The sequence below is a fragment of the Gymnoscopelus braueri genome (assembly GCF_963280865.1).
Source record: "Gymnoscopelus braueri genome assembly, chromosome: 8".
NCBI classification, from domain to species: domain Eukaryota; kingdom Metazoa; phylum Chordata; class Actinopteri; order Myctophiformes; family Myctophidae; genus Gymnoscopelus; species Gymnoscopelus braueri.
In genome coordinates, this window is record NC_137609.1 from 6,720,768 (window position 1) to 6,781,715 (window position 60,948).

Below are 60,948 nucleotides of genomic sequence, written 5' to 3' on the forward strand. Positions count from 1 at the left end.
ATAACTTTTGACTGTAGCCTACTGCGTACTGTTAACCAAGTTGCTATAATGCATATGTTTGTGCCCAGCAGCAACGACGACGCAACACACATAACGCTCACTTCTGGTCAGACGAAGGAGGAGCCAGGCCCGGAGGCAACCCACAGTGCCCAGAGCCTCCTAGTGTCGCCAACACCCGCTGCAACATCTCACCAACCACCCTAAGCCCCCGAGAGACATGGGGGCAGTAGCATGCCACTTGGACACATGCCGGGACACATGCCTTTTTAGATCTTTTTGATACCTAAAAATAATTACCATTACAGCATCAAGAAGAGTAATCAACAAACTATACTATAAAAACTGGTCAAACATTGACCAAATTGTCAAATAATATACGAGGCAAAACATTTGAAAATAGACGATCTACAAGCTCACACCGCCTCGCAACATGAGGTGTTGTGAGCTTTTGGGCGTCTGTTGAAAGACCCGAAACACCCAGTGACTCCAGGAAACAACACTGATGATGTGTCCAAGTTTGTGCATCAGTTGATGTTTTTTTATATTCATTCAATCAATCAGCCAATCAATCAATCAATCAATCAATCAATCAATCAATCAATCAATCAATCAATCAATCAATCAATCAATCAATCAATCAATCAAAACTCCTTTCCTAGTCCCAGTATGTTGCTACCTGATGACCCTTTTTTGTATCGTTTGCATCTTTAACATTACTATCAGTATCTTGTTTACGCCTCGAGCTGTATCTCATTTTTTCTTATATCTGCCCTGTGTTTCTAACTGCTCTGCCACTGGCCATTGAAGTCCCCCCCATGGGATCAATAAAGGTATATCTATCCATTGTCACGACTTGGCTCAAAGGCGGAAAAAAGTGGAGACCACACACGACTCACTAAATAAGAGGTACATTTATTTAGAATAAGAAAAGTAGGTAAAGTAATTCACATGAACTTAATAAAGTATGTAATCAGTAAATCAGTGATGTATGCAACAGAAATTATGTATGTATTCAAACAATACGGTATACCGGATGGCAACCGTGAGGTTCCCAGTTCGATCCCGGAGTTAGTGTCTAAGTGTCCTTGAGCAAGACACTGAAATCCTAATTGCTCCCGATGAGCAGGTTGGTGCCTTGCATGGTTTCCTCTGCCATCGGTGTATGAATGTGTGTGTGAATGGGTGAATGTATTGCACAATAAAGTGCTATATAAATGCACCATTTACCATTTAACAAGGTGCAGAAAGACAGAGCGAAGGCTCAGACCCCATTACTGTATATAGGGTGAGCAATCACCCCACCCAGGTGTCTAGGATTCCCCAATAATTAGCCTCTCCAGAGCTCAAGGCAACCCTTGGGACACAGGCCATTGGTCTGAAGGACCATCTATCTACTTTGTCATAATGATGGCGTCACATGCTGAAAATAGCAGATCTACAAGTAATCCTGGTCTCTATACTGCCTCCCCCTGGTCAGCCGGGGCGCCTGATGGAGGGGAAAGGAACTGGTTGGAATAACGTGTTCCTTCCACGTGCTACCTCCTACCGGGGAAATAAAAAAAAAATGTTGAAGAAAAAAATGATTAAAGGGACTACACCATGAATTTTAACTTTTTCTTCTTTTTTGTGTGTTTTTGGTCTCCCCTACCTCTCTTCTATCCCCAAAAATACCCCAGTTTGAACACTCAGGCTTTCACAGGGAATCTGGGGTTTTCTGTAAATTTGTCTCAAAGCAGGCCAAACTGATTTGCACCCTGACGTGACGTCACGTCAGGGTGCAATCCCTCCCGTTTTTCAGTTCCAACCAAAAAAAAAGAGAAAAAAAAGTTTTTTCAGAACCAGGAGATAACATGCATACAAACTGGCTCAATAGCGCCCCGTGCCAAACAGGACAATGTGGTATTGCAGGTGAAAGTGCTTTATAAGCCAGAGAGAAGTTAGTTGGAATGAGTATATCTGAGGCTTGATTTAGGCTCAAACCTTTTGAAAAACGTTTGAGGGACACAAACAATATGATATTAAATATATATATATATTTTTTAATTCATGGTGTAGATCCTTTAAAATACTCCACATCGTGACATGTTGTGAGTTCAGGAAGGACTTTCTCCTTGCTTATTTAAATGCTGTCCCCATGGCTATTATATTTGCAACAGCTACTACCTCCCTGCCTGCTCTTGGGCATTCGCTACTCAATGGGCCGAACAAGGAAAATTTCAATTACGTCCCAAACACGCACAATCCCACTTTAGTACAAGTTTAGTAATTGCTGTGGCGAGCGACCAGAGTATACTTTCTTAATGGAACACGTAGGGCCCACAACTCCCTCCCCAGTCTTACAGCAATCATCTGCTACCTCATCTTAATCCCATAAATTTGTTTTGTAGTTCACGGGAGGAGGTGAGAAGCGATTAAGCAAAGCCATTAATGCATTGCAACTGCTCTCTCTCTCTCTCTCTCTCTCTCTCTCTCTCTCTCTCTCTCTCTCTCTCTCTCTCTCTCTCTCTCTCTCTCTCTCTCTCTCTCTCTCTCTCTCTCTCTCTCTCTCTCTCTCTCTCTCTCTGTCGTTTGGTAGTTGGCTCACATAGCTCATCTTCCAGGGTAGTCAAAGGAGACGTGGTGGGACTCCCCCGAGACCAACAGCTCTGCTGATGGTGTCTGGGTCTGGGCCGCATTACTCTGCTGCTCACGTCAGGCAGGCGTCAAGTGGGCCCGCCCGGGGCCCGGCTCATTGAAAAGGTAGTGTGTGTGTGTGTGTGTGTGTGTGTGTGTGTGTGTGTGTGTGTGTGTGTGTGTGTGTGTGTGCGTGTCCGTGTGCGTGTGTGTGTGTGTGTGTTTGGGTGTGTGTGGGGAGGGGGGACGGCGGCCGGGTGGGCTGGTACATGATGGGGGCCTTCTGGTGAGTATTCACCATCCAGTTCAGCAGATTACTGTGTACTAGGCAGGTAACGATTCACTCAACTCATGATACGATTCGATTCATGATACTAGTTCACAATACAATTTTTCACGTTTTTTAAACACAAAAATATTTTCCAGACAAATGACCGTTTCTTTTTTTTTGTTTCTTACACTAATCTAGTATTTTTTTTTTTTACAATACTGTGTTTTCTCTTATCCTCTTTTCAATGCAGTAGCAAATGACTGAAAACTTTTTGGGCGGTGAAACCGCCCCTATAAGTGAGGTTTGGATATTTGTACAACAAATCCTGCGCTGTGATTGGCCAAAAATGTACCCCGCCTAACCCTGCACCGTGATTGGCCAATCACAGTCTATTCAGGACTGTGATTGGCCAGTGTCACATGACACATGTGCATAGTCCTATATAAGAAACCATAACTTAAAAAAAAACATACATTTGTTTTTTTTAAGTTATGGTTTCTTCCATCATAAAGAGTGTTTCAATAAATGTATTTATTTTTTGTACATGATTGGTTGACTCCATTCAGTATTGTGATTAGCTAGCAAGACACCGCCCACTTCACACAGGGTGTGATTTTTTTTTTATCAATTCGAAATAGTATTTTCTTCATTTTTTTTTATCGATTTACAATAAATCGTTACATGCCTACTGTGTATATATTGTTGCTGTCGGGCACAAACCTCTTATCTCCATATTTTAACTTTTTGTGTTTTTTTCTCCGTAAATTAACGTCCTACTTGATCATACTACAGTGTCACACAAAAGTATCAAAAGTAGCAGATCTACAAGCTAGAAACGTGTTTTGAGCTTGTAGATCTGCTACTTTTGACACTTTTGAATTTGAATCCTGAAAATATGTTTTGGACATATGAGGTTTCCACCCGACAGAGACGATATGCACTTACAGTATGTAGCCTACTGGTTATTATGAGGCGCTTCTGCAGGGCAAATATCACGGTGAATCACAGCAAATATCACGTGATGACGGTGGTGATGCATGCAGAGATATCTCCTTGTTCTGCTTTTCACACAGTGTAAAAAATGGGTGATTGTAATTCAAAGCCCCTCGAGAAGGTCATCTGCACCGTTATTTATAGGGTTCTATGTACCAAACCTTTCTTCTCTCGCTTTCCCAGATGATCTGAGAGATCTCCTCCTCCTCCTACTGATAACGTCTGACACAACTTGAGTAGCAGGTTGAGTAGTATTTGAGTAGTATTGAGTAGTATTTGACCAGGAGTATATCTATATCCTTTGACCCAAGTACTGGGGATGTCCATCAGTGAGTGACACCCACACAGCCACAACACCAGAGCAGTGGTTCTCAACCTGTGGGTCCCCACATGATTTTTTGGGGGGTCCCCAGATGACAGTGAAGTGACCATTTAAGGATTTTTTTAGACCTTTATAATACCTCAAACAAAAAGAAAGAAAGAAAAGAAAAAAGACCATTATTGCATCAAAAGTATTCAACAAACGATACAAACTGGTCAAACATTGGCCAAATAGTCAAATAATATAATATTGTGAAAATAGCAGATCTACAAGCTCTGTGGAACCGAGTCAAACTAAATAATGCCTCAACTCCTACATTCCAAGTGCTTGTCAGGGTGGGGTGTCCCCAGTTCTAATATGATTATTTTGGGGGGGGGGGGGGGTCACTGCATTAAAGGATACCGGTATGTAACACTGGTTTCTTTCAAAATTGTCAAAAAAAAATAGGATACCACAAGGGGAGGTCAATGTAAATTCCCATCAAAAGGTGGTGTCATTCACTGCCACCGTTTTTCCTTTTTTCTCCTTTGTACATATAGTGTTTTAGTATTTGTTGATGACATGTATTTTTGTGTTCATTTGTGTATGCTATGTTGATGAATTAAACACATAGGACCACAATGGAAAGGACTTGTTTGTGTTATCCTTTTAGCCTGAATGTCTTACCATACCACGTGCTGTTATCATTTCTGACTAATAGAGTATTCAATAAAAGATAAATCACTGGTTAACATGGTTCATCATGGCAGTGAGCAATCTGTTGGCATTCTGTGTGTGCTGCACTGTATGTTATCTGTATGTACCGTTCTTCACAGCAGGGACAATACATTCTTATCTTATCTTAATCTAATTCCCTTCACGTACAACATAGTACGTGTCCGTGAAAGGGCATCCCTTATAGCACAGCAGGCTATACATCTGCTGCTGTGCTCACGCACCTTTATATCTTATCTCAGGTCCCATGTGTAAATATGTAGATAATTAGTTTTAGTTTTTTTGTTCTCTTGTTTGATCTCCTCCCCCCCTTTCTTCTTCCCTTTCTTTTTTTCTATGGAAATAACGATACAACTTTTTTACTTCTGTAAACCTGTGACAATAAAGCTATAAATTCTGATTCTGATCCTCAGCATCACCAAAGGCACCTGAACAAGCCGTGCACTTGCAGCATATGATGCCTGCCCAGGGTTCATATAGACGAATCCACAGACGCGCTGCCTGTAGGCAGCCATAGCTGCGGTGTCAACGCTCCGCACTGCGACACCGTAGCAATGGCCGCCTACAGGCAGCTACAGGCAGCTACAGGCAGCTACAGGCAGCGCGTCTGTGGATTCGTCTACGAATCCACAGACGCGCTGCCTGTAGCTGCCTGTAGGCGGCCATTGCTGCGGTGTCGCGGTGCGGTCTGTGGATTCGTCTATAGGCTATTCACTAGAGACCACACCTCTACTTAAGTTTAACGATTTATTGAAACGAAATGAGATGAACGTGGAACGGGATGAGGAACCCAAGGTGGGGCGAGACTGAGCATTTTGAGTAGTCTCGGGAGCTGACGGCCATCGTTGCTCGGCTCGGGGAGCGTTCGGTCGTCTATGCTCAGTCACTGTCCCCCCTGGATTCCTAGAGAAGTAGAAGGAAGAAGAGCGAGAATCGAGGGGGAAGGAGGAGGACAAACTTGGAAGCAATGAATGACAGAAAGAGACGATTTACAAGCGCAGTACTCATGTCAATGACCCATGTTTGGTCTGTTGTGGAGCAGAAACAAACAAGCCAGTTGAGAGATCGCAGGTGTATTTACACTGTGGTGATTGCAACATGGATTGGCTGAGGTGAGCGGAGGCAGGTGTAGTGGATAGGTGATTATGAATGGGGAGTGGCTAATGAGTGAAGGTAGGTGTGGTAGATGGGGGAGCGATTGAGGACGGGGAATGGCTGTGATAAGCAGAGGGTGGTCTCCACTCCTGAACCTATGATACAACTACATTATATAGCGTTTAGTCAGGAAACCTGGGGCTCTATGGCCTACTTGGTCCGCTCCATTTTTCCCCTCTAAATTTCTTTGCCGAAAATAGACGATCTACAAGCTAGCTTGTAGATACAAGCTAGCTTGTAGATCTGCTATTTTCGCATGATGTCTGCCTTTTATCACGTGCCCAGAATAGATATAGGAGTGCTTAAAACACATACATAGCAGTAAGAGCAAGCCAATGATATCGTTGCTGTCGGGCAGAAACCTCTTATCTCCATATTTTAACTTTGTGTGTTTTTTCCGTAAATGAACGCCCTACTTGATCATAATACAGCTAGCGTCACACAAAAGCATCAAAAGTAGCAGATACACAAGCTCAAAACGCGGCGCGAAGCTTGTGGATCTGCTACTTTTGATGCTTTTGAAATTGAATCCTGAAAAGTAACAGTTTTGGACATATGAGGTTTCCACCCGACAGAGTCGAAACAGAGCCAAGTCCAACACCATTACTCGCTTTATACTGTACAAAGATCTGGCAACACTCAATGCCATCCACATTGAGGGTTGCCAGAACTGCCCCTTTTATAAATGGACTTAGATATGAGGTTAATGTGGTTCAAGTGCTTGTTTTTCTCCTCTCTCTCAGTACCTGCTAAACAAGGCTTGACACTGACCTGGCCCGCTCACTTAAATGCTATAAACAAACAGAAATTGTCCTGAAAAAACATCTATCAGGAGGACTCAGCAAGGAGACAACAAGGGGAGGTAAATGTATATTTGTATTATCTGTATAGCACATTTAAACAACAAGGAAATTCAATGTTCTTATTGGTGAAAATTGCCAGAAATTGTCAACAATTGTCCAAAATAGCCGATCTACAAGCTCACGTCTTGAGCTTGTATATTGAGCTTGCCGTACACCAACGTACGACAAAGTAAAAAATTGGGCCCAAGTGGTTAATTTATGTATTACTTTATTTGCATAATTAGCATTTTAATGATGCTGGCAGTCACCTTTTTAATTTGGCTAACCAAAGTTAGATGACAGTTCTACTTTTATGATATGCAGCTTCCAATAATAACCCTTACCAACTGTTTCAATTTACTCATTGACAAAATGTGTTACATTTTTTTCAATTGTTTGGGTTTATTTAAAATGTGGTTTTCATGAATACATTAGTGGAAAACAACAGGTTGTGTCGTCAGGAGTATTCTCATGTACAGAGACTGTCCATCCTCATTTTCAATGATTAGTCTGATACTCTGGGGATCCCCCCCCCCCCCCAACCTGAAAGCAAACAACCCTAATTACATGTCAATCAAACTATAGGGGAGACATTAAAATGTTCACCAAACCATGGAAATGAAAGAGAAAGTGCCGTTTCGCACTGGAAACAATGCAACACCAAAAGACAGTCGCAAATATGGAACGTGAAGGTTTTTATGAGGCTGGACAGTTTGTTTGGTCAGCTCATAGATAAGGTGACAACAACAATATAAAACACTGTGTCTGAGTGGAAATGAGAATGTCAACAAATCAAGAAATCCTATTATCAGTGTTGGGCAGTAACGAGTTACTTTTAATATGTTACTGTAATATTATTATTTTACCCAGTAACGGGTAGTGTAAGGTATTACTCTGCCAAAACAGTAATTATTATACCATATTACTCTGTAAAAACAATTACATATTACATAATACTCAGCAGGGACGCAGGAGGGGGTGGGGGGGGGTTGAACATATTCAAGTTATCAGGGACTCAGGGATAAAGAAAAAGAAAAAAACCCCGATATCTACACTTCATGGAGTACATTTTTTGTACAAAATTAACCGAATTAACCAAAATAAAGTAACAAAAACCCCCAAAAAAGTACACACACGGAACTTCGGTTCTAAAATGCCCTCTGCGTCCCTGATACTCAGGTTTTGTTGGCTGCCTCTTGAGAACATTCGTTTCGTTTAAAAGGTCAAGAGAGAATGCTGCTTTATTTTATAGCCTTTTTTTTCAGTTCTCAAAGGAGCTGGCTGAACAGATTGTGTTGTTGTACATCTCTTTTTTTTAAAGGTTTGGTGTAGACTAGAGGGAAAAAAAGAGCAGACCAAGTACAGAGCCAAAGGTCACGTTTACTAGTATTGAGGGTTTAAAAGGTTCAAAATGGCTGAAAATACACTGGTGACAGTGCTGTCAAACAAGTCTGAAGCTATCGATGAAATCTATGAAAAAGTTGAATCTGTAGTAGTGGGGGGTCACAGCTTCATCTCTCTCTCGGCTAAGGGGTCCTTGGCCTGAAAAACGTTGAAGACCCCTGATTTACACCAAATCTCTTTGGTGTAGACCACAGAATGTTCATCTCCAAATGGGGGACACTAGGGTCCACGTGTTTTAAAGTTTAAACCACCTGCATGCCGTATGATAATAACACTCTCAATGACAACATTCTAAGCATTCTGTTGTTCTTATAGTCACAGGAAAGCTGTAAAATAGGCTATAGGCTGCTAAATTAAAATTGAAGCCTATAGTTGAAGAGAAAGTTGATTTCAGTGATTCTAACTTCACAATTCGCAAGTTCTAGTTGAACATCATGCTGGCGACTGTTTGTGTCTGGAACGTGAGGCTGGAATGCTTTTGTCACAGACAGACATACAGTGGGCTTAATTTGACAGTCTGCCAGATACCTTTATGTTTCAACTGCTTCCATTTTTTTTTTTTACTGTGATAAGGTCTGACAGACAGATCCCCTGCTTTATGGCACATACAGTCATTAAACTGTATTCAGATATCTGTAAATTGTATCAAAATTAATTAGGCTTCACATACCCAGTCGGGGAGAACAGTTATTTATGCATTCCATGATTTTTTTATCATTTCTCATTATTGTATGACAGCGTGGGCTCAAAAATAATGGCCAAAAAGCCTGTCCGCTGGCATCACTGTCACGTACGTATAAGAGATACAATCTATAGCTTTGAGAGCTTTACTTGTTTTATGTTTCTCAAATGAGTTTCAGCCCAGAGTCTCTTTCTAGATGTATGGAAAGACAAGACAGTAACACAGTGTAACGTGGAGCGTGGTGAATGGAAACAGTAAATGACTGTAAAATACCACATCACCACTTCATCTCTGTCAGATCATCATCTGACAGAGCCCCTCAAAATCTGTTTGACCACATTAACCCTACAGTATATGCATTGGCTCTTTGATGTATGCCGTATAATTCACTAGCATTTGAATGTCACTGATATGGTTGGTTTTTATTGTTTTCTAAATGGTTTATTTGTGTTTTATTGCTGATTGTTTTATTCGTGCTTCTGAATTATGTGTCCCGTTGTTTATGTCAATGGTTATAATCAGTGGTGTAAAAGTAACTAAGTATGTTTACTCAAGTATTGTACTTAAATACAATTTTGAGGTACTTTTACATAACTGGAGTATTTCCAATTGCCTATACTTTTACTTATACTCCACTACATCTCAGAGGCAAATATTATACTTTTACCCCACTACAATTATTTGAAAACTTTAGTTACTTGTTACTTTGCATATATACATTATTACATTATAAATCATACATTAACCACTTAAGCCCTTTTTTATACCTAGGCTATTTTAAAATCTACAAGCTCACAACGCGTCGCATCGCGATCTGATGATCTGTGATCTGCTATTTTCAAACATTTTAGTACTTTTACTTTTGGTACTTTAAGTACATTTTTATACCAATACCTTTGTACTTTTACTCAAGTACATTTTTAATTCCGGACTTTTACTTGTAACAGAGTACTTCTACATTGCGGTATTGATACTTAAATAAAACATTTGAATACCTTTTCCACCACTGGTTATAATCAGTACAGACAGCACTTTGGTCAGTGACAGTTGATTTTTAAATAAGCTTTTGCTGTAAATTGTTGTTGAATTGAACACGCTTGGAATCACCTTGACTCAACTCAAAACATGGGTGATTTTATTCCAGTATTTACAATGGCACACAGTGTTGGAAAGTAACTAAAGTAATATGTAACTTAAAGTAATATTATTACTTTTTCCCAGTAACTAGTAACGTAACTAATTACTTTCATGTTTTGAGTAATATTATTACCTTTACTTTTTTTCAAAAAGTAACTTATTACTTTTTTTCACGAGCCTTGGTGGTACTCTGGGTTTGAGTGTGTTTATTTGATCCTGTGTTGTTTTCATGTAGTGGGTCTCATGTATTTTTTTAGGCAAAAAATACATGAAATACATTTAAAATACTTCCAAAAAAGTCCTTGCGGTCTTGTTTCCATTGAGGTCCTTAGTATTCAATTCATAGTCAAATGGTTTTCATTTAGTCTGTAAGTTATGAATTCATACTCAGTAAAAGTCTTAGTGTTAATATAATTGAAATGAGTGTACAAATAGAACCAAATGGATCCGTCATGTGTACAGAACACTTTTCAGAGTTAAAGGGATATTTCACTTTCAAAAAAACGTTTGGTCATTTTATCGTCTACTCAGGCCTTTGTGAATCCCCCATACAGTTTTTAAGTTGCTCGATTCAGTATTTAGATATTTGATATTCATTTTATCAGACACGCCCCCTTCCTATACAAACCCATTGTAACTTCAAACTCCATTTTTACCATGTTAAATTAATCGAAAACACCCGTCCTTGGTTCTGGTGACTCACCCTGCCCTCCTAATGCGTGAGGGGGCCGTGTTTTTCCGATAATTTTTTTAATTTATTTTATTTTATTTTTTTCATTTTCCAAAAGAAATATTAAAAATAAATGAAAAAAGTAATTGAAAAAACACGGCCCCCTCACGTATTAGGGGGGCGGTATGAGTCACCAGAACCAAGGATGGTGTTTCTGATGAATCTAACATGGTTAAAATGGAGTTTGAAGTTACAATGGGTTTGTATAGGAAGGGGGCGTGTGTGATAAAATGAATATCAAATATCTAAATACTGAATCGAGCAACTTAAAAACTGTCTGGGGGGTTCACAAAAGCCTGAGTAGACGTTAAAATTATCAAAAGTTTTTTTTTAAAGTGAAATATCCCTTTAAATCAACAATGAGGATTTTACAATGTAGGCTGCAGAAAAGAAAAAAAAAACTACTGCTAATGTTGAAAATGCAAAGTCAGACTTTTGGGGAGAAAGGATGCAATTACTGGGGGCGAGGAAAAAAAAGTAACTAAGTAATAAGTAACTAGTTACTTTTGGCAGGGAGTAATAAGTAAAGTAACTACATTACTTTTTAAACAAGTAATATGTAATAAGTAACATATTACTATGTTGTAGTAACTATTCCAACACTGATGGCACATAACAAACGTTTTGCAGCCCCATGTATGAACACTCGTAAAACTCACGTTTTCATCTTTAATACTGTATATGTCATGATGTATAAAAAAGCTCAGACAATAGAAGAATGAAAATAATGTCTTCAATAATTCACTATGTACACAAAAGCCAGCAGCAGCGGCAGCGAGATTGTTTCAAACTGGGTGGTGATATACAGTACATTATACATCCATGGGATTCTTCCAGTGACATCGTCAATCCCAGTACAATTCTTTTAATAACTCTAAATAAAAAAATACAAATAAAATTCAGATGTCTGATCATCTGCACTTGCAAACACACACCTGTGACCTCTTTACTCGGTGGAGGAACCAGTCACTACTCTTGTTTTTATAAACCAGTGGGATCCAGGGGACCACCAGTTGTCCTTGAGGGGGTTCCAGGGGGTCCCCCAGCAAAATGAGGAACAGTTTAAAAAACACTTAATCTATTTTATTTTTATGCTATTTCTTTGAGTAAAATGTTGACAACATTTTGACATGTGCTGACAAATCTTCTCTTATGGGGGTCCCTGACACAACATTTTTTTCAAATGGGGGTCCGCGCGGTCAAATATACAGTACGTTCATCAATCAATTTGGGTGTCCTTGACATGAAAATTTGAGAACCACGTGCTACTGTTAACGAATGATTTAATAACAAGGCTTGTTTGTATAATAATTCCCTAAATGTCTGTGAGATCACATGACGAAACATTTGCCAGTGGGTGTTTGAATCCCAATCACCTTTAAAGACACATTCAGTCATCGTCACTGTCCATACTGGACCCTGCATTAGTTGGCGCTGATGCCACCTTGCCCGACTAAGGGGCCGTTCACACCAAAGCACCATAACTATAAAGATATAGATTGAAAAATCATTCTAACTCATTCTAACTGAAGTGGATGGGAGAGTCCACAACCATAACAAATAGAATGGCGAATGATATAGTTATAGTGCTTGCTGCGAACTGCCCTTAAAGTAAGTCTGTCATGGTGAGTGGTGACAGGGGACGTGTGACCATCTTGGTGGAGTGATGAGAAGGATAAAGTATATTTGGGTCATTATAAGCATAGAGCTATTTGAGTTGACTACATCATTACAACAGCTCATTTTCTTGTCAACATCGAGATTGGAACTCAGGCATGGGAAACCAAGACAAGTGCTTTCTGACCACGGAAGATATCTCTGCTGTCGGGCAGAAACCTTGTATCTCCATATCTTAACCCCTCCCCCCCCCCCCCGTAAATGAATGCCCTACTTTGGCTTACAACAGTTTCACACAAAGGTAACGGAAACAGACGATCTACAAGTTCATGTGTTATATGACTACCTTGAGAGTTTGTAGATCTGATATTTTTGCTTCTTTAAAAAAAAAGAAGAAGTAAAGTAGGTAAGTCTGTGTGTTTTTTTATAATAAATATTTAACCATTGAACAGTTAACAATAGCTTGTGATAACTACATTGGATCTACAGTACATTGGATCAATTGGAGGACAGGTTCTTTTTTGAATTTCCTGAAAAGTAACTGTTTTGGACATACAAGGTTTCCACCCGACAGCAACAATATCAAACTTTCAGGCAGGGCTCTGTTACATCCAAACCCCCCGCCTTCACCCCCCCCCCATCGGGAACCTTGTCATTCAGTTCACAGAATCAAATGTCTCACCCGCCATGGGAAATCAAACATCTGAGGTGAATCCCCCCCCACACACACACACACACACCTGGCCAAGAGAGAAATGAGTCTTCAGGCAGGTCTATACCGAGCTACTAGTACAGTGGTAGAAGATCCCTGAACCGTGATAATAACCTGGCACCAGGATCTATCCAAATACAAACAACATCAGGCCCTGATTCAACAGTGGAGCCGGCTCTTTCATTTGAAACCAGTATGATACGATTATTCCCAGTGGCGGACAGTAATAAAATACATTTACTTGAGTACTGTACTTAACACATTCACTGCCAGGGGCTTTCTAATGCTGGCAGGTAGCTTCTGCCAGCATTTTTAGCATTCTGACAAATTTTTCAAGAACCACAGAACATTTGTCTCCAGTATGATCGATTCCCTGATGATTGCTAATCACTGAGGGTTGCACTGTGCTTCTGTGAAAAAGAAAAATGTCATTGTGACCTCCCATTCTCTTGTTATACCCAGTTGAAAATAGCATGTTTCGCCCAAAATACATAGTAAAACACAGGAGCCGAGATACAGGATTTTTAAGTAATAAGTTAACCAGGAAGTGAATGGAGCAGTAAATCTTCGGACTATGTTATCTTGGGTTCTGGAAGTTTTTCCTTAAAAAAAAAAGTTTTTGAAATGACTGAGATCTCCGTCAATGGCAGGGAAGTAAGACAATTTGAGTATCTGTACTTTACTTGAGTACTTGTTGTTCTTTTTTCCCTTTTGACCTTCACTCTACTACACTGGAGGCAAATATTGTACTTTTGACTTACATTTCTAGGAAGGGACCAAACTTATACAAATTATAGTATTTTTTTAAAACAAGTACTCCAGTAATTTAAGACACAAATTTGACTAAGCAACTTGTAGTTGAGTAATATTTGACCAGGAGTATCTATACTCTGACTCAAGTACTGGAGTACTTTGTCCCACCACTGCACATCCCTGATAATAACATAATCCATCCAAACACAAAGAGCATCATCTCTGAAACAACAGTGTCGTCTGGTCTTTTTCATTTTAAACCGGTATGATAAGATTATCACACACACACAACGCTCAAAGTAGACAAGGTCGTTCCCCTCGCCGACTTCAGATTGCACCTTTCTGTAGACCCCCCCACCCCCCCCGCCCCAAGCAATTTCACCAGAAAATGAGCCATAAAAGGCAAAAAAAATATTAACCCATTAAGACCGGGAACGTAAAAATTGCAGATATACAAGCTCATAGTGCGGCACCGGGTGCCGCCCTATGAGCTTGTATATCTGCTATTTTTAAAAAATCGTGAAAATGTGTGCAAATCTTTGAATATATATATTATTTTAAAGCGAACATTTTTAACTCAAATCTTTGCTTCTGGGGGGGGGGGGGGGTCCCTGGAACAAAATATCTTGAGATGGGGGTCGGCGGCCAAATACATATCATTTTGGGGGGTCCTTGACATGAAAAGGTTTGAGAACCACTGATAAAAGTACGTTTTTTCAAAAAATCTTTAGGATTTAGAAGACATTTGTAGATTCCCCAGAAGCAAAGATTTGAGTTACAAATGTTCACTTTAAAGATTTTCAAAAATGTGCGCGTTTTTTCTAACATAGCAGATCTACAAGCTCGTGAGCTTGTAGATCTGCTATTTTTGAATATCCAAAGAAATCTTACAATATGACACAGACGCGTTCCCGGTCTAAAGGGGTTAACATCAGCAAAAGATACATCAGACAGGGAGAGAGAGAAAGGCTCGATATGCTGCTCAATGATCAGAATAGCCAGCAGGCTCTCTCGTCGGTGTGTGTCTCAGATTTCCACGTATCCCTCCTTATCTCCGAGGCTTCTCTTCCATTACATATACATGAAAGGGGAGGGTAGCTCAAAGGATAGAAAGTAAGAAGGCAGACAGCAGTAAATTGGCTATTCTCTCCCCTGTGCAAACTTACCAAACTCCCCCTGCCTGCCTGCCTGCCTGCCGAAGCCATTTTTTTTTTCTTCCTACCCCTTTGCTTTTATTGCTTATGTAGCTTTTCCTTTCACTTGTCATTGCTTCAGTGGAAATTGATCTAATTACTTTCGCACCGTGGCTGAATTCTCAGCCACTCCCAAGGGTGGGAAGAGAACCGAAACCCATCTTACTTCCAGTGGTGGAAACATTACTCAAATACTTTACTTGAGTAAAAGTATCAATACTGAAATGTAGAAGTACTCTGTTACAAGTAAAAGTCTGGTGTTCAAAATTCACTTGAGTAAAAGTACAAAGGTATTGGTATCAAAATGCACTTGAGTACCAAAAGTAAAAGTACTGAAATGTTTGAAAATGGCAGATCTACAAGCTCACAACGCGTCGCGATGCGACGCGTTGTGAGCATGTAGATCGGCTATTTTCAAATAGCCTATGTATAAAATAGGGCTAAAGTGGTTAATGTGCGTTTTATAATATGATAATTTACATCTGCAAAGTAACTAGTAACTAAAGTTTTCAAATAAATGTAGTCGAGTAAAAGTACAATATTTGCCTCTGAGATGTAGTGGAGTAGAAGTAAAAGTATTGAATATTGGAAATACTCAAGTAAAGTACAAATACCTCAAAATAGTACTCAAGTACTACTTAAGTAAATGTACTTAGTTACTTTCCACCACTGAACGTGAGTTACAAAACAGGGGAAGGAAACGAAGGGAAAAAAAGCTCACATGTCAGGCATGGGCGCATGCAGCAGCAGTAGCGGTAGCGGTGGTAGCAGAGCTAGCTGCTTGAGTGTTGATTTCCAGGAGGAGTGTTCTGTTGGGTGTGTAGAGAGAGAGAGAACGTGTGGCCTCGGGGGCTTGAGTGAGCAATCCTGTCAAAAACAACACATTAAAGTTGAAGGAGAGGCAGTTCCCTAGATAGACTATTCACCAATTCAAGCGATTATCAATTCATCCGCACAGCCATGTATCATCGGGCCGTATCTGCCTCGAGGCGCCCGCGTCCTCGACGAGGATATTACGACGGGCCAGATGGGACCGCCGCCCACGTGCTACGCATATCGACGAGGCCGGAGGGATAGCGGTGTGCGAGTGACAGACGAGATTACTACGACGAGACTAAAGAAAGAAAGCAAAAGGGTTTACAAAGCCAGCGGGTGTAATTTCCGTTTCTTCCTTTGTTTTTGCGATTGTCCTCCGACTGTCCCAGTGCTGTAGTGAAGGTGGTGGTGGTGACGGAGGTGGTAGCTGAGTGTATGGGGGGGGTGGAGGTGGGTGGTTGTGGTGGTCTGGAAGGTGGTACTGAAGGTGTGAAGGTGTCAGTAGCCCCAACACTCCAAGCCTGGGCTAACCAGAGGTAATAGCATTAGCGGTAGCATGGGCAGCGCGCCGCGGTTGGCCGTTCCCCGATGGCTGCCTTTGGCCACCGGTTCCACGCTGTTGTCCTTTTCGGAATACGGCGGAATAACGTTGAATTCCTGGCTGTCCTCTGCCATTTCGTCCTCATCGTTGTCTTCCTCGCTTTCCTCCATCTGGAAAAGAGAGGGGGACATAGGGGAATAATAATTCAGGTTTTTGTCCTCGAAATGTTCCTAAGTGATCTTGGAGAGAACATCCCATGTAAAAGTGGAGGTCCAGAGACCTTTAGGGTTCCTTAAGGAGGTTCCAAATTGAGCCTTACAGGTCTGTAACTCTGAGAGATGTACACATTTGTACACTTTTGAACTCAATTAAAAAGACTGAGAACCACTGCAATACGTGGTGGCTGGTGAGGACTTGGCATGTGACTGCCATAGGGGTTAAGTGCCTCGCTCAGGGACATGTTGACACGTATAGACTGGGAGAGTGGAGGGTTGAACCCGGCAACCTTTAATTCCCAGACGGCCTCTCTACTCTACTCTACCCACTCAGCTACAGCTGCCTCTCATATGAGATGATGGCCTCAGTAGCTGAGTGGGTAGAGTAGAGTGGGGCCGCCTGGGAAACAGAAGGTCCCCGGGTCACAAACATTCAGAGACCAGGCAGGGGCGGGCAGTGACACTCATGTATCTGAATAAAGCAACCTATTTTCGGCATATGGCCCTTTCAAATGTCCCCTTGCGTCACGTTGCTCTGTGGTGGTGGTGGAACGAACTGCTGATTGGCTGAAGGGGTTGTCAGTCAACGGTATTACTCCCGCCCAGCTCCCGCCCACAGCCAAATAGCCAAATAGGAGTTCATGCCAGACCAACTCCTGAAATCAAATGGAAATTAGATTTCCGGAGGGGGGGGGGTTTACCAGGCTAGGAGTGACTAATCGATAGATTTTTTTTTAGTTTTTGGGTGAACTATCCCTTTAATAGCCAACACCCCCCAAGGACCCCTGGGGGTCCTCCGGACCCCACTTTGAGAACCAATGCAGTGTAAAGAATGCCTTTTGGGACTTTTCTTTTTGTCAGAATCAGCCACTTTCACTTTTCCCTCTGTTTGCTGCTGACATTAGAATGTGTAATCACAGCTAATTTCACAGTCATGTATTTTAATGAGAGGATTCTACATGTAGCATTTTAACCCATTAAGACCGGGAACGCTGATGGAGGGGAAAGGAACTGGTTGGAATAACGTGTTCCTTCCACGCGCTACGTCTAACCAGGGAACCTCCCCCTGTCAGGTGATGAGAAGCGGCTTGCTAGCTCTCATGCATTGAAGGAGGCATGAGCTCGGCTCTCCCTTGGCTGGCAGAGGGAGTGTAGCACCCAGGATTACTGGGTGGAAAAATGGGTTACAAAATCGTGGGATAAAAAAAAAGAAGAAAAGAAAAGACCGGGAACACGTGTGTCATTTTAGATTTCTTTGGCTATTCAAAAATATCAGATATGCAAGCTGAGTGCCGCGCTATGAGCTTGTAGATCTGCTATTTTTTGAAAATCATAAAAATGTGTGTAAATCTTTGAATATATATTTTTTTAAGCGAACATTTGTAACTCAAATCTTTGCTTTTGGGGGGTCCCTGGAACAACATATTTTACAAATGTTCGCTTTGCACAAATGTTCAAGATTTTTCAAAACAAAACAGATCTACAAGCTCATAGAGTGCCGCACTATGAGCTTGTAGATCTGCTATTTTTTTAATATAGCCAAAATAAATCTGAAGTGACACAGATGCGTTTCCGGGCTTAATGGGTTAAAAGGGAAGGTGGACAAAAAAAGAAAACGATTAAAGTGATATCTCTGAATTAAAATACAGGATGCACCACGCAGCTTACCAGTGTGAGGAGGTGATGTGGGTAAACTGTGCAGGATTGTGGGATTGGATAGGAGGAGAGGAGAGATAGGAGGAATGAGGGGGGGATTAGGAGGACAGCGAGGAAAAACGAAGGGGGGATAGGGAGCCAGTATGAGTGTGAATAAATGAATATTAACCCGGAACGGCTGATTCTAATTCTGGACGATACCTATGGTTATAATCCTGAACCCATATTGAGAGATATGGGTGAGTGAGAGAGAGAGAGAGAGAGAGAGAGAGAGAGAGAGAGAGAGAGAGAGAGAGAGAGAGAGAGAGAGAGGGAGAGGGAGAGGGAGAGAGAGAGAGAGAGTGTAATGATGTTGGCCGCGTGTTGACTCAGATCTCATCTTTACTCAGGAAAGACGCTACTTGGGTTTATTTATTTAATGAGATTTGCAAACCAGCCGAAAATAGCAGATCTACGAGCTCTCTGGTACTGCAGATCGGCTATTTTCGTGCGAAGCAAACCGAGGGAAAATATAGGGCTGAGGGAACATATAGGCATGAACCCATGTCCTCTATATCGTTGGTTCTCAAAGTGGGGTCCGGGGACCCCCAGGGGTGGGGGGGTCCACGGCCAAATACACATCCTTTTGGGGGTCCTTGACATGAAAAAGTTTGAGAACCACTGCTCTATATTGTACATAGTTGCAAATTGTTTTGCTCAATTTTGAATCTCTTCTTTTTGACAACTTGCTGTGTAAATATGTTCTTTCTTTCATGTTCACACATTCCTCATAACTGCAAACATAGCCGGAAAAAAAAGGAGGAATTCATTAGCGACAACACAACTGACAAATCACAGCCAGCTCTCCTTTCAAGAGAGAGAACAGAGAGAGAGAGAGAGAGAGAGAGAGAGAGAGAGAGAGAGAGAGAGAGAGAGAGAGAGAGAGAGAGCATACACCAGTGCTTCTCAAAGTGGAGTCCGGGGACCCCCGGCGGTCCTTGGGGGGATTCCAGGGGGTCCCCAGTAAAATGTATTAATACAGCATCACATTTTAACCACTTTATCCATCTATAAGATGGCTATTAAAAAATAGCAGCTCCACAAGCTCACAGCGTGTCGCTTCCATGCCGCGCTACAAGCTTCATGTACATCTAGTGTGAGATCCCCTGAACTTACACTGTTCAGATGTGTCAGGGTGTTGTCTCTGCCGGGGTTGTCTCTCTCCTGGTACACCTGGGGCGAGGGCCGCGAGGCCGCCGGCGGCACGGGCGTGCTGCTTCCCGCGGGGTGCGGCGGCGACGCCGACGCGCTGCCCATGGAGCTGATGGCGTTGCCTAGAAAGAAAGAAAAAGAAAAAGCAACAGACGCCCCCCATCGTCATCCACCAGTATAAATTGATATCATCATTCATCCTTGAGGCGGCCACATCAAACATCATCAATCACGTATATGGCCATAATTAGAGTCGCCAGCACAGTAAAGCTGCTGCCAATTAGGTTCATAAATTGCCTGACTGACAGGGGGGGGGGCCTTGCCAAGGAAAATGCCACTTTAACTGGAGACCGCCTGAGGTTTGACAGCTACCTGGTGACATGCTGAATAGCTGCTGGTTGCCAGGCCTGATTGACTCCGTGATTACAAGTTCAGTGACTGGGGAAAAGTTTTTGGCGTGAAATTACCCAAGGCGAGTCAATTTTTATTTAACCCATTTAGACCGGGAACGCAACAGTTATACAAAATATATATATTTTGTTGCTATAATATCATTCTATATCGTTCTCAAACTTTTTTCATGTCAAGGACCACCCAAAATGTTGTTCCAGGGACCCCCCAGAAGAAAAGATTCGAGCTAAAAATGTTTGCTTAAAAATACATATATACATTCAAAGATTTGCAAAAATGTTCATGATTTTTCAAAAAAAATGTAGATCTACAAGCTCATAGCACTATGAGCTTGTATATCTGGTATTTTTGAATAGCCAAAGTAATGGTTAAAGTGGTTACACAGATGCGTTCCCGGTTTGAATGGGTTAATAAGCACTTTGAGAATGATCTTTATCGCAAGGTGTTGCACAGCAACAGCATTTCTTTTAGGTATTTGACTGACATGGTTATCTTAGACGTACAACAAGTACACAGTCTAGAGAATAAGCTTCAATTTATAAATCACAAGAATCCAGTGATAAGGAGTTCAAGGCTTATAGAGCCCGACTTATACTGGATTTCTGGGGCCGAGTGTTTCTCTCTTTCAATATTTGTATAGTTTTTTGACAATGAAGTGTTCAATACAGGACACATAAGACAACATTATACACAAAAAATAAAATAGACAGAATCAACAACAAGCCAGCAACTAACAATTACAAAAATATATATAATAATACTAATAAAAATAGTAGTAGTCATGTACACTCCCCAAATGCAGTTAGACTGTACGCTTTCTCGTATATTGGTCACTCCCATACAAATGACTCTTTTCCATTCTTCTTTTAAAAACCTTGCAATTGGTGACCAGTCTCTAACAAAATCAGCACGAGTGCCTCTTAATAGAGCACCGAAGTCTGACGTCACTGCAGCTAGAGGGCGCTGTTCCACTGGTTCGTGGCTTTATGTTTTGTGTTGATATCCCCATTGGAGAATCTTAGATCGCCTCATAGAAGAACTGTGTTCCAAACATGAACACACCACCCTGGCGATTCTGTCAAGGGGGGTGGCTCTGCATCGTTTATGATATTCATTCATATTTGATACAGCCTGTTTCTGGTGAAAACGGAATGAATTCTCCCTTAAAAGTCTTCAGAACTACACTTCCGGGTCTGAAATCACCGTCCCCTACAGCAGCCGCGTTCATGGGAAATGTAGTCTTTGGGGTCGTTTGACTCGTTTCTAGCGTTTATTGTGTTACTCTTTGGGTACATTTCCACCTTCAGTCAATATCCATATGAGTAAAATCGCCGGGGTGGTGTGCTTATGTTTGGAACACAGTTCTTATACAGTATGAGGCGATCTAAGATTCCCCAATGGGGATTTCAACACAAAAAATAAAGCCACGAACCAGCGGAACAGCGCCCTCTATCGGTAGTGACGTCAGGACTTCAGTGCTCTATTGCGATTAGACGATTATGTAATAATTGTGACAGGCCTAAACATCTGGAGGATGTGTGTGCTGTACTCACGCAGACAGACGTTGTTGGTGAACATCTGGAGGATGCGCTGACAGCCCTGCCACTCGTTGCCGCTGCCCTCACAGCTGCACCACTGAGACACGTCCATGCTGCTGTTACTGACGTAGTTGGGAGTCATGATGGTGCCTGCAGGGTTCAGGAAGAGACAGACAGACGCACTGAGACCTTGGTTTCGACGCAACGGGACACACACAGCACAGCTGGACTGCACTGGTAAAACTTCTACCGGCTGAATACTGTTAATGGTAATATTTCACTTTGTGGTGGCGTTCTTCAAATCAACTTTAACCCTAGCACCCCTATTCTGGGGTCTAACTTTAACCCTGGCACCCCTATTCTGGGGTCTAACTTTAACCCTATAGCACCCCTATTCTGGGGCCAAGAGATTTGGTGTGGAGAGAAATACTAGCGGGCCTAGTATAGAGCCCTGGGGGACACTATTTATAGTGTTTTTAAAAGTTGTTAACTTTCCAGCACAATCAGTTCTTTAAAAGTGTATGTGCGCTGCGAGTCCAACATGTCTGTAGCCGTGGGGGTTCTGCTGTCTCCCCCCCAAAGGGGTAAGTGTTGATCAAAATAACAGGCCAAAACTTTCTGTTTACAAAAAGTAGCATCTAGAGGAAAATCACATAAATAACAACTGCACATTTTTGGAAATCCTAGGCTTTGGGCTGTCTAGATGCCCCAGAGCGGTAAATGTTTGGGGTTTGACGTTTTGATAACCTCCTGCAGAGAGCTATGTGCGCTAGAAACGGGAAGATTTCCTAACTGAAAAACCAAAATGTTCCTGCAAGTCCTTGCTGATATATCTACTCTCAAACTGAGTTGTTAACAGATAATAGAAATGAGTTTTTTATTTATGCTTTCTTCTCTTTATCTCCTTTGTTTGTCTTTTCTTCTCCTCTCGTCTCTGCGTGTGAGTAATGCGCCGAGTCACACTAAACCAATAAACAGCTTCTGATGCAGAGGTGAATAACGTTTCCATAGCAACCGCCGCCAACCGTCAATCAATCTCTCTCTTTCTCAGTGTTTCTTTTGATTGCGATTCCCTTTTCACTCCACCTGTCATTCTCTCTCTCTCTTCTCTCCATCTCTCTCTCTCTCTTTCTTCCCGTCTCTCTCTCCCTCTCTCCCTCTTTCTCATTATCTTACTCTGTCTCTCCCTCCCTTTCCCTTCTTTCCTCTCTCTCTATACCTTCTCTCTCTCTCACCACTCTCAACCTTTCTCTCAACCCCCTTACTCTTTCCCTTTATCTCTATCTCTCTTCCACCCCCCTGTATCTCTCTCTCTATCTATCTCTCCCTCCCTCCCTCTCTCTCTCTCTCTCTCTCTCCCTCCCCCTCTCTCTCATATGCAATTATCATCATTGTCAACAGCCACGCCACTATAATATACAATCAATTGTTAAGTTCACATGTGCGTGTCTCTCTCTCTCTCTCTCTCTCTCTCCCACCCTCTCTCCTCACCTATGAGTCCAGCGTATGCCTTCAGGCACATGGCCCTGCTCTCCCGAACACAGCCGGAGGGGGACTGTGGAGATGACTGGCAATTATGCTGGAAATCCGCAAGCCGAGATCTAACACACGCACACACACACACACGCGCGCACACACAGAAAGAAAGAAAAGAGGAGGAGGAAAGCAGAGTTAGGCATTTTCCGGTGATGTTTTGACAGCTAGAGTTTGGGGGATTCAGAGCCCCTACAAAAGATGAAAAACATTTTGATCATAAGTACATTGTGCATGTACTGTGCAGAAAATATTTCAAACATTTCACTTTCATTCAGCCACATATCTGGAACAAACTCCCGGAAAAACTGCAGGTCTGCTGCAACTCTCAGTTCTTTTTTAAATCAAAGCTGAAAGACTTTTTCTGTTTGCTGTTGCCTTTTCATTGAGTTTTTTTTTTGATTGATTTCCTCCGTTGGCACTGTAACCTGAAGCTAGTATTTTATGTTTCTATTCTCTTAACTCTTTAATTGCTGTTTTTAATTGTATTCGAATGTCTTTTTACAATATATTTCTTTTACACTTTTACTTACTGCTTTGAATGTTTTGTGCAAAGTACTTTGAATTCCCTTCTTGTGGTATAAATATAAGCTGGTCTGCCTTGGCATGCCATACCTTTCCATGCCTTGCCTTAGAGTAGTTCACACATCATTTTCTATCAGTTATACGCCCCATGAAGCCATGAATTCATGGAGATTCTTTTCAGTTTTTGTCGCATTCCTGAGCCATTAATTGGATGACGGGGTGGCTGGTCAACGCTACCGGAGACTCTGCCGTTCATTAACCCTTTAAGACCGGGAAAGCAGCCGGTAGCGCTGTCGCCTCACAGCTAGAAGGTCCAGGTTCGATTCCCGCCGGGGATGCTGTGGGCGTGTCTTCTCCTCCGCGTCATCAGCGCCCATACCCTAGGTGGGGTTGGCGAAAGGGCCTACTCTGTGTGGAGTTTGCATGTTCTCTTTTTAAATAACGTGTTCCTTCCACGCGCTACGTCCTACCGGGGAAACTAACCCCCTGTCAGGTGATAAGAAGGTCAGTTGGCTCTCATGCATTGAAGGAGATCTGCTACATTTCATGCTTTTGTATGACGCTGTAGTATGATCAAGTAAGGACGTTAATTAACGAAAAAATATGGAGATAAGAGGTTTCTGCCCGACAGCAACGATATCCTTTTTTTTGTGTTTTACTATACTTGTGCTGTTTTACATCTCTGTCTAATAAAATATTCAATCGATCAATCAAAACTGTGAGTGGAAGTGAATCCTGATGGATGGATATAGTGCAATCTGCCTCCAGACTCCTCCATACTGTATACCGTAGGTACTAAAAAGTACAAATGTTCTGTCAGTAGAACCAGGGAGGTAATAACACTGTGATGGTTGGACCTACGTATACTGTATAATATCTACACACACGTCATACTGTGAGCAGATGTTCTACAACCGCGATCGTGTCACATATATCAACGTATTCTTTCTGCTAACGCCAGGAACAGTACAAGGAGCACAATGAGTGTGTGAGCCAGCCAGCCAGCCAGGCACAGCTAGGCTGCATTCATTATCCCTTTCACTCCGGGAAGGCTTCTCTGTCATTTTAAGATTTCTTTTGGATCCTCAAAAATAGCAGATATGCAGGCTATATGAGCTTGTAGATCTGCTATTTTTGAAAAATCGTGAAAATGTGTGCAAATCTTTGAATATGTACTTTTTAAAGCGAATATTTGTAAAATATTTCCCAGTAATATCGCCAGAAGCAAAGATTTGAGTTACAAATGTTCGCTTTAAAAAATATATATATTCAAAGATTTGCACACATTTTCACGATGAAAAAAAAAATTGCAGATATACAAAAGCTCATATATAGCACGGCACGCAGCCAAAGAAATCGTAAAATGACGGAGATGCGTTCCCGGCGTGAATGGGTTATTCATACCCAGTTCTTCCTTCTTCCTTGCTAGACACCTCATCTGCAGCCAGCTCCATGTGGGCATTATATCCTTCTACCACACTGTGTGCGATGGAAACAACACTTTCTGCTGGACCACTAACTTTGAAAAACTTTTTAGATTCCAAGCCAGTAAGTTCTCTTTCAGAGTGTTCTAACATCAGAATAAAGTTTAAACTCCAGGATTGCCCACGATACATTAAAGGGATAGTTCACCCCCAAAATGACTTTTTTTTCCTATTGATTAGTCACCCCATGGAGACTTGAATTCATGGATATTTTTTTGTTTTTGACTCATTCCTAAGCCAATAATTTGACTCCTTTGTGTCTTTACCGGAACCGCTGCCTGCCGGTCACCAAATTATGGTTTTAGGAATGCAACAAAAACTAAAAAATATCCATGAATTCAAGTCTCCATGGGGTGCCTAATCGATAGAAAAAAAGGCTGTACTATCCCTTTAAATGACATTAGATGATGGTGTTGGCCGTAGCTTAATGAGTAGAGTAGAGACACACGTCTGGTAATCAGAAGGTCACTCGTTCGCCTCCTGCCCCCCCCCCCACACATCAGCTGGGTGAAGCCGAAACTGAATTTCTCCAACAGGACTACTAAAGGTCTATACATCTTAATAAAATGTCAATTCTAATTATTTCTTCAGTCTTAATGTAGTGGGAGTCTTCCTTTTACACTCAGCTATAGTGATTTATACACAGTGGTGGAAAAAACACAAAATCACATTTCTTACTTAAGTAAAAGTATCAATACTGCAATGTAGAAATACTCTGTTACAAGTGAAAGTCCGGAATTAAAAATGTACTTGAGTAAAAGTACAAAAGTATTGGCATCAAAATATACTTCAAGTAAGTAAAAGTACTCATTATGCAGAATGTCACATTTCACAAGTTCAAAATGTATACAAAATGTTTTGAAAATAGACGATCTACAAGCTCACAATGCGTTGCATCGCAACGCATTGTGAGCTTGTAGATCTGCTATTTTCAAATGGCCGAAATCTATATAGGGCTGAAGTGGTTAGTGTGTTTTGTGACAATAAGAAGTCTAAAAGGTAACTAGTAACTAAAGTTTTCAAATAATTGTAGTGGAGTAAAAGTACAGTATTTGCCCCTGAGAGTAGAAGTACAAGTACTGAAAACTGGAAATACTCCAGTAAAGTAAAAAATACCTCAAAATTGTACTTTAGTACAGTACTTGAGTAAATGTACTTTGTTACTTTACACCACTGTGCATACATCTTGAACAATGACTACACATCACCAATGAATGTGCTAATGATATTGGTCTACTTTTGTGGGGACAGAGATACAGAGATACAGACAAACCTGTTCTAGATGCCTTCAGCTCCACCACGCCGTAAACAAAAAGTTCCTCTTTATTCCAGTGAGGTAGCAACATTAATGAGGGTGATATAGGGACACCAGAACAAACCCTAAGTAACTAAGTACATTTACTCAAGTACTGTACTTAACACATTGACTGCCCGAATTTATTCATAATGTGCCAGCGGTTTTAATGATTTTTTATAGAAAAAATGTGAATTATTTGTCCGTGTATTTTTTAACATTGAAGTGAATGGATTTTTATTTTTATTTTTGATCTCCTAATTCGTTGTGAATAACGAAAAAAATGTAATACTCAAAAATTAGAGAAACATTTTAGAAATCCAAAAACAAAATTAAAAAAAATTACAAAAAGGGGAGAATTCTCCCCTTTGGCGGTAAACACCATTGACTGCAAAGGGGAGAATTCTCCCCTTTGGCGGTGAGTGTGTAATTTCTGAGGTATTTTTTACTTTACTGGAGTATTTCCAATTTTCAGTACTTTTACCTCTACTGCACTACATCTCAGAGGCAAATATTGCACTTTTACTCCACTAAAATTATTTGAAAACTTTAGTTACTTTGTAGATTTGGATTATTATTACAAAACATACATTAACCACTTCAGCCCTATATATATTTCGGCCATTTGAAAATAGCCGATCTACAAGTTCACAGTGCGTTGCGATGCATTGTGAGCTTGTAGAAATCCTATTTTTCAAAGATTTTTTATACATTTGCAAACTTATGAAATGGGACATTCTGCATAATGAGTACTTTCGACTTTTGGTACTTTAAATACATTTTCATACCAATACTTTTGTACTTTTACTTAAGTACATTTTGAATTCTGGACTTTTACTTAAGTAAAACATTTCAGTACTTTTTCCACCACTGATGATTGGTCTACTTTTGTGGGGACAGAGATACAGAGATACAGAGATACATACAGAGATACAGACAAACCTGTTCTAGATGCCTTCTGCACCTCCATGGCGTAAACAAAAAGTTCCTCTTTATTCCAGTGAGGTAGCATAACATTAATGAGGGTGATACAGGGACACTTCCTTGGGCTGATCAATGGCCACTTATAGGAGCTGATAAGAGCTAGAAGATGCTTTGTGGTTGTTTAGTTTGTGATGCAGTCAGTGCACTGTGAGGAGATGCTGTGGCTGTTTTGAGGTGATTAGAGAAGTTCCTGAATCCTCATGCAGTATTGATCTGTTGTCATTTGGAGCATCCAGCTCACCTACACCAGGGGATCCTAAATGTTTTCAATGTTAAGGACCCACAACAAGCCTCTAGGCCGCTGCCCACCTATTGCGAAAATGGCCTACGCCTAAAATAACAAAAACAGCCAATCTACAACCTAACAATGCATCACAGCTCGAACAGGGCCGGTGCAGACCCAATTGCCGCTCCAGGCAAGCTTTCTCTGATGCCCCTCCCTCCCCCACACGCACAGCGCCTTCATAAAATATCAACAGCTACATATAACAAAAGATAGCACGCATTTCTCACCTTAGTTCCTCCAAACTGCAGCACTGATGGTGGTTTAATTGGTAGCATGTTGTAGTGTGTGACTGACTGGTTTTACTTGCATTAACTTAACTGTTCAACCACTGGCGGAACAAGTCAATACCGGACCTATTGATATTATATTTATAATGACTGATGATAGGTTCGTGGTTTACTTATGATCATAGATCGCTACACTGTCTCTATGCATTTGATGTATTACCTCGTGTTTACCTTGCTTAGTGTAAGTCGCTCTGTATTAAATGCTAAATGTGCTAAATGCCTAGATTGTAAATTGCACTTTACAGTATATACTTTTATAACTTATTCAAGTTTTTAGTTTTTCCTCTGCTTTGCAATTGCCCCCAGTGGTGCCCCCAGTGGTGCCCCCAGCGGTGCCCCCAGTATTGCCCCAGTGGTACCCCAGTGGTGCCCCAGTGGTGCCCCAGCGGTGCCCCTAGTATTGCCCCAGTGGTGCCCCAGCGGTGCCCCAGTAGTGCCCCAGCGGTGCATCCAGTGGTGCCCCTAGTATTGCCCCCAGCGGTGCCCCCTGCCCCCCCCCCCCACACTGTAACCCACTGACCTACACAGCTCGTCCCTGGTGCAGTAGTTCTGCAGGCTGAGGCAGTTGGGTTTATTGCCCGTCCTCTCCTCTCCCCGCGCGGTGGCCTCCTCGTAGGAGCAGGACGGGACGATGGTCTTCCGGCGCCGCTCGCCGCACAGCGTGTCGGTGCAGGGGCAGAAGAGCAGGGCGAAGCTGTACTCCTCCGGCACGCGCTCCAGGAAGCGCCGCAGCGCCCGGTGACACTTCTGCCGGTTGCAGCCGCCGTCGGAGCCGGTGGCCCGCTTGGTGCAGGCCACCACGTACTCCGAGCGCAGCGAGCCGCACTTCTCGTAGAGGCCGCAGTCCTGGGCCGCCTTCAGACACTGGTTCTGCCCGTCCAGAGTCAGAGAGGAAGCTGCAAGGTCGTTGGAGAGAGATTGATCGATTGAACACTTTTCAAACGATTTTCAACAGTTTGCAAAAAGTACAGAGGTACAGTTTAGAGTTCTCAAATTCTGCCCCAACCCGACCCGACGTTTTCGGGCCGGGAAGAAAATGTATGCTAATTAGTCAGGCAGAGCCGAGCCTCGGGTTCCGTGAAAAAAAACAACAACAAAAAACGAACGGTAAGGCCAACGGCAATGGCAGTGAATGTGTTGGATGCAGCTCAAAGTGAACTTTACTCAGGTATCTAGTTCGTTGCCGTCCGACCTTCCTAGCCCGTGTTATAAAAAAAAAAGACGAAAATGGCCAAAACTCAAAAATCAGACAACTGTGGAAGTGTCTGTTTTCAAGATGTTTTGGCCATTATCTCTGGAACGTAAAGTCCAATCTGCTCAGTTCAAATCTTGTTGGATGCGTGACTTTGAGGACATTAAGCGCATGATGACACTTTTTCTGGTTTTCAGTTAAGGCCGGGCCTTAATTTTCAGGCCTGTTGAGATTGAACCCAAGTACAGTTATACAAGGGTGATATGGGGAGACCACAAAATTGCTAAAAGGATAACACAAAAAGCCCTGAGGGCTTGTTTCCTTGTGGTCCTCAATTCATCAATACATATAAAGGCATACAGTACTATACAAGAGATCATCAATACTAGGAGCAGTAAAAGTATTTTCACAGAAAAACAGTAGCCTACCTGCCATGATGGAGGCCATGCGGGACATTTCAATGTGTCTCACTAAGTTCAACTCCAGCTCTTCATAAGGGGACACGTCATACTCCTCATACGCTACAACAGGGAACACAACAACGCAACAGTCACTACACACACGTCATACTCCTCATACGCTACAAGGATCACAACAACACAACAGTCACTACACACATGTCACACAACATGTGCACGTTTTTCTTCACAAAAATGCATGCAATCATTGCTGTCGGGTAGAAACCTTGTATCTCCATATTTCAACTCTATAGGAGGGGGGGGGGGGCGGGTTTGAACATACTCAGTTGCATGGGGGGGGGGGGGGATATCCCCCCACTTTTGGGATGAAGAAAAAAGAAAAAGAAAAAACCTACGACATCTACACTTCATGGAGTACATTTTTTGTACTGAATTAACCGAAATAGAGTAACAAAACCCCCCCAAAAAGTAACAAACCCGGGGAAAAAACGCTGCGCGTCCCCTTCGGTTCTAAAATGCGCTCTGCGTCCCTGGTCTTAATTACCGGGTCTTATGAAAGACCTGGTAATTATCAAAGGTATCAAAGGTACTACAGGGGCTCTACAAGGTAAACAGCCTTGAATTAGTCATGGCGCCATGGTGTGATTTGACACCACTTGAGATCGCCTGCCCTCCAGGTCTTAAAGGTAGGGTAAGTGATATTTTTTGGTTAAAACAAAAAGTATTTTGTTAAAAGGTTAAAATACTATATTCTGATAGTAATCATTGCTATAGAGTGTTTTTTCAGTAACAGGAGTCACCCTGTCTCTCCAGCTCTTTAATAAACAGAAAATACATTTTTCGGTAGGTGTCAAAATCTCAGCCAATCAGGAGAAAGTACCCATTTTTAAGCTTAATTTGTATAGTGTTCCAGTTCCAATTTTGTCTGCTCATTTCTTAGTGTCATCACTTCCAATTTCACTTGTTTAATCTGTATCCTGATTGAGTTCTCTGTCCTGGTTGGATAAAATTGGAAATGAAACTGAAACTGAAACGAAAATGCATTTTCGGTTTAATAAAGAGGTGGAGAGACAAGGAGACTCCTAATACTGAACAAACACTCTATAGCAATGAGTACTATCAGAATATAGAGCTTTGTGAGCTTGTAGATCGGCTATTTTCATTGGCTCAGGGGCAGTGGTTCAGGGGTAGAGTGGCCGGTAGAGCGGCCGGATGGAAACCGTGAGGTTCCCAGTTCGATACCGGGCTCCCCCAGAGTTAGTGTCGAAGTGTCCTTGAGCAAGACGCTGAACCCCTAATTGCTCCCGATGAGCAGGTTGGTGCCTTGCATGGTTTCCTCTGCCATCTGTGTATGTGAATGTGTGGGTGAATGTAATGCACAATCTATGTAAAGCGATTTGAATAAAAGCGCTATATAAATGCACCATTTACCACTATTTTTGAACAATCTGTAAAGTGAAAACTCGTTTTTTTTTTCAAATTTCCTGAAAAGTTAGTTTTGGTTTCCACCCGACAGCAAAAAAAATTACGTTTTCTTTTAGCTGTCTTGGTGACGCAACTCCAAACCCCCTCACCTGCAAACCTCACGGTCCAGTAGACCCTGAGGCAGTGCTCTTCCCTGCGAGAGCCGCGCTGGCACTTGCACACCTGCAGGGGGCGGTACTGCTGCAGGGAGTTCTGCGCCTCCAGGCACTCCCAGCGCGCGTCGGCGCCCAGCGGCGCCACGGCCTCCTCGGCGGCGCAGTACTCCAGCACCCTGTAGAGCACCATGCAGGCCTGCTCCTGGACGCAGCCCTGCTCCGCCGCCACGCAGTCTAAGGAGGACGCGGTCGCTGATGCTGCTGCTGCTGCTAGCATGCTACCTGGAGGAGATGGTAGTGGCGGGAAACAGAGAGAGAAACAGTGGACAAATGTATCAGTCAGGGACAGGGGGGGGGGTCATCACCATGCTGGTTTGTGGTGGGCATTTTCGTAAAGATTCTATTACATACAAAATGAGCGGAGAATAATATTACCAGAAACACAGAAAGAGCTAGCACCTAAATATGTACAGTATACTAGTGCATTGGTTCTTAACCCAATAAGACCTGGAACGCATCTGTGTCACTTTAGATTTCTTTGGCTATTCAAAAATAGCAGATCTACAAGCTCATAGCGCGGCACTGAGTGCCGCGCTACGAGCTTGTAGATCTGCTATTTTTGAAAAATCTTAAAAAAAAAAGATTTTGATTTTTTTTCAAAAAACTGTTAGGATTTAGAAAAAAAAATTAAGAATCGCCTCAGGTCTTAATGGGTTAAAGTGGGTCGAGGGACCTTCAGGATTCCTTGAAAGGGGTCCACTCCGAATGGACCCTTACAGGTCTGTAACTCTGAGAGTGTACACAACACAATGGAACCAAATGGACTCCTCAACCCGATCTCACACAACTTATATATGTATACATTGCACGGACTGTCATTCCGTGCATAGACACCTAGAAAACCCGAAAATCCGTGCATAGCCGCCTCGCATCTCCTCCATTGACTAAACCATTTGGGAGGCGCGCAGTCTCAAGCGAACTGGAGCAACGTGAGGGACCACCGAGTGAGCTAAAGCGAACGAGTTGTCCGTCCCGAACGTGGCGACGTTCGCTTGAGCCTACTCAGCGCTGTTTGAGTTATGTACCGATAGGCACAGAATGGTAAATCATGTTGTGGGGACTGCATGCTCTGCTTCTGGGTTGCAACCGGTTACGCCCACCGCGGGACTCGCCGTACATATGCATGTATGATTTTCGGGTTTTCTAGGCGGCTATGCACGGAATGACGTACACTGGGTCCGTGCAATGTATGCTAAGTTGTGTGAGATCAGGCTGGACTCCTAATGTGCCATATTCTCATTGTAAACTAGCATCATACATATTCTGATGAGAACATGGAGACTGACATTCAATAATTGGGTCTTGAGAACATATAATAAAAACTTGCCAGGGACATGGACAAGTCTTGTCTAGGACATATTGATGACCCCTGGCAAAGATTAGAGTTGAAAGTGTTAGCTTTAAAATATATATATAAAGATGTGTGCTTGTATATCTGCTATTAAAATGTGCTCAAAGTGGTTAATATGATTGGTAAATATGATTGTGAAATAAGAAATGTAGCTGGGGCTGGGGTCCCCACTTTGAGAACCAATGCGTTACAGGTCCATTTGGTTCCATTTGTACACTCTCAGGGTCTTGTATCAAATGAGGGTCTGTAGCCTAATGCATAATTATCAAACTGAGGGTCCTTGAAATTAACACGTTTGTGAGTCCCTGCTTTAGGGCGTTCCTTCATATTGGGATCACATCAGACAGGATTGATTTTCAAAGCAGTAGGCGTAGGTTTGTTAGCGCTGGTTTTCTCCCGGCATCCAAGCCCACTGATTGAATGTAGATTTCCCCAGACACATCATTAGATACAGAGAGATCTCTGACAGTCTGTCTACGTCAGACTACCATCAGCGTTGCCATGTTTGCTTATTATAAGTGACTTTGGGCTTGTTTTTTCTGTAAAGTAGCTTGTAAATATTGGTAGTTTGCGGGTTGAGTTTTTTTTTGTTTTGTTTCTAAACGCGTAGTTGCTTATTTGGGCTTGCTTCCTAATGTTGTTTAAACAAGTGTTTCTCAAACTCATTTTCATGTCAAGGACCCCCAAATGTATATGTATTTGGCCGTGGAACCCCATCTGAAAAGATAGCAGGAACCTCTGTAGCAGGGACTCCAGATATAAGATTTGTGCTGTTCATAAATTTAAAAAATAAGTGATTTTTTTTCAAGATTTGTTTTGAAAAGAGCTATAAGCTCACAACGTGTCGCAATGCGACGCGTTGTGCGCTTGTAGATCGGCTGTTTCCAAATACTCAATAATGCATATAGGTTTAAAGTGCTCATGTGGCCTATAGTCGCTTCTTTTGGGCTTGTTTTTTCATAGACCTGGCCTATTTCTCTCGCAAACTCTGGCAACACTGAATACCACGGGCATTAGGACAACAGGAAGAACAGAATGAAAGAATATACAGCCAGTCCAACAGGTAGGAGCGAGCGGTCGAGCTGCTTGATATTCCAGCCCTGTCGTATCATTGTACTGCAACCTGTAATATTTATAGAACATAAAAAGATACAATCTACTGCATATTTCATTTCAAGGCCCCCCTGACGTCCAGAGGAACCTTGGATTTCTGCCCAATGTTGCAACCGCTGGAAGGTCTCATCATAGCCACCAGACTACACTGACCCAGGTCATCATTACCTGCATCACGACACGGAGAACCTTTTTTTTTTTTCAGGTAATGATTCAGGCTGTGGCTCTGCCCTAGAATGTCCCTCCGGGGATCAATAAAGGTTTTATCTTTATCCTATATTATCTCATGTTATATGGTTTAGGTGATGCGTATACGGTTTCCACAAAAACCGCAAGCTATAGCTTAGCTCTCGGGGGCAGTCAAAACAACTGTTCTCCTCTCCTCCAATATTTATGAGGAGACATGCAGGGCCATGGGCAAAGTCTGCTCCCAGTGGGGATCCTACCCGGCACACACACACACATGCACATGCACGCGCACACACGCATGCGCACACACGCACGCGCACACACGCACGCGCACACACACACACACACGAACACGCACGCACACGCACGCATGTGCACGCACGCACGCACGCGCATGTGCATGCACACACGCATGCATGCACGCGCGGCGCGCACGCACACACAAACACGAACAGACGTACAAGCACACACTCGCACACACACACACACACACACACACACACACACACAAACGCACACACGGACGCACACACAAACACGGACGAACGAGCACCCACACGCACGCACGCACGCACACACGCACACACACACACGCACGAGGACAGGTTTCCTGCCAATGTCAGGGAATCGGTCAGCGTCTCTATAGAGTTATTGCAGCCCAGTCATTCAGTACAGCTTAGAGTCTACTTTAACTCTAGTCTGACTCCCAAATTGCTCGGTCCTGTCCCTTAGGATTCCATCATCCACAGACAGTTTGTTGTCCTTGCAAACTCTCCTATATGGACACCTTTAGTGTGGCCCGCCGCCGGCGGCTCACAATTTCACACACACACACACACACACACACACACACACACACACACACACACACACACACACACACACACACACACACACACACACACACACACACACCTTAACAGTTCCTGGAAAGTACTTCTTTAAGACTTATTTTTGGGAGTGAGGATTGTTTCAGCTCCAGAGGAAATGTGCCTGCGTTGCCAATATGCACAACACTTTGTTCCTTTTATCTCATTAATTTAGCTTAAATCGTTCTCGTTTTTTTTTGTGACCGCCAGGCATGTGCTGACAACCGGGCTTTGAGACGCTCGTGCTATTACCGGAATTATGCGTTGACGTGACTATACTGTAATAATAAGGGAGAGGAAGTGTTCGTGATTGGGCATAATGAACACCTGGAAAAAAAGCTGATAGCTTCACCATTTTTTGGCCTGGTATGCATTCACAGGCGTACGCTTCATTTATATAATTTATATCTATCACGTACTGTAAGAGGGAGAGCGTTTGCGTGTGCGTGCGCGAACACACACACACACACACACACACACACACACACACACACACACACACACACACACACACACACACACACACACACACACACACACACACACACACACACACACACACACACACACACACACACAAGGAGGCACATACACACGGAACAAGCTGAGCACTGTGATTAATCCATTTAGACCGGGAACGCATCTGTGTCATTTTTTGACTATTCAAAAATAGCAGATCTACAAGCTCACAGCACGGCACCGAGTTGTAGGTCTGCTATTTTAGAAAAATCGTGAAAATGTGTGCAAACCTTTGAAAATGTACAAAAATCTTTGCTTCAGGGGTCCCTGGAACAAACTATTTTGAGATGGGGGTCCGCGGCCAAATACATATCTAAATTTTTTTTCTAAATCCTAACAGTATGTTGCTATATCAGTGGTGCTCCAACTTTCTCATGTCAAGGACCACCCAAAATGATAAGTATTTGGCCACGGACCCCCATCTCAAAATATGTTGTTCCACCCCTAGAGGCAAATATTGGAGTTCAAAATGTTCGCTTTAAAAATATACATTCAAAGATTTGCAGAAATGTTCACGATTTAAAAAAAAATAGCTGATCTACAAGTGTGCCGCGCTGTGAGCTTGTAGATCTGCTATTTTTTAATAGCCAAGGAAATCTAAAAACGACACAGATGCGTTCCCGGTCTTAATGGATTAAATGGCCACGTATTTCAATTAAGCCCATGCTGACTGGTATCCATGGGAGCAGACGCTCACATCTAATTCTGTAGGCTGTATGTTTGCCTATCCCAGAACCCACCACGGGGGCATAACTCACTGGGATATGACAGACATCAGAAACGCTAAGAAAAAACCTTGTATCTCCATAATTCAACAAAAACATATTCATTGAACATGTTAAGATTATTAATGAGAGCGTGTGACTAAAATAATAACTGCATTGGATCCATTGGAAGACAGATAGTTGTTTTCTTTTTTCCATTTCCTGAAACGTTACGGTCCGGGACATACAAGGTGTCCACCCGACAGAGGGATATGATATGATCGTCTCTGCTGGGTAGAAACCTCATACTGTATGTCCAAAACTGTTATTTTCATGATTAAATAAAATAGCAAAAGTAGCAGATCTACAAGCTCAAAACGTGTCGCTTCGCGCCACGTTTCGAGCTTTTGGATCTGCTACTTTTGATGCTTTTGTGTGACACTGTAGTATGATCAAGTAGGATGTTAATTTACGAAGAAACACCAAAAAGTTTGAAGGGATATGATACGATACGATACGATACGATACGATACGATACGATACGATACGATACGATACGATACGATACGATATATGATGATATGCTCCTTCAACATGGTGGTAAATCTGCCAAAGCTGGAATCCATGGGGTATAAATACAGATATGCTGCTATAAGACTCACAGAGCTATGAGTCACCAACATCCATGCTCATGTCTTTTCATGTGCTGAAACTTTTTCATGTCAAGGACCCCCAAAATGATATGTATTTGGCCACGGAACCCCATCTCAGAAGCAAAGATTTGAGTTACAAATGTTTGCTTAAAAATATATATATATATTCAAAGATTTGCACACATTTTTAAGATTTTTCAAAAATAGCAGATCTACAAGCTCATAGCGCGGCAAGCTATGAGCTTGTAGATCTGCTATTTTTGAAAAGCCAAAGAAATCAAAACATGACACAGGCTTTCCTGGTCTTAATGGGTGTATTAGAAACAATGAGAGCACAACTAAGTGAAAGTGAGCCACTGTTTACCGTGCCTGGTGCACGGCTCAAAAATAGTTCAATAACTGAAAAAGAACTGCCACTGCCGCCAGCACTCACAGAAACGGCCCACGGCCACAGGTACTAATATTCAGAGAATAGGCACAATATGGACAAACCAAACAGGTTTGAGAAGAAGAAAAACAGCCAGCACTCAATACAATGACCTTTCACATACTTTCATTTGCCTGCCTCACCCAGCCAGAGCAACGGGCGAGGGAGCACTGAACCCCTATCCGCTCCCAAACTAGATTTTAGCTGTTGTATTATTTAGTTTTTAAAGCCCTGAATGGATTAGCACCACTCTAATATCTCAGACCTATTCTGACACGGAATTGTACAGTGCAGATTGGGGTCCCAAAGATTTAAATTATTTTTTTTCTCCATCCAGACCCGCATCACAAGTATAGCAATACAAACTGTGTGTGTGTGTGTGTGTGTGTGTGTGTGTGTGTGTGTGTGTGTGTGTGTGTGTGTGTGCGTGTGCGAGCGCGTGCGTGCGTGTGTGTGTGTGTGTGCGTGTTTACTTGAGTAAAAGTATGTCAAGTATAGTATGTAAAGTATAGGTAGCTGGCTGTGGTCACACCTGCAGCCCACCAGCCAGCTGAGTACTTAACTCACCAGCTCCCAGGCATCTGGTTAGTAGTGGTGGGAAAAAACGTTCATTTCAGTGAACGAACGATTTTGTTCACGTTCACGGCAATGATTCGTTCAAATGATTCGTTCACGTTCTCGTTCAGTAGCGTTATTTTCTAGTGTAAAACTCTTTTTTTTTTAATCGCGCGTACAGCCCGCCCTCCCGTTTTGGTGTACGGGGGGAGGGGAGGGGAGGGGATGGGGGGGCATGAACGATAGCGTGAACGTAACAGTTTCAGGAAGTGAACGCGAGCTCGTTCACGGCAAAGAACTAGTTATTTTGAACGAATCGATCATGACCGACACATCACTACTGGTTAGTCAGTTGGAGACAGACAGCAAGCAGGCTGCACACTCTCGGTCAAGTGGAAGGACGTCAGTGCAAGTGAGTTTTCATTATTCGGAACCATATGGAACGCTGTTGGATGAACTTGATGTCCTCATTATATTATGGCTCACTTGGTCTCTCTCTCTCTCCCTCCCACCCCACCTAGGCCACCTGAGCTCCAACACCGTGGGGGAAAGCAGGGTTCCAACCCCCCCCCCCCAATGGAATCTATAGTCACTGCTCCCTCTCTGCTCTGCCCACAGGACAGCACAGCAGAGCCCCCCGTGTGTAGCATAGGCTAAAAGTCACAGCCCCAAGACGAGAAGTCTCCTACGTTTGAGTTTTGACCCAGCACCCCTTTTCCCTGAACCTGACTCCGTGTTTCCTATTTTATTGTGAATCTCACCTCCACTACCCCTGGGTTGCCGCAGTACCAAAAGTAAAAGTACTAATTATGCGAATGTCCCATTTTGCAAGTTTCCCAAATGTATAAAATCCTTTGAAAACAAAAGATTACAAGCTCACACCGTGTCGCGACGCGCTGTGAGCTTGTAGATCGGCTATTTTCAAGTAGCCAAAGTATATAGGGCTGAAGTGGTTAGTGTATGCTTTGAAATAATAATCTAAATCTACAAAGTAACTACATTTTCAAATAATTGTAGTGGAGTAAAAAAAGAACAATATTTGCCTCTGAGATGTAGTGGAGTAGAAGTAAAAGTATTGGAAATTGGAAATACTCCAGTAAGGTAAAAATGCTTAAAATGGTACCTACTGTAAGTACAGTACTTGAGTAAATGTACTTTCCACCACTACACAGTACACGACCATGAAACTTCTTAACTCAATATTTGACACATGGGTGTCATTTGTTGGCCAACGGTTAAGGTCAAGAAGGTCCATTATTGATGAACTCGCTCATTATACATTCTGAAATGTCCCTCTGAAGAATGACACTTTGAACGAATGACATTTGAAAGCTTGTCTGGACCTAAATCACTTCACTGCCCTGCATTACGGCTCCTAGAAGAAAGACCATAATGTAAATGTAAAGTGAAGTTCAATCAATGTTTGGCAGCTCAATTATGTACACCTCTAGTCCAGTGGTTCTGGACTAGAGCATTGGTTCTCAAAGTGGGGTCCGGGGACCCCCAGGGGTCCTTGAGGGGGTTCCAGGAGGTCCCCAGCCGAATGCGTTAATATAGCATTAAAAAATCAGTTTACCTCTTTAACCATGCTATACGTCGGCTATATTAAAAAAAGTTGTAACAAATTTGACACAATTTTTGTAAGGGGGTCCTTGGTACAAAATATTTTCAAATGGGGGTCCATGTTGAAATACATCTTAAATTGGGGGGTCCTTGACATGAAAAGGTTTGAGAACCACTGCTCTAGTCCTCCCCTTGTTTTTGTAGGTTCTGAGCATTGCATGCGGTTGTTAAAGAATGACTGTGCAATCACAGCGCCCATTGAGACACAACAAAAGAGTGTAAATGGGAGTGTAGGCAGTACAGGCGTCCAGATGTCAAAACAATAAACAACTAAAGTGCCATTCAGCCTTTGTGGTGCTGCCGTGCATTTGTACAAGTCTCTGGTCCCCAAGGCGTACAAACCTGGGCCCTCACAGTGTGGACACGTAATCGAAATTAAAACTAATGGTTCTCTCTCTCTCTCTCTCTCCTTCTCTATCCCCCTCTCTGTCTTTCGTTCTCTCTTGTTCTCTCTCTCTCTCTCTCTCTCTCTCTCTCTCTCTCTCCCCCTCTCTGTCTTTCTCTCTTTCACTTTCTCTCTCTCCCCCTCTCTCTCTCTCTCTCTCTCTCTCTCTCTCTCTCTCTTTCTCTCTTTCTCTCTCTCTTTCTCTCTTTCTCTCTCTCTGTCTCTCTCTCTCTCTCTCTCATTCTCTCTCTGTCTCCCTCTCCCTCTCTCTGTCTCTCTCCCTCCCTCCCTCCCTCCCTCCGTCCGTCCGTCCGTCCCCCTCTCTCTGACTCTCTCTCTCCCTCTCCCTCTCCCTCTCTCTCTCTCTCTCTCTCTCTCTCTCTCTCTCTCTATATATATATATATATATATGAGAAGCAATAGAGTAATGTAAAGTACATAATACAGCATTACAGTGCAGCAGTAAAACATTGGCCCTGGGCTGTGCAATTAAACAGAATAATGTATGTGAGAAGTGTTTTTTTGGGAGGCCAGTCAGTGAACAGAGCAGTTGGTTCATTATTCTGCACCACACACACACACACACACACACACACACACACACACACACACACACACACACACACACACACACACACACACACACACACACACACACACACACACACACACACACACACACACACCATGTCCGCTCCTACAGGGTGACCTGCATGAGCACTAAGACACTGGGAGCAATTACACTGCCAAATCACCTCTCACGGCCGATCTACACCAGAGAATTTTCGCACACACGCAACACACGCGCATATAAGCACACACACACTTTTAGATCCAGTCCTATTTTAAAGCCTGCGTATGCGAGACTCACGTATCCACGACCACGTGCCTGATGTAGCACGTACGCACACACACACGTTTGTATTACTATACTTGCGAGGACATCGATATTTTAGGGCAGCGATTCTCTTTGTACGCCATTTTTACATTTTTTTTAACCATAAAGCTTAAGATGAAAGTTAGCAGATCTACAAGCTGACAACAACAAGCCGTAGGCTTGTAGATCTGCTATTTTCCGGTGCGTGCGCCACACACCGGCACGCAACTAAGTGTCAGGCATAAATACGACCCTATAACCCCTAAACCTACCTTAGCTCTAAAAAGGCCTAATAATCCTAACCCCACCCTGAATCTTTTTCTAATTGTAAAGTACGGGGTGTAACAATACATTTTAACAGCGATACGTGTGTAGTGATATGGAATGGAAAAGTAATTAAACCCCTCTCTCTTTTTCTTATTAAATTGCTAAATACAATGCACAAGTACTTAGTATCAATACAATTGATTATTTGCATTGCAAAACGATTCGATACGATACAAAGTCAAACGATACGATATGTAGCTGTTTGTATATCGATATAGTTAGATAGTTTGAAATTAAAATCGATGCATCGAATCGATGCAGTTACTGTCTCGTTACACCTCTATTGTGAAGCTATCTCTAAACATCTTTTTCATATAAACAACCATCAACCATTTTCATTGTGAGGACCAGGACTAGGGTTCTCACAATATCTATTTCTCAAATTCTACTATAGTTCTGGGGACATTTGGCCCTCACAAGTGTAGTCACACACACACACACACACACACACACACACACACACACACACACACACACACACACACACACACACACACACACACACACACACACACACAGAGATAATTACAGCTCATATGAGGTGCAGACCAACTCGTCAGACAGAGAGGTCATAATTACGGCGACAATTTTCGGTAGCAGCTGCCACCACCTTCATGATGAAGAGCTGCCACGCCCACCCCGAGGTCGTTTAATCTCTACCACCGCAGCTAATGTGTGTGTGTGCGTGTGTGTGTGTGTGTGTGTGTGTGTGTGTGTGTGTGTGTGTGTGTGTGTCTTGTATTACTAGTATACTTGTGAGGACCAGATGTAGTAGAATTTGAGAAATGACGTTATGAGGACTTATTTTCCTGGATCCTCACAAGAGAAATGGATGTTTTGTTGTGCTTAAAGGAGTAGTTCACCCCAAAAATGTACTTATTTTTATATAAACTTATTTTCTATCAATTACTCCATGTATGAAGCATTGAATTCATGGAGATTTTTTTGTTTTTGTCGTATTCCTAAGCCAATAATTTGATGACCGGCGGTCTCAAAGAGTCTCCTTTGAGTCTCCTACCGGATACATTAGCATCTTTCTACCGGTAATCAAATGATTGGCTTAGGAATGCGCCAAACAGTTTTTCTGAAAAAACTAAAACCTTGACATGAAACTTTCTCATGTCAAGGACCACCACGGCAGAAATGTCCACGAAATGACGCGCTGTGAGGCTGAGCTTGTATATCTGTTATTTTTTTTAGAACCACTGTTCTAAACCACTGTTTTAAATCACTGAATCCTAAGAGGTTTCAGAAAAACGTACGTTATACAGCTAAAACTAAAAATGACACAGACGCTTTTTGAACAGGTTAAATAAAGGTTAGGTTTAGGGGTTAAAGAGTTGAACTGATTTAAACTTATAGTTGCGCGTCGGTGGTGTCCTGCACCGAAAATAGCAGATGTATACAAGCTTGTGAGCTTATAGATCGGCTATTTTCGGCTCCAAAATAGTACAAAAATAGTCAAATAACCGCTCTCCTAAAATGTTGATGTCCTCACAAGTTATAGTAATACAAACGTGGTTGTGTGTGTGCGTGTGTGTGTGTGTGTGTGTGTGTGTGTGTGTGTGTGTGTGTGTGTGTGTGTGTGTGTGTGTGTGTGTGTGTGTGTGTGTGCGCGCGCGTGTGTGTGCTCAGAGCAACACAGAAAAATAGGAAGCAGCAGCGAGAGAAGGCGAGATGAATCGCAGCAATATGCGAGCAGTAATGCACTCTATTGATTCCTCACAGAGGTGATTAATAGAATTGGTGAGGCAAAGCTGATGAGGGTTAACCCCATAAAAGGCCAACGCCGCGCTTATCAACGCCCCCCCCACCATCGACCCACCTGCATAGCCTCGGAAATACTGAGTGTGAATTTTACTTTAGAGAGGGTCAAAAGGGTCTTAATAACCCATATAATGGTCTTCATAACCCATTAAGACCGGGAACGCATCATCTGTGTCATTTTAAGATTTATTTGGGGCTATTCAAAAATAGCAGATCTACAAGCTCCTAGCACGGCTCTGAGTGCCGTGCTATGAGCTTGTAGATCTGATTTTTTTTTAAATCAAGAACATTTTGAACATCTTTGAATATATATATATGTATATACATTTTTAACTCAAAACTTTTCTTCTGGGGGGTCCCTGGAACAAAATATTTTGTGATGGGGGGACATGAAAAAAGTTTGAGAACCACAGATTTTTTTTAACTGTTAGGATTTAGAAGACATTTGTAGAATCCCCCAGAAGCAAAGATTTGAGTTAAATGTTCGCTTTAAAAAACATATACATTCAGAGATTTGCACACATTTTCACAATTCCCCCCCCCCCCCCCCCAATAGCAGATCTACAAGCGCTACGAGCTTGTAGATACTGCTATTTTTGAATAGCCAAAAGTATAAAATAATTGTTATAGGCTAAAATCTAAAATGACACAGTATGCAGTTCCGGTCTTAATGGGTTAACTCCAGAGAGGGTCAAAGCGGACTCTTCCGGGGTCCGTTGTGACCCTCTCTAGAGTTAAATTCATACTCAGGATGTTTAACGTGCAGTGTTTGCCCCCGCAGCACTATCAATCCACACATATACCCACACACCTGTGTCATATGCATGATTCGATTCGATTTGTAAAAAGAAAACAGAGGAGGGGGGATGGAAATATTTTCTTAACCACTGAACCCATGTCTACTTCTTAGCCTTATGTCACTTGTACACGTGCGTTTCTAGATCTTTTACTTTTGCTATTAAAATAATTTCAAACTTTGACCAATTTTGACCATTTTGAATATTTTAAGACCAACTTGCAAGTATCGTGATTATAATACTAGACAATCCGACAATCTCCATCCTCCCTTCAGCCGTACCACTCATAGACAGTTCTCCATTAAAGACAGAGGTTCTTTACTCTGGAATACACACATACTTATTACCAACTCTTCATCTTCACTCAGTAACTTTAAACAATAGACTGAGGGCCTGCCTGATGAATCAAGAAACACACACACACACACACACACACACACACACACACACACACACACACACACACACACACACACACACACACACACACACACACACACACACACACACACACACACACACACACACACACACACACAGTACTTGTTGTTTGTCGTGTCTTATGTTTGGTTACTATGTTTAACTTACTACTACTACTTGCTTATTATTTTAGGTGAGAACCTTGTATAAGCCCTATATGGGTTTCCTTTCTCACCTGCACTTATTTCTGTGTTTTTTTTAAAATAATGTTACCTTTGTACAGTTTTTTATTGTGCGAATAAAAACATCAAATAAAAAAAAAAAAATTTGACCAAAATAGGGACACCTGGTTTAATGTGGTTAACGACCTCAGGGCTTTTTTGTGTTATCAGCATTATTGTATAACTGTACCTTGCTTCATTGTGATATCATCAAACATAAATATCAGACATATCTAGACAGTCTACATTTCCTGAAAGGAAATGCATGTATTCAATTCAGTCTGACCACAAGCAGAGATAAAACATTATCTTGATTCTTATCGATTATAATATTTTCTGATGTGCTTTTTCCTTTCTCTGAGTGAATTCACTCTGCCTTCTGTCTAATGCTGATTGGTTGAGAGGGGGAGGGGCAGGTATAAGCAGGGGCATATGGTTGGCTGGGCAGTGATGATGAGACTTGGATCACAGCAGGAGCGTTTTAATTGCGGAGAGAGTTGCTGACGGACGGTAGAGTAACAGAGGTAAGCAAGCAAGCAAGCACGGGATCAAGCATTTGTTTGGGAGGCAGCGAGTACAGTACATGATCCCCATTAACCTGCTTTATTTTTCTCGTATATTCCCCTTGGTTTGTCTGCAGCCAGAGAGAGGCTGGGATGGGAAGCTATTAAGTGTTTGAAAAGAAGAAACTAAACTATTGTGAAGTTTTTTTTCTCACTTTTTACTGCTTCCCTTATAGTGGGGTCGGTTCGCAAAATTATCGATACGAAGCTGATAATAGCGCCAAATTTTGCATGAGGCTTCTTTAGGACCTACTGATGGATTCTAGCCTTGGGTACCAAACTTTATTTTGAATATTTTCCATACATTTAGGCTTATCAATATTCATTAAAAAAACAGGCCGATTCACCTTTTGGCCTATAACTCTTGAACCGTAGGTCATAGCATCAAAAAAAAAATCCCTGGACTCCTTGGATCATGACGCAACTTTGCATATAGGTCCCGCCTCTTTTCCGATTTCAAGATTTTCCGCCATTTTGCGTTATCTTCAAAACACATATTTTGCTACTACTCCTAAATATTTTGTCCAAAACTCACACAAATCGGCACACCCTCTGTCTTTGGTCATGTGATCAAGATTTATCAGTCAGAATTTTCATATTCCCTTCGGATTGGCTACGATTGGCTTCTGAAATTTGTGGGAGGGTCTGTTTGGAAAAAAATGGCACAAATCATAAACACAGCGTCCTATCTGTCCTAAATTCATATCATTGAGGGGCCATTAATAAACGTAGAGCCAATGCGATTTCACTTCCACCCATAGGGGGCGCAACAAATTCTACAAATGTCACTGTTTTTGCGCCAAATTAAGTACAAATGGTCTTGTGAGTCAAACATTTGCAATTGCAAAGTGGAGAACAGTCCAAATTTGATTTGCCACATTTGCAGGTGGAACAGTCCCCTTTACAAGAGCATTTGATCAGCTCTCTGCATGCTTTGGAGACTTCTGGAATTGTCATCCAAACTGGCACCCATGCCAAAGCAGTCATGATCCAAGGAGTCCAGGGAAAAAATATTTTTGATGCTATGACCTACGGTTCAAGAGTTATAGGCCAAAAGGTGAATCGGCCTGTTTTTTTTTATGAATATTGATAAGCCTAAATGTATGGAAAATATTCAAAATAAAGTTTGGTACCCAAGGCTAGAATCCATCAGTAGGTCCTAAAGAAGCCTCATACAAAATGTGGCGCTATTATCAGCTTCGTATCGATAATGTAAAAAAAATAGGGTTAATGTACTGGACTATTAAAGGGAAATCAGATTAGACAACCCTGGAGAACACCACCTCTCCGCCGTTCATGCTCTTGAGTCTAAATACCTGTAAATCTGTTACACAGCTCTGTCCCGTAAAATCATGCATTTTTATGCCTCCGCTAGGGAATGTAATCAAATTTGGACTGACTAAGTTCACTGTGACCTGACAAAATAGTAATAATCTACAAGCTCACTACGCATGTGACACGTTGTGGGTCTGTATAGGTTTATTGATGTTTTTCGAAGATTTCTGGAACATTTTTGAATTTCTTTGGAAAATGTCAATGACAGTTTGAAGAAAATGCGCTTTCTAATTTGTACTTTTGAATACTTAAAGGGCAAGACCACTTTGGTAGAGGTTTGGGTTGTGTAGTTACCTTGCCATGATGTAACTCCAAAGGTGGACAAGAAATCTAAAATAATTGCTCCATTGATTAGAAATTGATAATTCAAAATATGCTCCTCTTTGACTTACATTGTGAAACAGCTATCAAAGTCACACTTTTAGCACATAAGCAAACGCAAACAAAGCTGATTCAGACAATATAGAATATCACCAAACCCAGTACTGTTTGCTTTTTTAACTTCCTGTTGATTTAGCTATTTTTATTAAGAAGAAAACCCGGACTGGATCCGCGGATCTTCAAATAGTAAAATCAGCAGGAAGTTGACTTTTGTATTTAAAAAAAAAACAGTACTGGGTTTGGTGATGTTCTATATTGTCGAATCAACTTTGTTTGTGTTCGTTTACGTGCTAAAAGTGTGACTTTGAGAGCTGTTTCACCGTACAATGTAAGTCAATGAGGAGCATATTTTGAATTATCAATCTCTAATCAATGGAGCAATTATTTTAGATGTCTTGTCCACCTTTGGAGTTACATCATGGCAAGGTAACTACACAACCCAAACCTCTACCAAAGTGGTCTTGTCCTTTAAGTCCGTAGCACTTGCCTTGGCACTTACCCTAGCCTTGATGACCTTGCAGGCTTATGCAAAGGTTAAAATGTAATTTAGATAGCGTGTTAGTTTTTATATTATACTGTTTAGACTGATGATAGGTTCTTGGTTTGGTTTTTGACAGGTGTATCTGTACTTTGACTCAAAGTACTGGGATTGAGTACTTCTTTGTCCACCACTGGAGGGCATACAACTGTAGTGGAACTATTACATCATCCATGCCATGCAGAAGATGAATGCATAATATCTTAGAAGTTTATTCAGAAGAACATCAAGCAAGCAGACATCATCTCAGACGAGGCAGGCTTCCCGCCTGCACCTCCCCCTGAGTCCTCTGTCAGTGCGTCCTCCCAAAAGACCTCCTCTCATGTCTGTCACAGACTTTATAATATACCTTTCCCACAAGAAGAACCCAGAGACAGGACTTATTGGGCTGGAAGGGGACTCGTCATGACAAAGAAGATAATGATAGTAAATTGGAGAAAATAATTGAGTCTGATTCAATCATTTTACGGTTCTTTGGGGACATACAGCCTTGATCAAAGAAGAAGACCCTCAGCTGATTCCTTATCATTTAAAGTTCTTTGATACACAGCTCAATCAAAGGGTCCTCAGTTGATTAGGTCTGGGTATTCTCTGAGATATCTGAGCTATACTGTAGCAGGATACGGAAATAACAATACTTAACCCATTCAATTCGGGAATGCATCTGTGTCCCTTTAGATTTCTTTGGCTTTTCAAAAATAGCAGATATACAAGCTCATAGCGCGGCACTCGGTGCCGCGCTATGAGCTTGTATATCTGCTATTTTTGAAAAGAAATCGTGAAAATGTGTGCAAATCTTTGAATATATTTATATAATATTTTTACTCAAATCTTTGCCTCTGGGGGTTTCTGGAACAACATATTTTGAGATGGGGGGGGTCCGCAGACAAATACATATCATTTTGGGGGTCCTTGACAAAGTTTGAGAACCACTGATAATATAGCAAAAATATTTTAAAAAAAAGACATTTGTAAAATCCCCAAAAGCAAAGATTTGAGTTAAAAATGTTGCAGAAATGTTTATCATATTTTCTGATGTGCTTTTTCTGCGCTTTTTCAAAATAATCTACAAGCTCATAGCGCAGCACTCTGTGAGCTTGTATATCTGCTATTTTTGTTACAAAACGTCGTTTGTGCCAACTGCTGTGGACATTTTAAATAAGAAAATGTTTAAATAGTCTAATCGCCACTGCTCATGACCACTGTTGTTGTGTTAATGTGAGTGCATTATTATATAGTATTTTAATGCACCTGTGTATTTTTGTAATGTTTTATTGTTGTAACTGACTGATGGTGTGCCAAAGACAAATTTCCATTTTATGTCAATTTAATGGACAATAAAGTTTTCTTTATCTTTATCTTTATCTTATATGAATAGCCCAAAGTATAAAATAATGATTATAGCTAAACAATCTAAAATGACACAGTATGCATTCCCACATTGAATGGGTTAAAGCAAATCGTCTCTGTCGGGTGGAATGTGTCCAAAACAGTTACTTTTCAGAACTCTAATAAAAGAAATGCCAAAAGTTGCAGATCTACAAGCTCGAAACGCGTCGCTTCGTGAGCTTGCAGATCTGCCACGTTTGATGCTTTTGTGTGACGCTGTGGTATGATCAAGTAGGGCGTTAGTTTACGAAAAAAACACAAAAGGTTAAAACATGGAATATAAGAGGTTTCTGCCCGACAACGAAAGGAAACGTTACATATTAGTATTTCGTGTTTTCTGCATTATACAACCACGCTGCAGCATTTACAGCCAGTGTTAAAGGGCAAGGCTATGTTTCTTTGTACTTGAGCACAGTACTCGAGTAAATGTACTCGGGTTACTGTCCACCACAGAACATGGTGGCAGATAAACTGTAGTGCCAACAATGTTGGTTTGGTAGCTGACTTTCATTCATTGCTTGACAAGGCAATTTCCTGAAGGTGGGGCAGCTCACACACCGTGCCAACGCAGCCCACGGCGGCAATTTAGCCGCGGCTGATTGGTCAACCGGGCGTAGCACCCCCCTCAGGAAGTTACGCCATGCTTGACCAATCGCTGCAAGCCTACCACCCTCTCTGTCTTTTTATCACTGCTCTCCCATGGCAAGTAAAGGCTGTGTGTGTGCGTGTGCGTGTGCGTGTGCGTGTGCGTGTGCGTGTGCGTGTGCGTGTATGTGTATGTGCGTGTGTGCGTGTGTGCATGCGTGTGTGTATTTGGGCATGCCTGCACACAGAACTCAGAATATGGCCGTTAAAAGGGACACAGACAGGCAGATACGGAAATCTCCATAATGACACAGACAAGACAGACAGGCAGACAGACAGACAGACAGACAGACAGACAGACAGACAGACAGACAGACAGACAGACAGACAGACAGACAGACAGACAGACAGACAGACAGACAGACAGACAGACAGGTGGGGACCACCAGGGGTGCTTGGAGGGTTCCGGGGGGTCCCCAGCTGATGGTTATAGGAACCAAATGGACCCTTAGAAGCCTGTTAACTCCGTCTCTGACAGTGTGCAAATGGAACCAAATAGACCCGTTTCGGGTCCTTTTGGCTCCATTTGCACACTGTCAGAGTTAGGCCGTGGACTAATGCATTACTAAACTGGGGGTCCTTGAAATGAAAAGGTTTGAGAACCACTGGTCTCTAGGACATACTTGTATATCTATCACTTATTCAGGTGTAAGCTTGACATTCTGTTGAGCACATCTCGATTTACATTTTTCACAACAACTCATTTTCCTCACTGCTTCAACACAGAAACCTCTCGGCTCTGAGCTTTAATCCTCAGTATCATTTGGGACCGGCATCATTCTCTTTGTGTTGTTGTTGTGAACTGTCTGTCTGTCTGTCTGTCTGTCTGCCTGCCTGCCTCAAAAAGCAACTCTCTCTATTACATGCCTCATTTCCACATCTCTTAGAACAATCTCTTCCGTACACCACTGCATCTCACAGGAGAACACACACACACACAGCTCTGTCTTAATGTAACTCCCCAGCATAATACGAAAAAATACATCTCCCCCCAAACACTGTCTGGAAATGCAACACCACCACAAACTCAGTTCCTCTTCGCCTCTCTCCTTAACAAATTATATATGAGTAGCTATGATAGCAATAGTTTATCTCTAAAAAAGATCAGAATCTGTGTATCTTGAAACCAGCCATCCGGGGGGAAAAAACATCCAGGTCCCGACTCACTAACATTGGGTTAAGATTGCTTTTTTGTTGTTGTATTTTCTCATTGGTGTGAGTAACAGTAATAGCTTCATGTTTCATGACTTACTGGATTCATGAAGAAACGTACGTCAAGTTGTGTCAAGCACAAACATGATGTCTGCCCAAATGAACAACAAAGAAGATATCATTTCTGTCAGGCACAAACCTTGTATCTTAACATTTCAACTTTTTACGTCATTTCATGCCATACTTAAACATACTACAGTGTCACACAAAAGAAGAGTTTGTGACTAAATAACTAAATTAGATCCATTGGAACACAGTTAGTTTTTTTTTCCATTTCCTGAGAAATAACCGTTTTGGACATAACATGATCGCCAGTCGCAAACCCATTCAGTGTATTGCATCTCAGTGTCAGGTACCAGCAGCTGCATGGATTGCCATTGCCTTGTCTGTTAAGATAAGATACTCAATAAAAGGCTGAATGAAGGAATGAGGAAAGCTTGCTTTTTATCTTGCGATTATCGTGCAGTAAGTGGATTAAAACTGACATAGAAATGGGCACCCTATACCCTAATAACAGTATTCAATTCAATTCAATTCAATTCAATTTATTAAAGTGTCAAATCACAAAAAGTTGTCTCAAGACACTTTACATGTACAGAAGAGACCCGACAATCTCAGTATGGCTACACTTTGCACCAAAACTGAGAATGTGACATGGGAATTAGCCAAATAAAGCCTGATTTATATACTTAGTTGTATGCATGGTGTTGCATGCAGTAAATAGCAGATAATATACAAGCTCGTAGATCTGCTATTTACTGAGCCCGACACCGGCGCGCAAGTATAAACGAGGCTTTGGGTGTTGTTGTGGCCCCAAACATCTGTGACCAAAGTGTCCACTCGATAACCCGGCCTGCATGGTCGACAGTTCTGCTCCCACACCACCTTTTCCTCTGACATCCAAAGCAATGTAAGCAAATCCTCCAACAGAAGGAGCAGGTACATCGCCTCTCTCGTAAATTGCTACATGCGGATCGAACACGATGCTTTCTCTACGTTGGAAGTAACAGGCTCTTTAATGTCAAATTGGAGCCAAGTAATTTAGTGCCTTTTATAGGATACAGGTGCAATCGTCCCTGTTTTCAGCTTGTAAATGACTCCCAGACTGCATCTCTGCAAGCAAACAACAGGCTGGAAAAGCAACTTGAAGGGGTGGGGGTGGGGGGGGGGCACGTAATTGGTTTGGACTTGGAAGCCCTGACCTCCGCAAAGTGTTAATGGTGACAGACATATTCGGAGGGCTGGAGTCTTTCTTGTGAAGTTCCCACTACTGCCAAGGTTCCGGGCACAGAGTCATCATCCTAGCGAAGACTAAAGTATTAGGTTTCACAAAAACAAAGACTTGGCAGAAGTGGGGAAAGACTTTAGGGGTATAGCGGCTTTTTCCATGAAGAGCAAACTTTATAGACTCAGTGCTTAAGAGAGATAAGAAAGAGCCTTCATTAGTGTGGTACTTTCATTTTAGGGCTCAGGTCAGTCAGTTCAAAAATCTGGGCCGCTTCGGTGCAGAAATCTTTTGGCTATACTTTCGACTACGAAGGGTAACCCATAACCTCCTATTTTGGGCGGGAACCCCTATTTGTAACTATACCTTTCAAGACGGGAACCCCTCTTGGTGTAGTTGTTGCTATGTACAGTATATAGCAACATACATTTGTTGTAATTTTTGAATAAACATTTATTCATAAATATAAGTTTTTCAGAAAACTTAGGTCAGGATTTAGAAGGCGTTTTTAGAATCGGCCTCAGGTCTAAATGGGATAATCTGAAACTTTTTGAATTGAAACTGAAAACTTCTGTGATCTTTTATTTCTAAAACCTTTCCATTACAATCAGAACCACCCTTGAAGGAGGAAGTGGGTCATAAAAGGGAAAACATTTTCTTTTTACAGCGAATCTCCCCCCTAGATTAGAGATGCTGTTCAAGTGGTTAATGATAATGAACGAAAGCATTCACTGGAGCGTCTCAACCACAGAGCTGCCTTGTGAGGCAAAATATGCTCTTTACAGGAGTCATTATTTCAATGTATTTACCATCAGAAATATATAAAAACAAAACTGTGTAGTGATAAAAAAAACGATATAAATAAATAAAATCTTAAGTCAATGAGCTAGTCTGAACATGCGTAGAAAAATCTGATGCTCTATGAGCTTGTAGATCAGCTATTTTAGCTATTTGTGAAAATTTTTTAAAGATACAAACTAGGGCTTAATTGGTTAAAAATGGCGGTGTTGTGTTGCCGTAGCGTCGGGATCCAGTGTGGTCACTTATGCTTGACCGAACCAGAGCAACCGCACCGCTATAGCTCCTCCCATGGGTTCCCAATGGGTTGTGTGTAGCATTGGTTCTCAAAGTATGGTCCGGGGACCCTCAGGGGTCCTTGGGGGGGGGGGGGGGGGGGGTAACAGGGGGTCCCCAGCTAAATTAGTTAATATAGCGTCACAATCATCTTAACCACTTTAACCATATTTTATACTTTGGCTATTAAAAAATAGCAGATATACAAGCTCACGCTATGTGCCAGGATCTGTGTCCTTGTATCGTATTTTGTAGTATCGTTCCTATTGTTTCCTGTTCTCCTTGTACTTTTATTGTGTAGTATTGTTCCTAGTGTTCCTGTCTGCCCTAGTGTTTGCTACCTGTCTTGTCTCACCCCCCTGTGATTACTCGTTTCTCCACCTGTGTCCTGTTAGTCTCCCAGCCAATCCCTGTGTTGATTGTCTTTGAGTTCACCTGTGTCTTGTTAGTCTGTGTCTATTTAAGCCCTGTGTTTATACATGTTTCCTTGTCAGGTTATAAATGTTGTCATGATGTTCTGCTCCAGCCATGTGTGTTAAATCAGAATAAATACTTTGCATTAGACCTTCCTGCCTGCATGGTTCTGCTTCTGGGTCCTCACCAGCCTTGCACCGTGCCACTATGAGCTTGTAGATCTGCTATTTTAGAAAAATCCCTGGAACTTTTTTTTTTTAGATGGGGGGGGGGGGGATCCGCAGCCAAATAGCCTACATATAATTTTGGACGTCCCTGACATGAAAAAGTTAGCGTACGTATATGGAAACAAATCCTCGAACCCGTGATATACGGGTATATGTTACATTATGACAGCACGGCACACAGTTCGCTAGTGGAAAAGAGCCATGATATTTCAGAACCCGGCTCAGGTTTCATTCCTGTTGAATTGGGTATGCAGACCCACACTTTAACACATCAGTATGCCAGGTGTTACAAAAACCCATAAACAAAAGGTCACAGATTCAAGGGAAAAGGCAGTGTTATATGATTCCCAGGGGAGGGGGGAATTACTTTTCTGTATTCATCCAGCAGGTAGCTGCTCAGATGGAGCAGTCACGGGGGGCGGCTGGAGGTCGGGGTGGGGGGATGTTATGAGTTTAGTGCAGCGATTTCCAACCTGTGGGCCAAATCCTCACAGCCCACTAGTGTGGCCTACTAGCTGTGAGGATATTGCAAGTGGGCCCCCATTAATTGGCTAAACATTAATATATATTTTATATTTTTTTGATCCCACGATTTTGTAACCCTATTTTTTCACCCAGTGCCAATGCCTAAGCTTGTAATCCTGGGCACTACTCTCCCTCTGCCAGCCTGGGGAGAGCCCCCGAACTGAGCTCATACTTTCCTTCAACGCATGAGGAGTTAGCAGACTGCTAGGTGGACGGTTAGCCAGTTAGGCGCCCCGGCTGACCAGGGGGAGGCAGTATAGAGACCAGGATTACTGCATGTTTTTTGTGAGGGTACCTACCCTAGGGCATGGGTTCCCAAACTTTTCAGCCCGCGACCCCAAAATAATGCGGTCATTGACCCCACCTAACCCTCGAGGTAATTTATGCACATAAACTTGCACGTTCGGTGTGCATTTGTAATGTATTAAAATGGTAAAATGTAAAAAAAAATCGAGTATATTTCATCCATTCTGTTAAAAAATATATATATATATATTTTCTTTCTTTTTTTTATAACCCAAAATAATTTCGCAACCCCACCGTCAGTGTCGCGACCCCAACTTTTGGAACCCCTGCCCTAGGGGACACAGGGAGAACATGCAAACTCCACACAGAAAGGCCCTTTCGCCAACCCCACCTAGGGTATTATCATTCATATTTTAATGATAATATAACGTTAATACAAAAACTTAGTTTTTAATATAAATGACACGGAATTTGTTCTTTAAAACCGTGAAAAACTTGTTTTCATAGTGATAGCAATAAATGACAACTTGAAGTATACCATGTTGGTTCCACTGAGCCGAGCCAAAACACTATCGATTGACTGGTGGTCATTAAAATAAACATGCACTGGAAATGCACACGGCCCACTTTTGTGTGGGTCTTGATCCAGAAAAGGGCTAATGACCGCTGGTTTAGAGTGTTGCTCAGGGACACTTTGACACGTAGATGGGCGACCCAGGGGATGAACCGATGACCTTCTGAATCTGATTGGCAGACAGCCTCTCTGGTAGAGAGGCCTCCCCAATGCAACAGCCAACAGCTGTCCGTCAACAGTCTCCTGCACACTAAACAAAAAGGTGCTAAATAGCAATAAAAGTATCTTTTTTGGCTCACAATCATAAAACCTCTTTTGGTGATATCTTTAAAGGTGCTATATAGCACCTTAAGAGGTTTGGAGTATATATGTACAGATGGAGCCACAGCCTTTGGGGGCCTTGAAAGATTTCCATAGACATATGGGGGCAGAAAGGTTAAGAACCATGCACTGCTTTAATGTGTTATCCTCAGGAAATACACTACATTTTAATGTCGCTTTTTTTTTTTTTTTACCTTTCCTCAACTAAACTAAAGCTATAGATGAGGAACCAGTGATGATGAGGGGGTGCTCCTTCCATTCCGACATCTCACCACTCCGACTAGTGGCTTCCGCGTGCGGTTATGGTTAGGGTTAGGGTTAGGTATAGGGTTCGTCAACGTCGGAAAGGCGACATGTCGGAAAGGAGAAATGCACCCGATGATGAGACATGGCATAGCCTACTGATGAGAACGTCTAAAGTTTTTCATGTCAAGGACCCACAAAATGACATGTATTTTGGCTGCGGACCCCCCCATCTAAAAGATATTGGTATTTTTGAATAGCCAAAGTATAACATATGGTTTAAGTGATTAAAATGATTGTGACGCTATATTAACACACTTTGCTGGGGACCCCCTGGCTTTTTGTAACTTTTGTTTGGAGAGAGCTACAGTATAAAAATAGAGGGCTTGATTCTAAACACCTCAACCACCCCAGGGAAACACTGAACAAACACCATTTTTGTGTGTCAAATCATTTGCATTCACTATGAATAAAAACCCATGTGTACTGTTAGTGACACTCCACTTTTAACGAAGGAGATCCCATTTACATTTAGTTTTGGATTTCAATTTGAATCAAGAGTCATACTGCATTAACCATGTGACGATCATGCTTGGAAATAATGATCAACAAAAGTTAACTTCTGTTAACATACAGCAATGACTCATAGTAACAATAACATACTGTACTGTTCTAGCCCACCCAAATGCCTCATGGGTGTGGTTTGTACGATAACATATGAACATAAGGGCTATCATTACCGCTATAATAAATAAATAAATAAATAAATACAATTTTTTTTTTTTAATTGCATAATGTGCCTGTTGTTGTTGGTCGTTATCTGGGGGGATTTAGTGCAATATGTGTTCTGGAACTGAATGAACAGAATTAAAGTAACAAAAAAAAACAAAAAAAAGTAGCAAACCCAGAAAAAAAACGCACGGGCGCTGCACGTGCGTGCATGCGTGCGCATATAGCACCCTTAACCTAAAACTACTTCCCGCGGCTATGAGGGCTATAGGACATTTATTACGAAGCTTTATTATAAAGCTTTTTGTAACTTATTGTTTGGAGAGAGCTACAGTATATAAATAGAGGGCTTGATTCTAGATGATCAAAGGAAAGTATTTGTCATTTTCAGCATACTGCGCTGAGAGCTCTCGTTTTTGGCAGCGTACCACAGTACAATCTTTAGTGTTCGTTTCACTCTGAGACTGTACAGAGGGAATCGGATGGACCCGTAAGGGTTAGGGTATACACTCTGTACACTCTCAGAGTTAAATGAAATTTAGTGGGCACCTGAAAACTATCTCCATATGCCCCCAAACGCAGTGAATGCCACCCATCTGGTTCTCTCCACACGCATTAAAAGGAAGGGCTCCAGGGAGCTATTACTGTATTAGAGGAAGCACAGTGGTTGTGAGCAGAGAGAACGGTGGTCTGCATGAAGAATGCAAAAAACTCACAACACACGCGCGCGCGCACACACACACACACACACACACACACACACACACACACACACACACACACACACACACACACACACACACACACACACACACACACACACACACACACACACACACACACACACACACACACACAGGAGGTCCTTCCATGAAACATGAACTCGGCCAGTAAAACTGACCACAAAAGACAACGCTTATGTAAAGACCAAATGAAACTAATAAATAGTCTCATTACCACTGTAGACATGTACAGCTCCATGTCTGTCTGTGTGAGACGGTACTGTCTTCCACTGTCACAGACACCGCGTGAAACACGACCCGCCAATAAAAAAAGAGAGAGAGACCCGTGGAGACAAAGTGAATATACATAATAAATAATAAAGTAAAACTAATATCAGCCGCCTCCTCCTCGTAACTTCATCTGCACAACAATAGATCACTGTGCTGTCTGTGCTGTGGTCCGCTGGGTGATTTAAGAGCTTCAAACAACGCCACAGGGAGTTGCGTGAATGATTACAAGTCATTGTTACAGGAGCAGTGATGTAATGTGTTATATTCATGCAGCCAGGCGGCATCTGTTGCATGGTAATAATAAGGGGGAGGAAATAGGCCCTGCACCTGCTGGTGGCCTATACCAAAAACTAAACTGGACCATGTCATGTCCAGTATAGGACAAGGGTTCCCAAACTTGTCAGTGCCACGACCCCCCCCCCCCCCCCCCCCCAAATAATCATATTAGAACTGGGGACCCCCCACCCTGACAAGCACTTGGAATGTAGGAGTTGAGGCATTATATTTAGTTTCACTCGGTTCCACAGATAAATATTGTGAAAATAGCAGATCTACAAGCTCACAGCGGCTCTTGCGAGGCACTACGAGGTCTTAAAAGTCCTTAAATTGTCACTTAACTGTCATCTGGGGGGACCCCCAAAATCATTTGGGGACCCCGCTGTGGGTCCCGACCCACAGTTTGAGAACCACTGCAGTAGGACAAGGGTTCCCAAACTTGTCAGTGCTGCGACCCCCCCCCCCCCCCCCACCCCCCAAAATAATCATATTTGAACTGGAGACCTCCCACCCTGACAGGCTGACAAGCACCTGGAATTGTAGGCATTACATTTAGTTTGACTCGGTTCCACATGTTGTGAAAATAGCCAAACTTGTAGATCGGCTGTTTTCACAATGTTTGCCTCTTTCTTACTTGATATTTGACAATTTGGCCAATTTGGTGTTAAAAACGTCTTAAAAGTCATTAAATAAATAAATTGTAACTTTAGAAATGTGCAGATACCCTGCATACAATTATACTGTATGTTGGTTTGTTTACTGTTGAGTGAGAAAACAATGTTGCACTTCAAGCTTATCACCAAAATAATTTGGGGACCACGCCCTGGGGGTCCCGGCCCCCAGTTTGGGAACCACTGCAGTATAGGAGGTACAGCGACCTCTTGGGAAACAGAAGGTTCCCATACAGTTCGATCCCAGGCTCCCCCAGGGTTCGTGTCGAAGTGTCCTTGAGCAAGACAGACTGAACCCACCAACTGCCTCCCGGTGAACAGGTTGTTGGTGCTTTGCATGGTTCGTTTCCTCCGATGTCTGTGTGTGTGTGTGTGTGTGTGTGTGTGTGTGTGTGTGTGTGTGTGTGTGTGTGTGTGTGTGTGTGTGTGTGTGTGTGTGTGTGTGTGTGTGTGTGTGTGTGTGTGTGTGTGTGTGTGTGTGTGTGCGCACACGCACGTGTGTGTGTGTGTGTGTGTGTGTGTGTGTGTGTGTGTGTGTGTGTGTGTGTGTGTGTGTGTGTGTGTGTGTAAAGCACTTTGAATGAAACCACTACAGTATATATAAATGCACCATTTTCCCACATTCGGATATCAGCGCAACTGCACAAAGATGATAAAGCAGTTGTTCTCAACCTTTTTTTCATTTCAAGGACCCCCCAGTTTGATATGCATTAGGCTCGGACCGCCATTTGATACGATTCTTATCTCTGGCATCCCCAATTTACACTGTAAAATCTTAATTTAACACTGATGGAACCAAAGGGACCCGTAAAGGCGCTCTAGTGACAAAGCACACATTAAGGGGACCACACACAAACACACACACACACACACACACACACACACACACACACACACACACACACACACACACACAGACAGACAGACAGACAGACAGACAGACAGACAGACAGACAGACAGACAGACAGACAGACAGACAGACAGACAGACAGACAGACAGACAGACAGACAGACAGACAGACAGACAGACAGACAGACAGACAGACAGACACACTTGCAGTTATCCCAATAGAAAGGCAATGTTCATCTTTCATCCTGTATATCATCTAGCCAAATGTTTAATCAATGTAATGCCAGTTTAATTATCAAAAGCTACAATCTGTCCGGTTTGGAACCCATGGTCTCCCGCTAGTTGGGGAGACCAAACTTCTATGGAATCCTCACTTTGTCCAGGGGGAGATACTGGGCTTATGAGCTTCGGGCAGTACTACTTGTCCTACCAGACACCATGTTCTAAAATGTCTCAATGGAAGAGCAGGGAGACCTATACTTCCAACCACTGCAGATGTATTGTATTAAAATACTCTACCATTACATATTGATTAAAATAGCGTTTTATTCATTCAAATAAGTTCCGGATTGCAGCTTTAAAATGATGTATGGTCTGCTTCATGACAATCCAATCAATATTTCAACATGAACAGCTCAACTAGAGAGGCTATAACACCTGAAATGTCATGGAAAATGGAGACATCCAAAGATTTATATTATCAAGGCTTTAGTACCAGAAAATGACTCCTAATTGACCTTTTTCTTCATTTTATGCTAATGCATTTTGTTAATGACAAATGACACTGCTGCTGTTACAGTAGTAATAATGTAGGTCTATTTTAAATAATAATAAGCATTACTAATTACTGTTATTAGAATTAATGACATACAATCATAATGGCTGCACTGACGCTTATTTGATCAGACACACAAACTATAGTCAGCACATACAGTATATAGTATATAGTATATGATTAGAGTGTCCATTTAATTTTAAAACTGTAGATTAGACCAGTGGTTCTCAACCAGTGGTCCGGGGACCACCAGTGGTCCTTGAAGGGATTCCAGGTGGTCCCCAGCTAAATGATGGAGAGTTGGTAACCAAATGGACCCTTATACAGTAGATCTTTAACTCTTGAGAGTTTTTTTTTTTTTTAAAGCGAATATTTTTAACTACAGTCTTTGCTTCTGGAGGTCCGCAAACAATTTTTGAGATGGGGGTCCGCGGCTATCAATTTGGGGGTCCTTGACATGAAAAGGTTGAAACACAGTAGCCTACTAACACATTCCCATCAGAATGAAATGTCTCACTAGTTGACTTGGGAGATGTTTTACGCGCAACATAGAAACTCAGCAGCAAACACACACAAACCGTTAGACTACGACTCACTAGCCTAGAGTAGGGTTTTAAAAAATGACATTACAAAATATAAATGCTTCTTCTTACCGTGAGAAAAGACATGCAGATTAAGCAGCAGTCCAATGCTGATCATGATGTCCGCTGGTGACATTAGGAGACAGAGTTGTTGGGGGGATTTGGGGGACTTTGGCTGCAAACCCGTCTGGGGTCTCGTCTCGGTTATAATCTCAATGACACGCTGTCTGCGACATCCAGCCTGATGTGAGGATGATGATGATGATGATGATGATGTGCCAGAATAGAGAGACTGTAGCCTACTGAGAGACTGAGATAGATCACTGGAGACTGGAGACACTGTAGCCTACTGAGATAGATCACTGGAGATGGAGGCAACGCAAAGTTGAAGGGAAAAAAATAATAACCTGGAAAGTGAGATCTCTGGAAAGATTTTTCCCCCCAAGTTTTCACGAATGCATGTGTGATCTATCTATAAATCAGAAGCGTTTACTTTGATGTTTCTCTCATCGCACCACCATTTGCATCACTTGAAAAGGACTCGGCAGTTTAAAGGATGATCACTAGTTTTACACGGACGAACAACACACAATGATTTAGGTCTAAAGTTAACCCTCAAAGTTCCTGTACAGCCTCCAAGAAGTGGCTTCCCGTTTGAATAATAGATGAGAACAAGAAGTGTGTTTCATGACGCATTTGCACTTTCTTGTCCTGTGTTGTCCGTGTTGTTGCGTCGTAAGTCTCTTCTGTTCTGTTTCTTCCACTCTCTCTCACAGCTGGTAATAGGATGGTGAGGAGCGCGTCTCCTTGATGAAGCCGTGGTGTGATTGGTTGGTTTGGTCCTCCAACTGAACAGAAAACATCCACAGATCAGTGAGAATGAATGAATGATGACTCCTGCCTGTAGGCGAGCTCACTGCTAGGCTTCATTTAGTCCACCGTAGCCGTAGAATACGGCTCTCATAGTATAGATGTATTTTATGATTCTGACATTTTCAATCTACGAGAGTCGTAGACACTATCCTCCATGGACAACAGGACTTTCAGCACCTAGCCTGTCCGGGCTCCAAACATGTACAAATGCAAAAATAAAGGTGCTTACCCCCATGCCCTAAATGTTAACTAACTGTCCGGAGTACTAGTGCAATGTAATAATCCATATTATTTAATAAAGAAGTGTTTTAATGCCGTCT

At 42.2% G+C, this 60,948-nt stretch overlaps 1 protein-coding gene across 1 annotated transcript; it reads right to left on the reverse strand.

The window, feature by feature from the left end:
• Positions 1 to 15,807: 15,807 nt before the first annotated feature.
• Positions 15,808 to 60,009, reverse strand: LOC308090198 (GDNF family receptor alpha-4-like). Its single transcript, XM_080435262.1, has 8 exons — positions 59,828 to 60,009; positions 31,085 to 31,372; positions 29,520 to 29,612; positions 28,420 to 28,795; positions 22,998 to 23,107; positions 21,522 to 21,656; positions 19,522 to 19,679; positions 15,808 to 16,665 (listed from the first exon to the last, which is right to left on the reverse strand). The coding sequence occupies exons 1-8, from the start codon at positions 59,889 to 59,891 to the stop codon at positions 16,453 to 16,455; spliced, it is 1,437 nt and encodes a 478-aa protein (XP_080291388.1). The 5' UTR covers positions 59,892 to 60,009; the 3' UTR covers positions 15,808 to 16,452.
• Positions 60,010 to 60,948: the final 939 nt, after the last annotated feature.

What these genes read in the sequence shown, in the direction of transcription:
- LOC308090198 (XM_080435262.1), bottom strand. Translation starts at nt 59,891, where the DNA reads ATGTCACCAGCGGACATCATGATCAGCATTGGACTGCTGCTTAATCTG. An exon ending in ACCAGGGACGAGCTGTGTAG is followed by an intron (nt 23,108 to 28,419) that starts GTCAGTGGGTTA and finishes TGCGTGTGTTAG; the next exon opens with ATCTCGGCTTGCGGATTTCC. An exon ending in GGCATACGCTGGACTCATAG is followed by an intron (nt 21,657 to 22,997) that starts GTGAGGAGAGAG and finishes TGAACCCTGCAG; the next exon opens with GCACCATCATGACTCCCAAC.